Source organism: Dromiciops gliroides, chromosome 2, assembly GCF_019393635.1.
Source record: "Dromiciops gliroides isolate mDroGli1 chromosome 2, mDroGli1.pri, whole genome shotgun sequence".
Taxonomy (NCBI): Eukaryota; Metazoa; Chordata; class Mammalia; order Microbiotheria; family Microbiotheriidae; genus Dromiciops; species Dromiciops gliroides.
The window spans coordinates 663,597,688-663,669,311 of record NC_057862.1 but is presented as its reverse complement, the minus strand read 5'-3'; the positions used below and the strand labels follow the sequence as shown (position 1 = coordinate 663,669,311).

The 71,624-nt window shown below is 46.6% G+C and overlaps 1 protein-coding gene across 1 annotated transcript; it reads left to right on the top strand.

Moving 5' to 3' along the window:
• Positions 1-37,093: 37,093 nt before the first annotated feature.
• RPIA (ribose 5-phosphate isomerase A) lies at positions 37,094-60,369 on the top strand. The gene is made up of 9 exons (XM_043990126.1): positions 37,094-37,432; positions 44,259-44,319; positions 46,305-46,360; positions 50,447-50,506; positions 51,452-51,516; positions 55,072-55,140; positions 55,647-55,788; positions 55,940-56,039; positions 59,447-60,369. The coding sequence occupies exons 1-9, from the start codon at positions 37,094-37,096 to the stop codon at positions 59,542-59,544; spliced, it is 990 nt and encodes a 329-aa protein (XP_043846061.1). The 3' UTR covers positions 59,545-60,369.
• Positions 60,370-71,624: the final 11,255 nt, after the last annotated feature.

Here is a 71,624-nt window from a genome sequence, read left to right as displayed (position 1 = left end):
TCTCCCTCCCTCCTTTATCTCCTTCCTCTCTAAGACAGTAAGTGATTTGATATAGGTTATACATATGCAATTATGCAAAACATATTTCTATATTAGTCATGTTGTTAAACTTTCTGTACATTATCTAAGAGTGGTTTGGCAGAGTCTACTAGCCATAAGCATCACAAAACTCAAAGGTTGACCCCTCTGATAGAGTGGCAAGAGTGCCCTACTTAAAGTGAGAAAGACTGTGGGTTTAAAATCTGACTCAACATGAAATAGCTGAATGACCTTGGGCAAGTCAATTACCCTGTAGAGGTACCTAGGTGGTATAGTAGATGGAGTAACAGGCATGGAGTCAGGAAAACCTGAATTCAAATCTGACATCAGATACTCACTAGCTATGTGATCCTGGGTAAGTTGCTGAATCTGTTTGACTCAGTTTCCTCAACTGAAAACATCGGGGGAGGGCTTGTTATAAAGATCAAATTAGATAATATTTGTAAAGTGCTATATGAGTGCTTTGTTCTTGTTCAGTCCTGTCCAACTCTCCATGACCCTGTGGACCATGCTGTCTGTGAGGTTTTCTTGGCAAAGATACTAGACTGGTTCGCCATCTCCTTTTCCAGTGGATTAAGGCAAAGAGAGGTTAAGTGACTTGTCCAGGGTCACATAGCAAGAGTCTGAGACCAGATTTGAACTTGGTTCTACCTGACTCCAGGCTCCGCGCTCTATCCACTGAGCCACCTAGCTGCCTCCTATATGTTATTGTGACTTAACCTCTATACAACACACAGGCAACTTCCCAGACTTATATACTGACTCATAAACTGGTTATGATCTGCACTGGGAGGAGAGTTCCCACAGTCTCACTGTCCAAACCACAGCTCCATACATCCATTGACAACATTACAGAGATTCAGTACATGGATCACCTACAATGATTCCTGCAGTGTTGGCCGCTTTCTCTCCTCTGCCAGGAACACATTTCTGGGCTGCTCTGGGCTACCATCCCCGAGTACATGCACTGGCCGTGCAAACCAAGTTTAGCACCAGCAACCAAGGAGAGAACAGTAATGTTGCTTCTGCTGCTTCAGAAAAATAATACAAAATTAAAAATGAAATCATATCATGCACTGTTGCTTCTTCTCCACTAGGGGGGCTCGTGATGAGTTAACAGTACTTGGAAATATGGTTGTTAATAGATATTTCACAGTGCTGTGTGAATCTGTTTTGTTGCTGTTGTTGAATCCTGAGTGACTCTCTGTGTCCCCATTTGGGGTTTTTCTTGGCAGAGATACTGGAGTGGCTTGCCATTTCCTCCTCCAACTCATTTTACAGATGAGGGTCACACAGCTAGGAAGTATCTGAGGCCAGATATGAACTCATGAATCTGAGTCTTCCTGACTCCAAGCCTGGCAGAGTCTTTCTGTAGAGCTCCCTATATAAGGAAAGTCTCTTCCCCCAATCCTCCCTCCCATATCTGTTTATGTCTCAAAGGTACACATTTGATATCCCAACCCATTAAAGAAAAGACTTTTGGGGCAGCTAGGTGGTGCAGTAGATAGAGCACCAGCCCTGGATTCAGGAGGACCTGAGTTCAAATCCGGCCTCAGACACTTAATACTTAACTAGCTGTGTGACCCTGGGCAAGTCACTTAACCCCAATTGCCTCACCAAAAAACAACAACAAAAATAAAATACAACAAAAAAGACTTTTATTTAAAGAGTTTAGGCCACATCAAATGCCTTCCCTTTAAGAACTTAAAGTATTTGTTTCTAATTTGTACTTTGTCCTCTCAATACTTGACTTTGTCATTTGAGAAACAGGTATAGTCACTGGGGGTGGGGCTGGGGGGGAAGAGGAGGGAACAAGTATATAGCACACCTACTATGTTCTAGGTACGTAACAAATAGTTTCATTTGTTCCTCATAACAACTACCCTCCCTCCATTTTATAGTTAAGGAAACAGGTTAAGTGATCTACCCAGGCTCATCTAGTGTCTGAGGTCAAATTTGAACTCAGGTCTTTCTGACTTCAGGCTCCTAGGTGCAGGGGATCATATGCCCTAATTACTCCCGTAGGAATACAGTTCTATGGCTAGAAAGGCCCTTAGAGGCCCTTTTGGCTCAATCATCCCATTTTGTAGATGAGAATTGTGAAGTCCAGACCTTCCTGGAGGTCTGGTGACTTGCCCAAATTCACACAGGTGGTAGATAGTAGAGCAGGGATTCAAAGCTGGGTGCTTTGATTCCATATCCAGTAGTTTTTCCATGACCCCATGCTCTGTAGACAGGTAAAACCAATCTAATGAAAGAAAAAAGGGGAATCCTTTTCACTTTAGAAAATTCTCCTCCTAGGGGCAGCTAGGTGGCACAGTGGATAAAGCACTGGCTCTGGATTCAGGAGGACCTGAGTTCAAATCTGACCTCAGACACTTGACACTTACTAGCTGTGTGACCTTGGGCAAGTCACTTAATCCTTATTGCCCTGCCCCCCCAAAAAGAAGAAGAAAGTTCTCCTCCTGAGCCAGTGCTTTCAAACCCTTCTTCTTCCCTTTGACAGTTTAATATGGGACTGAAAAGTGCCCAGAGCTAGAGTTCAGAAACCTGGATTCTACCCCCTAGATTTCTCACTGACTGGCTACAGTGTTTGACCTTATACAAATAAATCCCCAGACTTCCCTGGACTTTGGCTTCTTTCATCTCCCAAATGAGAGGGTTGGACAGGACACTCTCCTAGCTCTAAAATATAATGAATCTTTGGATTCCTGCAAGGCTTGGGGTGTGAAAGGAGGTGGAGATGGAATCTTTCTTTGTATCTGGAACAGTCTAAGAGTATTAGAACTCAGTGGGTGACAAACAAGGCTGGGACCAGGTGTTTAGACCCTCTAGACAAGGTTTAAACCATATGATACATAGTGTACAATGCAGTCCAACCCAATCCAATGCAATTCAACACAACACAATGCAATACAGTATAATACAATAAACATTTATTAAGCACCTACTATGTGCCAGACACTGCTAAACACTGAGGATACTTAAAAGAAAAAGAAATACACTCCCTGCCTTCAAGGAGTTTACAATCTAACTGGGGAAGACAACACACAAAGAATGTTTCTTTCCCGCTCCCTTTGCCTCTGCCCATCTCCATCTGCCAGAAGCTTTGACTATAACTATATAACTATATTTTGACTTAAACTATGATACATGTGACTTGAGTTATCACAAAATACATACCTTCATATTATGGGGAGCAGCAGAATTTTCTGAAATTAAAAATATATGCATACATGACTAATGCAGAAATATGTTTAATGTGATTGTACATATATAACTTATATCAGATTGCTTTCTGTCTTGGGGAGGGGGAGGGAAGGGAGGGAAGGAGGAAAAATTTGGAACTAAAAATCTTATAAAAACAAATGTTGAAAACTATCTTTACATGTAACTTGAAAAAAAAGCACTGTTATGATAATAAGGACAAAAAATACATGCATTATGCAACCCACTTCCTGACAGAGGGGATTTTTTGGACATGGCAAATGAGTGAGTTTATGTTTGAGGGTTTTTTTCATAAGAACTGTGTTTTTTCTTTTTTTAATTTTGGGAAGATTTGGGGAAAAGGAGAGGGGAATTAGCATTAGGGTTGACCCCAAAAAAAAGAGAAAAAGAAAGAAAAAAAGAGGGTCACTGAAGCATTTTTTAAAAATGTACAGAAGAGAATTTAAGGAAGTTCAGAGACAAACACAGATAAGGATGGCTTTGAAAGTAACATGTTGAATTTATTATATTCTAAAAGGAAAATGGAGGTTCCCATTTTCTCACATAGTCTTCCTGTTCTGCTTTGTTTATGGGAATGTTTTTATTTTTCTTGTTCAAGTCCAGAAAAATGTAAATAAAAATAAATTAGTTTCAACAATATTTTATAAGAAGTAGTATAGAGGGGCAGCTAGGTGGTGCAGTGGATAAAAGCACCAGCCCTGGATTCAGGAGGACCTGAGTTCAAATCCAGCCTCAGACACTTGACACTTACTAGCTGTGTGACCCTGGGCAAGTCACTTAACCCTCATTGCCCCGAAGAAGAAGAAGAAGAAGAAGAAGAAGAAGAAGAAGAAGAAGAAGAAGAAGAAGAAGAAGAAGAAGAAGAAGTATAGAAAAATTACTTTCGGGGCAGCTAGATAGCGCAGTGGATAGAGCACCGGCCCTGGATTCAGGAGGACCTGAGTTCAAATCCGGCCTCAGACACTTAATACTTACTAGCTGTGTGACCCTGGGCAAGTCACTTAACCCCAATTGTCCCTCAAAAAAAAAATAAAAAATAAAAAATAAAGAAAAATTACCTTCCTTGCACATCCTCCTCTTGGTTCTGTCAACATATGCATTTTATCTCTGGGTAGTATTTAACAGGAAGGCTCCTTGTCTGGGGTCCTCCAGATACAGACAGAAGCAGCAGCCTCAGTGGAGCTGAGATGCATTCAGGGCTAAAAAGAACTTTGAAATATTTAGCCCATCCCATTCCTCCCAGGTAAACCATCCCAAATTTTGTGGCTACAAGATCTTAAAGGAAAAAAGATTCTACCTTCTCAATCAAACAGAAAAATACTATAATTTATTCAACACACATTTAATCCCTTATTGTATGCAATGTACCAGGGAAGCCACCATGTATAGAAATAATTCCTGCCTTCATGGGGCTAACAGTCAGATGGATGGATGGGAGGATGGGTGAGTGGGTGGATGGATGGGTGAGTAGGTGGATGGGTAGATGGATGGATGGATGGATGGATGGATGGATGGATGGATGGATGGATGGATGGATGGGTGGATGGATTGATAGATGGATGGTTAGATAGATGGATGGATGGGTGGATGGATGGATGGATGGATAGATGGGTGGGTGGGTGGATGGAGGGATAGATAGATGGATTAGTGGGTGGGTGGGTGGATGGACGGATGGATGGATGGATGGATGGATGGATGGGTGGATGGATGGATGGATAGATGGATGGATGGGTGGATGGATAGATGGATGGATGGATAGAGGGGTGGGTGGGTGGGTGGGTGGATGGATGGATGGATGGATAGATGGATGAGTGGGTGGGTGGGTGGGTGGATGGATGGATGGATGGATGAATGGATGGATGGGTGGATGGATGGATGGATAGATGGATGGATGGATGAATGGATGGATGAATGAGTAGGTGGATGAGTAGATGGATGGATAGATGGATAGATAGATGTATACATATATATTTACATGTGTACATGTTTCTTTCAATGAAGTATAATATTCTTGAGGGAAAGGATGATTTCCATATTGTCTTTGTATTGCCAGTGCCTATCAAAGTGGGCCCTTGGTAAATAATGCTTTGCTTGCTTTCTATAAAAGAGCTAAAACTCAAAACCAGATAAGCCAAGGTCACATAGGTAGAGACTATTGAATAAGCTGATGGTGTTGATTGCCACTCCACTGATGCAGTTTAGCAAAAAGATCTGAGCTGGGCTGTCCTGTGGCCACCGTGGCAGGGAGGTGTGAGGACCCGGCTGAACCAAAGGAAAGCCCAAGCACTTTACACTCCACGGAAAGTCTCTTCTATCCCTCCCACTTCTATCTCCAACTCCCACCACAGGAGTAGCACCCATTCACTATCAAAGGGGTCTGTCCAGCTGTAGACTTGTCCAATCAGAAATCAGCTCTGACTCCGCCCTTCACCCCCGCCTATTGGTCAAACCTCACATCCTTGTTGAACTTGCTATATTTCAGTGAATTACAGACAACTCACCATCACATCATGGGAGGGATGGAAGGGGAAGGAATTAGCATTTATATATGCCAGGCACTGTGCTAAGTGCTTTACAGATATCTCTTTTGATTCAAAGGAAGTGACTCTTCACAGAGCAAAGCTGTTTGGCCCCTATCTACAAGGGTTTTGTTTTTGACATGGAATTGGTTTTGTTAATAGTGAAATGGGGGGCAGCTAGGTGGCGCAGTGGATAAAGCACTGGCCCCTGATTCAGGAGGACCTGAGTTCAAATTTGGACTCAGACACCTGACACTTACTAGCTGTGTGACCCTGGGCAAGTAACTTAACCCCCATTGCCCCACCAAAAAAACACAAAAATAGTGAAATGAAGACAAATGACAATAAAACATCTACTGAGGGGCTGTGAAAACTTTCCTGGACCTTGGAAGGCCCCAGAAAGGATTGATACAAATCCAGGAATTCTAGGAATTTCACAGATGAAGTCTTCCTTTGGGGGCAAATGCTTTCAGGAGTGTAAGTCCTTATAAGAAGACATAGAAACTTTGTGATTTGGATGTCAGTTCAGCCCAGGATGCAGAGGAAAGACTCTGGGCCTTGGAATCAGATGGCATAGCTTCTACCACCTTATGTGACTTTAGACAAGTCACTCGACCTTTCAGTTTCATCATCTCCAAAAGGAGAGGGTTGGACTAGACAATAATAATACCTGGAATTTATTATGGTATTTAGGTTTATAAAGTACTTTGTGAATATTATTTTGTTTTATCCTCATAACAGCCTGGAAGATAAGTGCCATGTTTATCCCTATTTTACAGATGAGGAAACTGAGGCAGGTAGAAGTTAAGTGACTTGCCCAAGGTCATACAGCTAAGTAAGTGTCTGAGCCTGGGTTTGAACTGAAGTCTTCCTGATTCCAGGTCCATCTATCTATTATACCTCCTGCCTCTAGATGAGCTTATAGTACTTGTTCAGCTCTAGATCTGGACACCTGGGCAGGTACCAGTGGATAGAGCATTGGAGTTGGACTCAGGAAGATCTGAATTCAAATCCTGCCTCAGCCACTTCCTAGCTGTGTGACCCCGCACAAGTCATTTAACTTCTGTCTGTCTCTGTTTCCTCTTGTGTAAAATGGAGATCATAAGTGTCCCCACCCCACAGAATTGTGGGGATTAAGGGAGATAATGGATGAGATAATCACTGTGAATGCTAGAGACCATAATACTCTGGTCCTATGGTAGAAATGGAAACCCAAGAAGATTGGTGCTTTCCCCAGGTTTGGCTACACTATTGCTCTCCAGAGTTGTGACTCAGTTAAACCACACTAGGTCAGGCTTAGTGGACTTAGTAACCAGCCCCACCAAGGAAGAACATTGCCATTGAGAGCCTGGTGTCCTGCCCCTTCACAGAAGCTCTCTTCTCTGCTGTATCTCTGTTGAAACTCTTGGGCCAAAGCCCCCTTCCAGCCAAGGGCGCATAGGACAGACCAATCCAAAGAGACCCTACACCTGGATTCAAATGCACACCCTCTGAATGGCAAACCCGATGGCAGTCCCTCTACAATCTGCTACTTTTTGCTGGTGTGGCCTTTGGGAACCTGGCATCACCTCTGCATGCCCCAAGGAAGCATCGGAGAAGAAATAAGGATGGTGATGATGCAACCCATCAAAAGATTCTATATTGCACCTGTGTGAGTATTCCTGCCCCAAATCCAGATGGAAAGTCCCCCCAGCTTCATTAGATGGCTCAGGACTCACCGTGGCTAAAGGACAGTCACCCACTGCTGATGCCCCCCTCTCCAGACTTGGCTCAGCTGGCTGAGAATGAGCAGCAAGAAGAATATTCCTCTTGCTTTCATTTCCTCCTTTTCTATTTTGTAGGACCCTGTTAGACTATAAGCTCCTGGAGGGCAGGGACTGTCCCACTTTGAAAATTGGATAACCAGCACCCGGCATATGCCTGGCACTTCTTTCTTTTCTTTTTCTTTTTCTTTTTTCACTGGACCTAAAATTTCATTGGTGTGATGATTTCACTCAGTGAGGAAACTCCCTCTAGCGATGCAGATAGGCAATTGCTCTGAAACAATCTCCAAAACTTGCCTAACTGCTTGATAAATACTTGATAGATTGATTGACTGTGGTCTCTCTCTCTGTCTCTCTCTCTGTCTCTTTCTCTGTCTCCTCTCTGTCTGTCTCTGCCTGTCTGTCTGTCTCTCTCTCTGTGTCTCCCTCCATCCCTCTCTCTGTCTCTGTGTCTGTCTCTCCTTCTTCCTTCCTCTCTGTCTCTCTCGTTCTCTCTCTGTCTCTGTCTCTCTCTCTGTTTCCCTGTCTCTGTCTCTCTGTCTCTCTATCACTCTCTCTCCCTGTGTCTCTCAGTCTGTCTCTCTATGTTCTCTCTCTCCTCCATTCCCTCTTTTCCTCCCCCCTCCCTCCCATCCTTCCTCTCCCTTCTCAGAAACTTGATGTGTGACCTTGGGTGAGTCATTTAACTTCTTGGTTTCATCATATATAAAAGAAGGAGGTTATGTTAGATCTGAGGTTCTTAACCTTTTGGTCTTTCTTGGAGTCCTTTAACAGTCAGGTAAAACCAAAGGACTTCTTAAAATAATGTTCAATAAAATGATAATGTTTAGGGGGCAGCTAGGTGGCGCAGTTGATAGAGCACTGGCCCGGGATTCAGGAGGACCTGAGTTCAAATCCAGCCTTAGCCACTTAACACTTACTAGCTGTGTGACCCTGGGCAAGTCACTTAACCCCAATTGCCTCCCTTAAAAAAAATGATAATGTTTTAAATGCACAAAATGAAATGCATAGGATTACAAAGGAAACCACTTATATTGAAATGCAGCTAACAAAATATCTTTTAAAATAATAATAATCTGGCATTCATATATATTTATGTATAAGCAGATGGGTCGTATGGTGGATGGAGCAATAGGTCTGGATTCAGGAAGACCTGAGTTCAAATACAGCCTCAGACACTTACTAGCTGTGTGACCCTGTGTAGGCCCTGGGTAAAGCACTTTACAAACCTTGTCAGTATATAGGAAGGAGGGAAATAAGCATTTATTAAGCACCTACTATTTACCTGGCACTGTGCTAAACACTATCTCCTTTGATTCTTACAACAATCCTATGAAGTAGGTGCTATTATTAGCCCCTGTTTTACAGTTGAGAGAACTGAGGCATAAGAGAGGTTAAGTAGGGGGCAGCTAGGTGGCGCAGTGGATAAAGCACTAGCCCTGGATTCAGGAGGACCTGAGTTCAAATCCAACCTCAGACACTTGACACTAGCTGTGTGACCCTGGACAAATCAACCCTCATTGCCCTGCAAAAAACAAAAAACAAAAACAACAAAAAAAAGAGAGGTTAAGTAACTTGCCCAAGGCACACAGCTGTCTGAGGTTTAATTTGATTCCAGGTCTTCCTTCAGAGCTCTATCCATGGATGTCTATATAAACAATTTCAAGGACCCCCAGGTTAAGAATCTAAGGTCTCTAGGACCCTATGAACTGTACCTACGGGGTGATGTCACACAATCCCTGGAAGGCTTCCTGGTGTTGTGTGAATATCAGTGTGGGGAAACCACCCCTGTTCTGATGGGTATCAGGAGCTCTCTGTCCTTGTGATTGTGCCTTGAGGAATGCTAATAGGCAGAGCCCAGATTCCTAAAGAGCCATCTCTTAGAAGACTGGGTGTGGGGGGGGGCAGGGGGAATGGAGAAGAGGAACATCTCAGGCTGATCTTCTCAAAGTACTTCGTAACTCTTCTGTTTTGTGCTATGGCTTTTTGTCTGAGTCACTTAAGTTCCTGAGTCTGGTGATGCACAGTGTGATGACAGAGCAGACCCCCAAAGTCAGGAGATATCTAGGTTCGAATCCTACCATGATTCAGCTTCTCATGCCATCTGGCCACTCACTCAGGTCCTCTGACCTCCTTCCCTTTTTAAGTTTCTCCTTTCTCTCATCACCCCTCCTTTAAATGTTCTGTCTTCCCCTATTAGGGCAGAAGCTCCTCCTGGTAGGGAGTTCTCCCTCTCTCTCTTTCTCTCTCTCTCTCTCTCTCTCTCTCTCTCTCTCTCTCTCTCTCTCTCTCACACACACACACACACACACACAGAGTCAGTCAGTCAATAAACATTTATTAAGCACCTATTGTGTACCAGGCATATGCTAAGCACCAAGAATACACACAAAAAAGGCAAAAGACAGTCTCTGCTCTCATGGAGCTCACAGTCTAATCAGGGAGATGACACACAACAATGTACGAACAAGCCAGGGTCAGGACAAATAGGAAATAGTCAACAGAGGGAAGGCACTACAATACATAAGAACTGGGAAAGACTTCCTGTAGAAGGTGGGATCTTAGTTGGGACTTCAAGGAAGCCAAGAGGGCAAGAGGCAGAGATGAAACAGGATGCTCTCACTGCCCTTTCTGGCTAGAGATTTCCCCTGTATTCCCTGTTTTGTCTAGAAGGTGATGATCACAGTGTATCCACAGCACAGGAGCCATGACCTGAACTGGGAAGGGGTGGGGATATCTCTCCCTCCATCTTGTTTCTCCTTTAAGACCCTTAGGGACTGGGGGCATTTGTCTTGTCCTCTGTTCTTTGTCCTTCTCAGTTTCAGGTGCCAGTGGGGAGTTTGAGCCATGATGCCCTTGTTGTAGCTATGATTATTAGTAGTTAAATGTAACTGAGATGAAGGGGAGCCACCTCCAACACTTGTTGGCTGGAGCCGACAGCAGAGCCTGTTCTCCTTTAAGGGTATCAGAACCCTGGGGGATAGATGAAATGTAATCTACTTGGGCCTTAAGGCAGTGGGGCCAGGATGACCAATATAACGCATTTGATCTTGAAGGTGATAAGGAGCCACTAGTGTTTACTAAGTAGGGGAGTGGACATGATTGGACCTTCATTGCAAGGGAAATCATTTGGTGATTAAATGGAAGATGGCCTGTAGTGGGAAGAGACTTGTAGTAGACACACACACACACACACACACTTATATCCCCAACACCTAGCACAGTGATTTATAAATAGTAGTAGTGGGGCAGCTCGGTGGCTCAGTGGATAAAGCACCGGCCCTGTATTCAGGGGGACAGGAGTTCAAATCCAGCCTCAGACACTTGACACTTACTGTGTGACCCTGAACAAGTCACTTAACCCTCATTCCCCCCCACCCCAAAAAGAAAAAAAATGCTTCTTGATTGATGATTTCTCTGAACTTGAGTTTCCCCATCTGTAAAACGGAGATAGTTGTGGGGCAGCCCAAGTGAATAGTGCATGCAAAGCTTTTCCTCACTGTCAGCTACTTCGATATCTCCTGCCTTTGTGTCTACCCTCGGTGCCAAGCACAGAGCCCTGCACATAGAGGGCGTGAAATAAATTCTCGGGATATTCAGTTGAACTGGAATTAGTTGATTGGAAGATGAGCCAGGAAACTAGGGACTCTTTCCTCTCCCACCATCCCTATTTTGAAGATATCCTGGGATTCATTCATCTTGCTAGGTCCTGCGCAGCAGCTGGGGAGCTAGAGATTTTCAAGAAATCAGAAGCTGGGGGAGATTTAACAAAGCTCATAAACTATGGGCTGCCAGGGACAGTTGAGTCTTCAGGGCATCGCTAGAGCAAGCAGACATGGGAGAAAGAGGCTCTAGAGAGCAACGGCAACTATCTTGGTGGCCCATGGATTCTGGGTGGAACCAGGTCTTTCTACTAGCATGAAAAAAAAGCCAAGCTTATAGGGCATGATATCATAGATGCAAAAGTTGAAGGGACTTTGGAGGCCAGTATCCCAACCCTGTCATTTTCCAGACGAGGAAATTGAGGCCCAGGGAGGCTAAGAAGCTTTCCCAGGGTCACAGAGTTAAGCCCCAAAGATGATTAAAATCTATCCAGTTCACCAAAGACACAATTGGCACTTTAATCTATTGAGGAAAGGGCTTCATCAAAAACCTCCAGGAGGATAAAGAAAGAGCAAAGTCAAACCTTATAGGAGGAGTCTCTGGAAGGAAAAGGCTTTTTTGTCTTGAGAGCCATGGGCAAGAACTGGACTTCAAAGGGGTTCAGAGCCCAAGGTACCATGAGGGATGGAGAAAGATTTGTAGGGAGGACCGAAGCCCCAGCCACAAGTCCAAGGACTGGAAAGTAGATTCTAGAATCCCTCTGAAGCCAAGAGTCTTTCCAATGGAAGCTTACCTGGGCTAGAAATCTCAGAGTTTGGGCTAGCATATAACCTCACACAGAGGACTGGTTCTAGCTGACTCCAGGGACAAAATTTGGGGAAAGAAGGAAGCCTAAGGGGCAGCTAGGTGGCACCAGCCCTGGATTCAGGAGGAGCTGAGTTCAAATCCAGCCTCAGACACTTGACACTTCCTAGCTATGTGACCCTGGGCAAGTCACTTAGCCCTCATTGCCCCAACAAAAACCAAACCAAAACAAACAAACAAAAAATATTTAAGGCACATCACTCAGTAACTTTCCCCCTTTGGTTGCTTTAAACCTCAATATGTTTCGTTCAGTAATGGGATATAAAGTTGGAAGAGATAGTAATAAACACTATCATTTATAGAGCACTTTAAGGTTGGCGAAACATATCTTCACAACAAGCCTGGGAGATAAGTGCTACTTATCCCCATTTTACATATGAGGAAACTGAGGCAGTCAGTGTTTCAAGCGACTTGCTCAAGGTCACACAACTGGTAAGTGTCTGAAGTCAGATTTGAACTCGTCTTCCTTATTCCAGGTCCAGGGCTCTATGCACTGGGCCAGATAGATTCCTCCACAATTAACATATTCTTATCTCCTCTTTTTGCAGATGAGGCAACTGAGGCTGGCAGAATCGAGGATCTTCTGCAAGGTCACACAGCTATCCTGAGCCAGAAATCAAATGCTGATCCACTGACCCCCCAAGCCAGTGCTCTCTCCTGTGTACCACACCCTATCTGTGCATTCTTTTGCTGTATTGTTGCCCTTAGGGGTCTCTATGAGGCATGAGGAGATTTTGAATGTTGCTGTAGACTCTCTGGAGGGAGGGAAGCTACTGAGAAAGATACTGAGAAAAGAAGACAATATGACTGCTCACATTGTGAGAACGTTCTGAAACTGAGGTCATCAGAGAGCTTCCCCAAGCATGTGAAGATTTCCCCGGGCAGAATAGGTGGTTGAGAACAATTTGTTCCAACCATCATGAAGGAACCAGACGGAAGAAGCAGGGGCTGCAGACGGCTTTAGATCTTGGTGGGCATAGAACAAAGTTTCTTAAACTGTGGCTTGTGACCTCATGTGGGGTCTTGTAACTGAATGTGAGACTTGTGAAAAATTTGGCAACAGGAAAAGGTTATGTAGACCTATATTCCTGGGGTTGTGTAAAGATTTTTGGGCAAAAAGGAGTCTCAAGAGGAAAAAGTTTAAGAAGCCCTGGCATAGAAGACATCAGGGTCATGCATTGCTTCTCGGGGCCATTGTGTCATATTAACTTTTGTCCTGCCACTAAACTTTGATGACTCAGGAACAGAGGGTGAGGCTGACAACTCTGTGCAGCTCTGCCTCAGTTAAATCCAATTCATGCCCAAGTCAAGACATCCCCCTTGATGTCATTGGTTCTCCTTTGAAAATGAAGGATGAAAGGGAAGAGGGACCCACGTGTACAAAAATATTTATAGCTGCTCTTTATGTGGTGGCAAGGAATTGGAAGTTGAGGGGATGCCCATCAATTAGGAAATGGCTGGACAAGTTGAGGTATATGAATATAATGGAATACTATTGTGCTGTAAGAAACGATGAGCAGGAGGAGTTCAGAGAAATCTGGAGGGTCTTGCATGGGCTGATGATGAGTGAGATGAGCAGAACCAGAAGAATATTGTAAATAGTATCATCAACATTGTGTTGATCTACTGTGATGGACTAGATTCTTCTCACCAATGCAATGGTACAGAAGAGTTCCAGGGGACTCATGATGGAAGAGGATCTCCAAATCCAAAATGTTCTTTTTTATATACTGTAATACTACTTGTGGCTTTGCAAAGTAGAAGGATTTTTTGCCCATGTAAGTTAAAGAGAGAGAGAGGGTTGATGAGCCCCTAAGAGGGCCCCTGGGTGACAGCAGGAAACCAGATACCACAGCAGGGTACAACAATATCCTGCCGGTGAATCTTCCTGCCTTAAGTTGCTCCTCACTCCAGTCCACCCCCTACTCAATCGTCAAACTGATCTTCCTAAAACACAGGTCTGACCATATCCCCCCTCACCCCGACCCCCACCAAATAAACTCTAGTGGCTCCTTATCACCTCCAAAATAACCATATAATCCTCCTTTTGGCTTCTAAAGACCCTTATAACCTTAACTCTTCCTACCTTTCCAGTCTTCATATTCCCTACCTGTCTCCATGCAATCCAGTGACACCAGCTTCCTTGCTTTTCTTCTAATAAGACACTAGATATCCTGAATCTGAGTGTTTTCACAAGTGCCCCACCACCTGGAACACCTCCCTCCTTATCTGTCTCCTGGTTTTCTTCAAATCACAACTAAAAGCCCACCTTCTGCAAAAAGTCACTGTCAATCCTCCATAATCTTGGTCTTCCCTCTGAAACAATTTATCTTGTATGTTACTTGCTCGTAGTTGTTCACATGGGGTCTCCATCAGTCAGGGGTGTGAGGGAGCTAGCTAGTACCAGCTCTTGAATGTTCAGAGTAAGCATTTATACCTCAGAAACCCAGCAAATGCCATAAGTCAGAGCTTGATTTATTGTTGAGCTGGTTTTCTAGACTTAGGAAAGTCATGGGGGAAAATGCTAATGATGCAGATTAAACTTAAATAGTATGTCACAAGTACTGTTGCCGCCCCCCCCCCAAACCATTCATCAAACATTTACCATCATACCCAGAAAGACTGTGAGCTGCTTGAGGGCAAGGACTGTCTTTTGCGTTTCTCAGTTTCTCAGCACAGTGCCTAGCACATAGTAGGCTTCTTAGTATCTCAGCACAGTGACCGGCACATAGTGGGTTTCTTAGGATCTTGGCATAGTCCCCAACACATAGTAGTCTTCTTAGTATCTCAGTACAGTGCCCGGCACATAGTAGGCACTTAATAAATGCTACTTGATTGACTGACCTAAGAGAGGACTACATGTGCATAGGGAGAGATCGGAACTTCATCCTGAGAACAAAAGTGTGTGGGAACAACTTTGGAGGCCACTGTCGCCCTTTCCTACCTTAGGGAACTCCATCACTTACCTAAATAATACAATTTGGCTCCAATCATCTTCTCTCCATGTATCGGCTTCATGAAGCCTGGCTTCTGGTACTAAACCTTGTGAGACCATATGGAACTCTGGCCTGAGAGACATCAGGAGACTGAAATGTTAGTCCCAGCTCTGCCACTAATGGACTTCTCTGGGCCCCCATTTCCTCATGTCTAAGATGAGGGAATTGGAATAAATGATCTCTAAGGTCCCTTCCCATTAGACTGTGAGCTCCTCTGACCTTTCCTTGTATCCCCAATGCGTAATACAGTGTTTGGAATATAGTCAGTACTTAATAAATGTTTATTGACTGAGCTCCTGGTTCTAACACTCCCTCTCCTAACATGAAGTGTCCTGGTAAGTTGTACTAGTTTGCCCCTAGGGGTCATCTTACTTATCAGAATCGTTGCCCTCAATCAATCAGATCTGGTGCTCTTCTCAAGGTGGCTACCAGTCCCCTGTACAAGTCCTCAAGATCACAAGGCTTCAAATCATAAGTTTCATTTACACAGGAAAGAATACAAAAATGACCTGAACCTTAGCTGAAGAGAGTCAAGAGGTTCCCAAGGGATCTGTATGAGCTTTTTTTTTTTTTTGGTGAGGCAATTGGGGTTAAGTGACTTGCCCAGGGTCACACAGCTAGTAAGTGTTAAGTGTCTGAGGTCAGATTTGAACTCAGGTCCTCCTGAATCCAGGGCCGGTGCTGTATCCACTGCGCCACCTAGCTGCCCCTGTATGATCTTCTATAACTTACAGAAATTCCCTGGGCAGATCTCCAGCTAAGGGAAAGGACTCTGGGTTTATCCCCTCATGTTGTGATCCTCCTTCCCATTTGATCTTTTCTAGAAGCTTCTTTCCAAGGCTATATACTGGGTTATATCTTCCCAGGCAATATCTCTTTGGTCCTCTGGTTCCCTGTGTTTCAAATTGATCTTTCACTCAACCAATTATCAGTTCAGAAAGCTAGAGCTGAAACCAACCTCAGAGACTCTCCCAGTCCAACCCTTTGCTTTATATTTAAGGAAACTGAGGCCCAAAGAGGTTAAGTGATTTACCCAAAGTCACACAGCTAGTAAGCTTCAGAGTGGGATTTGAACTAGGAAGTTGAGTGCCTTGCCCATGATCACACAGCTAGTTGAGGGTCTGAGGCAGCATTTGAACCCAGGTCATTCAGATACCAAGTCCAGTGTTCTAGCGACATGATGCCTCTGAAAGTAGACAAAACTGAAACACTTCTTACTCTCAAAGAGCTTGCATTCTGTTAGGGAGGACAGACAACATGCACATGTATAAATACTTAGAGAATAAATCCAAAATAAAGACAAGGTAAGAGGGCACCAGCCATTGTGGGTACCAGGAAAGGGTTTGTTTTTTTTTTTTGTTTGTCTGTTTTTGTTTATTTTTTTTTTTCTTTTTGTAGAAAGTGGTGCTTGACAAATCTAGCCTCAGACACTTGACACTAGTTGTGTGACCCTGGGCAAGTCACTTAACCCCACTGCCTCACCAAACAAACAAACAAAAGTGGTGCTTGATCTGAGTCTTGAAAGAAATAAAGGATTCTGAAAAATGAGGGTGAGCAGGGAGGGCATTCTCCCCATGAGAGACATGGCACAGTTAAAAGGCCATTTGGGCTGGGCTCTAGCGTGCAGGAAGGGGCATAGTATATAATGAAGCTGGAAAGGAAGGCAGGAGCTAGATTGTTGAGGACTTTTAAATACAAATAGAGAGGTTTAAATTTTGTTCCAGAGGCATAGGGAGCCTAAGTGAATAAGGGGATTTAAATAATCCAGCCTGAATTTAGAGGCTGCAAGGTGGTGCAGTGGAAAGAGCTCTGGGCCTGGAGTTAGGGAGACTGTTTAAATCTAGCCTCTGACTCCAACTATAACTGTGTGACCCTGGGTAAGTCACTTTACCTCTGTCTCTCTCAGTTTCCTCAACGGTAAAAATAGGGTAGATAAATTGGCAACGTACCTCCCAGGTTTGTTGTGAGGATCAAATGAGATAACAATCGAAAACGTTGTGGGAAAACTTTAATTGCATCGTTGAACTTAGTCCTGCAGTGGGCTGAGAGACCTAACGCTGTTGCTTAGAGACCGATATTTGTTTAATGCTTAACTGGGGACCCAGGTGTATGCTGACCCCTTGCAGGGGATCTGAAGACTGATGCAAGGAATGTTGAAGTGTTTCCTCCTGATAGACATCTCAAGCAAACTGCCTCCTAGCTGACCAATTAGCTGCTGTTTCTTTGTTCCTTTATTTTAACTCTAGATAATATGTAACTGACAGGCGGGGATTGGGGAGGAGACAGGCCACCCCTTTTGGGGCTCCCCCTTTTGCGGGACCAACTAATAAACTTCTTTCTAAGTTATTTCAGGTTTAGGTTTTGTTCTCTGCCGTGACAATTGAGGGGCAGATCCAATAGTCAGTCATGAGTCAGTAAAAAAAAAAATTATTAAGCATTTACTATGGGCTATTAATTGTAAGGGTGATGGAAGGAGCAAATGTAATTCTTTAAAATAACATAGCTCAGGGGCGGCTAGGTGGCGCAGTGGATAAAGCACTGGCCCTAGAGTCAGGAGTACCTGAGTTCAAATCTGGCCTCAGACACTTGACACTTACTAGCTGTGTGACCCTGGAGAAGTCACTTATAAAATAAAATAAAATAAAATAAAATAAAATAAAATAAAATAAAATAGCTCAGATCTGATCTGAGACTAGACTGAAATGGCCTGTGAGGATGATTTGGTAGAGACTTAAGGCAGCGGCTGCAGTGTCCACTTCCAGCTCCCTGCAGGCATCCTGCTGTTCTCCTTCCTAGGGAGTTGGGACCAGTCTAGTTCTTGTGCTCCCAGGTGGAGGATGGATCTGTTGGGGTACCCTGAGCTCTCTGAGGCAAGTCTGCCTCCACAGCTTTACGAATCCCATTGGATCCCCTTTTAGAGCTGAGGAGACTGAGGCAGACAGAACTTAAGTGATTTGCCCAGAGTCACACTAAAGCTAGTGTGATATTTAAAAGGTTCGAGAGGCGTGATTTCTGGGTGACTAGTCATTTTATTAATATTGCTTGTTGTTATTGTTTGTGTTTCCTTCTTGAAGAGGACCAGGACATCGGGGTGACATCATGACTTGCAGTGAGTTGGATTTAAGTGAGGGAGGGCTGTGCACCCCTTGGTTCAGACTTCTGACTGGTTGATGACACGGAGGTGTTCTCAGCGATCAAGCTGATAAAGCTAAGGGTGGGGTGGGAGAGAAGTTAATTAATTTAGGGACTATATGTAGACTGACTGGTTTACCCAGGGCCATACAACCTACACAGGTCAGGAGCCAGTTCTCTAACTGTTTCACATACTGCCTCTGAAGAAGGAGAGCTCATTCTAATTTACTTACATTTCTGTCGTCCTTTGTGGTTTCTCAGATACTTTCACACACATTCCAGAGGGAGGCCGCATGGGCACTGGAAATAGCACCGGATATGGAAGATTTAGAATCAGGAGATTTGGTTCCAAATCGAAGCTCTGACATTTACTAGCTTTATGAGTTTGGGCAAGCCTCACTTTCCTAATCTGCAAAATGGGCATAATGAATGCTCTTAGGACTTTGCTTCGTAAGGTGATTGTGAATCTTCATAACCTTAAAACTCTAGGGGGCAGCTAGGTGGGGCAGTGGATAAAGCACTGGCCTTGGATTCAGGAGGACCTGAGTTCAAATCTGGCCTCAGACACTTGACACTTACTAGCTGTGTGACCTTGGGCAAGTCACTTAACCCTCATTCCCCCCCCCCCAAAAAAAAACTCTATAGGAAGATGGGTTGGCTATCTAAACTGATCCTCACAAAAAACCTGTGTGGATAAATAGGACAGGTGTTGTTGCTCAGTCATTTTCAGTTATGTCCAACTCTCGGTGACCCCATTTGGGTGTTTTTTTTGGCAAAGACAACTGGAGTGGTTCGCCATTTCCTTCTCCAGCTCATTTTACAGATGAGGAAACTGAGGCAAACAGAGTCAAGTGACAATTTAGGTAAGTGGCTCCTGAGGCTGTAGTTTGACCTCAGTTCTTCTTGACTCTAGGCACTCGTGCTCTGTGGCGTCACCTAGCTGTCTCTAGGACAGGTTGACACTGTACCAGTATTACATACCGAGGACACTGCAGGGCTGCCCAGGCCAAACAAACTCTGAACCCACATGTTAAGAAAAACTGGAGGATGTATGAGTTTGCCTGACTTTAAGTACATACAGTTTTAAAGGAGTAGTCATGGCATTAGAATCAGCAGGCCTGGCTCAGTTGGCCCCTGAATTCAGGATTGCGATGAATTTGTTGGACAAATCCCTTAATTTTTCTGGACTTCAGCTACTTCAACTATAATAGCAAAAGAGTTAGGCTAGATGACATCAAGTGTCCCTTCTATCCCTAAATCTATTACACTAGGACAAGCAGAGAAATACCATTTGACTGGAGCTTTAACCCTTTGTTCTGATCCAACAGGAATTATTCTTTCTCCAAACACCAGAGTAAGAAGGGGTGGAGCTAACAGAGAAATCAGACTGGGTACCAAGAAAGTCCCTGAAGACTTCACCACCCAAGAACCCGACTGCATTTACACTTGGTGGCCAATAACTTTGTCTCTACCATGCCAACACCTTGGGTCTCTTCATATCTCCTCTCCTCTTTTTCAGCTTCCTTTTATGTGTTATCTTTCCCATTAGAACGTAAGCTTATTGGGGCAGCTAGGTGGCTCCTTGGATAAAGCACTGGTCTTGGATTCAGGAGGACCCTGAGTTCAAATCCAGCTTCAGATACTTGGCACTAGCTGTATGACCTTGGGCAAGTCACTTAACCCTCATTGCCCCACAAAAATTTAAAAACAAATTTAAAAACAAAACCAAAAAAAGAACGTAAGCTTATTGAGGACAGGGAGTGTCTTTATGCATGATTTGGGTTCCCCAGTGCTTAGTACTTGGCACATAACAGTAACTCAATAAATACTTGGTGACTGACATACATAAACATATAAATATACAAGCAGGGTGCGTTGTTTGTATGTTGCCTGCATGCTGTGCTGTGTTGGTGATGCCCATGAAGGTTATGTGTGTCCACATGAGTCAGTCTAGTATGGCTCACAGGGAGGTAAAACCAGATATTTCTAGTTTCTTCTTCTATCCTTTCTCCAAGGATATTTTGATGCAGCCAGGAGGGGAAGTGGGAGGTTGGGGCTAGAGGCTGGCCACTTTGTTCTCCTCAATGAGAAGGTGTAGCAGACTAGAATGTTATCTATCCCTTAAATATTTTTAGTCACAGGGAAAATAATTTTTAGGTTCAACCTGTTCTCCTGATGCTATCTCTTAATGGGGAAAGTGTCCCAAACTCCCATTCCAAGGCTTGACTCCCTTCCCACCAGATGCCAATTCCCCAATGAAATCAATCCATTTATCCAAGTCGGAGAGCAAAACAGAAATCAAAGAATACACACGCGCACACAAACACACCACACACACACACACCACACACACACACACACTTGAAACTATATACCAAGCAATACATTGTAAATGACTCTCCTATTTGAAGTGAGACAACTCAGCTAAACAGAGAGGGTCCCAGATCTTGTTTAAGGGGAAATTCCCTGAAGCATCTAGTGTTGTAAGCTGAGGTTAGGGATATGATTAAAGGGGGGTTTGCCAGTTCTTCCACATGTCAGCTTCTTCCAGAGTCTTTCTCTGCCTTTAGGGACCTGAAGAGAGCCAGGAATTGCAGGTCTTCTTTCTCAATGTGGGGAAGCAAGAAGAATAGGGATGCAAGCTCTCCACAACGCTTCCCCTCATACAGACATAGAACACTGAGTAATCAATCTCTACCAATGAGGAGATTCTTATGCAAATTACCCTTTGAGTGAAGAATTTTATACAAACCATGACTAGTTACATATATACTATTGTATGTGTATAGACATATGTCTTGAGCCCTATCAAACACTACTATCTAATTTAATTCCCATGTCCTATATCTTCACTCCATCTCAACCACTCACAGAGCTAATCACCACAACTTAGATCTAACCAACACCCATAATTGTCTCATTCTCATCATCCCGAACTCCCATTTTGATCATTAACTCACATGTATCCGTTTTTTCATTATTTCTTATTCTTCCTAAGTCCATTCATTCCTTATCCTCTCTAGTGCATCCTAACCTATGTCAGGAGATTGGAAAACGGAAGATACAAAGAGAAAGAAGAGAAGAAGGACCCAACCCAGAATCAGTCAACATTTATTAAACACCTACTGTTTACTCTCACAGAGCTCATAAGTATGTGATACACATGAGACTTCCTGTAGAGGGCAGAGCTGCGCCATATAAGTAAAAGCAACTTGTGCTTCTAGGAATGATGATGTAGGTCTCAAGAGAGGTCATATGGAAATAGCTAAAGTAAGAAAAGATGAATATAAGTGGTGGATGACACCTCCAGAGAAAGAACTGATACTCTCTGAAAGCATGTTGTTCTCCTTTCTTTTTTCTGTCTTTTCTGGTTTGTTTTCTTTTCTCTCTCTCATCTCTCTCTTTCTTTCTTTCTTCTTTCTTTCTTTCTTTCTTTCTTCTTTCTTTCTTTCTTTCTTTCTTTCTTTCCTTCCTTCCTTCCTTCTTATCTTTTTCTTTCTTTCCCTTCCTTCCTTCAGCAACTTCACAAGTATGATATTGAGGAGGAAGAGCCAGAGAGCAGTTTGTCTGAAAGTATCAGAGGGTTTTGGTGGATTGCAACTTCAATATAGATCAATAAGTGACACGGTGGGAAGGAAAAAAAAGCCTACTATGTTCCAGGCACTGTGCTAAGCGTTTTACAAATGTTTTCTCATTTGGTCTTCACAGCAACCCTAGGAGGCAATTGTTTCAATTAACCCCATTTATAGTTAAAGAAAGAGAGATGAAGTGACTTGTTCAAGGTCACACAGCTAGTAAATGTCTGAGGTCAAATTTGAACTCAGGTCTTCCTGACTCCAGCCCTGCTATCTGGTGTCACCTAGCTGCTTCTAAGGTAAGAGAAACAGAGATGAAGCAGTGAGAGTCCCATTGTACTCACCTCCCTTGGGGCATATCTCAAGTATTATTGTGTTCAGTTCAGAGAATGACATTTTAGGGGAAAGCTGAAGGATGTGCAGAGCTGAAAGAACAGTATGGAAAGGGCCTCAATTTACCTTAAGGAACTGGGAAATTATCCTGGAGAGAAAAAGACTGCAGGGAGTGGGGAACAGGGTCAGGACGTTAGAGTCCTGAAGCAAAGGTGGAGCCACTTTCTGGCTTGATAACAATTGGAGCCATCTGGATGGGAATGGGCCTCCCTAAGAGTAGGGGGCTCCCCATCTTGAGAGTCTCCAGGCCGTGGCTAGGTGACCCCTCAATAGGTATGTGGTAGACGACATTCTTTTTTTCTTTTCTTCTTTTTTTTTTTTTTAGTGAGGCAATTGGGTTAAGTGACTTGCCCAGGGTCACACAGCTAGTAAGTGTCAAGTGTCTGAGGCCAGATTTGAACTCAGGTACTCTGAATCCAGGGTCAATGCTCTGTCCACTGTGCACCTAGCTGCCCCAACGACATTCTTTTTAAAGGCCTCTCGTCTCAGATTCTGTGAGATGAAGTGGGATCGACTCCAGCCTGGGCCTTGAACAACATTTTGCAGCTACTGCTGAATAAACTTACACAAAGTTCAGGCCTGTGAGGGCAGACATGCCACGGAAGAAGGAAGGATCCTTTCAAGGAGCTTACAATCCATGGGGGGAAGAGATCTAGAGCAGAACGCTCCCCCGAGCTGGTGATTCCATTTACTTTCCACTCTAGAAATTCTCATGGAAGGAAGGGGAAGGAGGCAGAAGGCAGTTTAAGGTATATGGCTATAGAGAGTGAAAGGTTTTCAAGGTGACTTTTTTTGTTTGCTTTGTTTTTGTTTTTTTGGTTTTTGCAGGGCAATGAGGGTTAAGTGACTTGCCCAGGGTACACAGTAAGTAAGTGTCAAGTTTCTGAGGTTGGATTTGAACTCAGGTTCTCCTGAATTCAGGGACGGTGCTTCTATTCACTATACCACCTAGCTGCCCCCTTCAGGTGACTTTTGTAAGATTGTTCAGAGCTGGACCCATACAGAGCCCAGAATACAAGCTCAGGACAAGAACAAAGGATTTCTTTTTTTTGTTTTCTGTTGTCTGTTTGTATCCCCAGTGGCTGGCCGTAGTGAGTGCTTGGTAAAGAAAAATTAAATCTGCAGATGGAATTAGGACAGAACTGAGGGAGGGCCATTAAGGAGATAGACATCCATCATGTCCCTACAATAAGTGAAAAAACTGGCCACCAATGGTGGGCCAACATCAACTCTCCCAGCAGAGCTACAAATAACCCACATTTTCCCTGCTTCACTGGAGCTGAGGTCTTCACACAATGGGTTGTATCTGCCTCAGGGGAGTCCATTATCCCGGGAACAATGGGTAGCATGATTGTCCTGAGTCTGAGCCTAGTATCATTTTTAGACAGGACAATGATTGACTTTGACAGGAAATCAGGGCTATGGATCCTTAGTCTGAGAACTGTTTCCTCTCCTTCCTTTTCTCCCTCATCCTTCCCTCTCTTTTCCTTTCTTTTCTTCAGATTTTGTTGATGCCTTCATATCCTGAGAACTCTTCTCTATGGTCAAGTCTCCTATAAGAAAAAAAACAAAAAACTTCATGGCATTCTTCCAGATTCAGTTAATCTAGAAATTGGGAAATAGTCAAAGGTCAGTACGGGACAGACTGGCCAAGGGCCTAAAGGAGACTTGCTTCATATTTACGTAATCCTTGAAGGCTATCCTCACAGACACAGCCCTGGTGTAGGCCTCATGCCTGGACTCTTGCAAGAGCTTGCTGGTTCTTCTTCCTGTTTCAAGTCTCTCCCCACTTCAATATATCCTCTATTCCGCGCTCAAATTTCCTGAAAGTGTATCTCTAATTCTCTCTCAGTTTCTCTGTCTCTCTTCCCCATCCCTTCTCCTCTCTTTTTCTCTGTCTGTCTGTCTGTCTGTCTGTCTGTCTCTCTCTCACACACACACACACACACACACACACACACACTCTCTCTCACTTCCACTCAATAAACCCCAATGGCTCCCTATTACATCTAGGATCAAATATAAATCCTCTTTGCTTTTTTTTTTTAATCTTATTAGTATTTTTTCCAGTTACCTGTGAAGATAGTTTCAACATTTGCTTTATGTAATATTGTGAGTTCATTTTATTTGTTTTTTAATATCTTAATAGTATTTTATCTTTTTCTAGTTACATGTAAAGATAGTTTTCCCTCTTTGCTCTTAAAAGCCCTTCAGAAACGGGGCCCTTCCTACCTTTCCAGTCTTCCTACCCTTTACTCCCCCTCTTCTGTGCTTCCCCCACCCCCAGCTCATGCCTTCTCCCTGGCTGGCTCTCATGTCCAGAATGCTCTCCTGCCACCTGGTTTTTTTTGGCTTTTTTTTCAGAATTCATCTGAAACCCCACTTCTTTGTGTGTGTGTGTGTGGGGGGGGGTGGCAATGGGGGTTAAGTGACCTTGCCCAGGGTCACACAGCTAGTGTCAAGTTCTGAGGCTGGATTTGAACCTCCAGGTCCTCGCTACTCCAGGGCTCTATCCACTGCTCCACCTAGCTGCCATCCCTTCATTTTATATATGCTTTTAAAAACAAACTATCTGCAACTCTGAAACTTGAGGGCAGGGACTGTTTGGGCCTCTCTATGCAGCAAGGTGGTGCAGTGGATAGAGGACTGGGCTTGGAATCTCATCTTCCTGAGTTCGACTCTGGCCTCAGACACTTACTAGCAGTGTGTGACCCCGGGCAAGTCACTTAACCCTGTTTGCCTCAGTTTCCTCGTCTATCAAATGAGCTGGAGAAGGGAATGGCAAACCACTCCAGTATCTTTGCCAAGAAGACCCCAAATGAGGTCATGAAGAGTCAAACATGACTGTACCGTAAACACAGTGAATGACACATTATAGGCACTTAAATGCTTATTGACTTGAATTTCATACACAATCTTCCTTTTCAGTTTGCAATGTTTGTGGCTGTTGGTGACTGTTCAAATCAGGGCTCAGACTCTTCCTTGCTCAATGTGTAACCCTGGGCTAGTCCCTTAACCCCAATTGCCTCACCATCCCCTCCCCCCCAAAAGTGGAACAGCTAGGTGGGTGCAGTGGATAGAGCACTGGCCCTAGAGTCAGGAAGACCTGAGTTCAAATCCAGTCTCAGATACTATCTGTGGGAAGCTGGATCACTTAACCTGATTGCCTCCAAAAAAAAAAAAATCAAACACAGCCAAGATCAAAACTCTTTTTAAAATGCATATGAAAACACTTCAAAAAACTGGACAGCACTATAGAAATGTTGGTGTTATTATTTCTAATTATTAACCCAAATGTCAGACACTCTTTAGCCATTCATTGGTGATATAATGGGTCAAAAGTAATACCCATGTGTGCCACTGGATGTCACTGGTTGGCTTGAGGCATGGTGGCAGCAGAAGAAAGAGAGGGGAAAATGAAAAGGAAGGAAGGGGAGGACTGAAACATGATGGGAAGAATCAGGCATTGTCGGACCCCTCAATAGTAGCAGTCGCCTTGATGCTTCCAGCCAACATTTCTCAAACATCTCTGTGTGTGGGAAAGACTTTGGGAAACAAATCCCCCCTGCACCCAGCTGCCTGTAATCACTCTAAAGCACATGCCTGACCACGTCACCCCCCTGCTCAATCAAGCCCACTGGCTCCCACCTGGACCAAATATTAATTCTTCTGTTTGGCTTTTCATCAAGTCCTCCATAACTCTGGCCTCTTCCTACTTTTCTAGTCTTGTACTTTACACTGACCTATTTGCTGTGCCTCCCACACAACACTCCATCTACCCCCTCCACTCCTTTGCACTGGCTGTCCCCATACCCAGTGCCCTCAGCTGCTGTTTTCCCTTATGAGATTACAGCCCATCTACTTTTTATTTAATCATGTTATCTCCCCGATTGGAATGTGAGCTCCTAGTTACAGGAATACTTTTTATTTTTTTTCTACCATCAGAATTAACTAAATAAATAAATGCCTTTTTTTTGGGGGGGGGGAACAGTCAGGGTTAAGTGACTTGACCGGGGTCACACATCTAGTGCCAAGTGTCTGAGTCTGGATTTGAACTCAGGTCTTCCTGATTCCAGGGCTGGTGCTCTATCCACCTTGCAACTAGCTGCCCCCTAATAAATGCCTTTAATGATTGGCCATAAATGAAGGAGGTGGGAGCAGAATGATCTTAAAGACCCCTTCCAGCTCTTGACCTATAATCCTATCAATTGTGTGAAGGGGGGAGGAGAGAGAGCAATGATGGATGGGAAGGTAAACATTCCTGCTTGGTAAGGAACAATGATGAACAACATCCCTCCAGTTTCCTTGCAAACTGGGAAGTTTGCCCAGCTCTTTCCTTATATCAGCCCTGGGAGCAAGGCTATGCAAATATTATCACTACTTTGTAGCTAAGGTTACTGAGGCTCTGAATGGTTCAGTGATTTACCTGTGGTTAGGTAGAACACGTCTGAGGCAGGATTCAAACCCAGATCTGCTAGGCTTGCTGCATTCACAGAGATCAGTCTTAAAAACAAATATGACTTGCCCGAGTTTACCTGACCCATATTTCACAACACACCCAATGGCCATTGTGCTCTATGGGAATTTGTCAGCATTGCTCTTATGTAACCTCTGTGACTGATTCCCATAATTTAAAGGTCCTGGGGGGGTGGGGGGTAGGTGTCTCACTTTTTTTGGCTTGTAGCTTTGGATCAGACAGTCCTGGGTTCAATTCTGCTTCTCTATGTACTGACTATATGACTAAACCAAGTTACTTGCTTACCCTCTCTGTGTCCTCAGACAACTCTGTAAGAAATTATTTCCAGAGTACCCACCATTCTATATTAGTAGTGGGAGATTCCTCGGTTGGAGTTCCCCACACTGATGAAATCACAGGTCCAATTCTTGCCCCACCAAAAAAAAAAAAGCTTCCCTAAGAAATCTAGGGAGATTAAAGCAGGCCTCAGGAAATGAGGTGATTTCTCCCTCTTGTAGGTGTATAGTTCATAATACTAGCCTTATTAAATTTTGTGAAAAATCAAGGAGAAACCCCTGAATAAGCAAGCATTAACCCTCCAAATGTACACAAATTCCCAGGGTCATTTATAATCCTGATTATAAGGAGTTCTCTTAGAGAGTCCCTATCTAGTCCTTATTTCTGGCTCCTACTTTCTGTAAGTTCAAGGTGGGGAGAATGAGGTAGCCTTTCTCCCTCTTTCTGCCCCCTCTTCCTCTTTTAATTGTCATTCTTCATTGTTCTCCCCAGAGGCTTAACTAGAAATTCTGGGGTCTTGTTGAGGTGCCCCAAGCAGTGCCCAGTATGAATATACAAGAAGTATGAAAGAGGGAGCACACATGAACTTTAAACAGAATTCATTTGGGAAGCAGTCAGCATTTATAACACTAAGCCCTCCCTGGGGGGAGACCCCAGGAGAGGAGGTAACTTCTTGTGGGGCTCCTGGAGGGAGCTGGGCCAGGAAGGAACCCCCAACCAAGGTGCAACTGATGTGCAGAAGAATCACAGCATCCAGTGATTTCCTATTTGAACCAATTATTCTTTTTTTTTTCTGATAAAAGTATTTTTTTCCAGTTACATGTAAAGACAGTTCTCAACATTTGTTTATGAACCAAATTATTCTTGATACCTAGGTGCTGGACAGAGTCGTTTCTACCTGTTGAAGATGACACTAATGCTGCTGGTGCCCTCTAAGAGCTGGTGTCCTGGGACAAAGCCCCGATCGCCCTGTCCTGGTTACAATTCTGACCCTCTCCATTGGTCAGCACAATTTGCCTGGGCAAGGCACAAGTGATTCTCTAGTGCTCTCCCATCTTCCGGAAGCGTATGTCCCATGAATAAGAAGGACAAAGCCTCCAGATTCCTTTTTTCTCTCTCCTTGTACCACTTCAGTCCCCATTCTGTGCAATAAAAGCAGAGTGATACCAACCCAGACTCTTTTGGGGACACTGACCATACCATCAGTGACATGGGAAGTCACTGATTTTCCATCCTAAAATCCACTGCCAGGGTAGTCCTCCTCAGAAGGCAGTATGGTGTAACAAAGCAGAAGACCTGGGTTCAGATCCCACCACTGACACTTACTAGGTGTACAATCTCTTTGTGTGTGTGTGTGTGTGTTTGCGGGGGTAATGAGGGTTAAGTGACTTGCCCAAGGTCACACAGCTAGTAAGTGTCAAGTGTCTGAGACCACATTTGAACTCAGGTCCTCCTGAATCCAGGGTCGGTACTTTATCCACTGTGCTGCCTACCTGCCCCCACAAGGTGTACAATCTCTTACAAGTCACAAGTTACAAGTTTAAGACAAGAGTCTTCAATTCTTTGTGCTTTGGTTTCTTCATCTTTAAATTGGATATATTAATACATATAGTTCCTACTTCATAAGGTTGGGAAGCCCAAATGAGATAATCTATGTAAAGTACTTTGTAATCTTAAAATACCATATAGGTGGCAGTTATTATTGTTGTTATTCTTTTTTCCCCCATCTTTATAGTATTTTTTCCCAGTCACATGTTTTCAACATTTGTTTTTTGGGTTTTTTTTTTTGGTTTTGTGAGGCAATTGGGATTAAGTGACTTGCCCAGGGTCACACAGCTAGTAAGTTGTCAAGTGTCTGAGGCCGGATTTGAACTCAGGTACTCCTGACTCCAGGGCTGGTGCTCTATCCACTGCGCCACCTAGCTGCCCCAACATTTGTTTTTATAACTATTGTTATTGTTCTAAGGTGAGAGAAACATTGGCAAAGGCAGGAAAGTTGCCCCAGGCCCACTACCCTATCCCTAATTTAGGAGGTAAGAGCACTGAGTGGTAGGGACTTTAAGAGGATGAAAGTAACAACTTATAAATAGTCACTCTCCAAAAGTGGGGAGGAAGCTGCCACATGCCTTGTCCAGGGAGCATCAGATGTAAAATCAGCAGAGCTGGCTCCCAGCCTGAACACAGCTATGCAGGTTTATCATCTTCAAGAGGTGACTGACCTGCTTTGCCACTCCTTCCTCTGTGTAATGAGGGGATCAGATGAGATACATGACTTCAGAGGTCCTTTCTGGCTCCAACATTACTCCAGATACTGGAGTGGTTTGCCATTTCTGTCTCCAGCTCACTTTACAGAAGAGGAAACTGAGGTAAACAGGTTGAAGTGACTCGTCCAGGATCACATAGCTACTAAGTATCTGAGGCTGGATTTGAATTCAGGTCCAGGCCTGGCACTCTATCCAGTGCAATACCTAGTTGCTCTGGATTACTATCCATGGATTACTCAGTCCCAATATTCAATGTCTGGGTTACTCACTCCCAGTATTCAATGTCCACTGGCTTGGCACACACTGCTGAACAAAGCTGAAGGAAATCACTAACTTATGAGCTAACTGGATCCACTACAAATTTATTTTGCATGATTTTATTTCATTCATTCATTTCTTTAATCTACCTATCTATGTATTTATCTGTTTATCTATCTATTTATCTATTTATTTATTTATTATTTGTGAAGCAATGAGAGTTAAGTGACTTGCCCAGGTCACACAGCTAGGATTTTGCATGATTTTAAGCGGGCCTTCCCAGCAGTAAGGTAATCCTTTTATACCTCCTCACCAAAACCTTTCCTTCTCTCCTCAAACTGCCCATGGCTCAGTCCTCCCACCTCTCATTGAGACCTTTGCCTCAGACTTTACTGGAAAAATGGAGACCATTGTCTGACGGCTTCCTCTTCTCTTCCTAACCTCTCATCACCCAGATGCCTGTCTCACATGAAGTAGCCCTTCTTTGCCAAGGCAAGCTTCTCTACCTGCACAAGTGATCCCATTCCCTCCCATCTCATCCAGCACACTGCATCCTCCATCATCTCCACTCTATCGCTAATCTACCATTTTTCCCTGGGGGCCATCTTCAGTCATCCTGATCTATATCATGCCACTGGATCTAGATGGTTCTGGAGGAGAGAGTGAGGCTGGTGACCTTGCACAGCACTGCCTCACTTAAATCCAATTCGCTCCAAGTGATCCAAGTCATGACATCACCCTGATATCATGGTCCTCTTTGAGAACTAAAGACCAACAACCACCACCATCTCTCCCTATCTACTGGCTGCTTCCCTACTGCCTACAAACAGGTCAATGTCTCCCTTATCCTCACTTTTGATCCCTCTAGCCCTGCTAACTACTACTGTCCTGGATGTTTTCCCTTTCTATGTCCTCATTCTCTACTAGGTCAAATCAGCCCTGAAGAAGAGGGCTGATAATGACAAATATTCTCCTCTATCTTGTTCAGACCCCAGACAAATGGAAAAGCCCACTGTGTTCTACCCAGGGTTGGGGGGAAGGAAGAGAGTAGACACAGATTCTTTGTATAGATTGCCTGAGGTGAGGGGTGATCTGGGAGTCAGAGTGACCTAATCGAAATCAAGGTCCCCCCATCCCTCATTAGAATAGGCTCACCTCTCCTTATGATATTGATTCTCTCATTAATTGTTAACCAGTTGGAGTACATTGCCCTCTGTCTGGAACATCTACTCTTCCAAGGGCATCAATAGACAGCCATGATCTGTCCTGTTTGTGAGACAGCCAAATGGCCTTCCTTTTATTAATTATTTGCTCGCTACAGTTAATAAAATATTTAATTACCCAGAAATTATGCCATTTAAACTTTTCATCCATCACACTACCCATAGGCATCCTCAATTCAACATGTTCAAACCTGAATTTCCCCTCTTCCTAATTTCCTCATTACTGTTTAGTAATCTTACTAATCTTCCATTCTCACAACCTAGGTGACTCTTCACTTCCAATCTGCCTCCCTACTGTAACGATTGGAATGACACCACCTGCTGGTGACTTACCATAGGAAAGCTCCACCATGAGGAGAAGGCCTCTGAGGGCAAGACCATGCGGCTTTTCTTTGGCATCAGGAAGTGATGTTGGCTTGGGGGAGGAAAAGGGGGTGAGGCTGGGGCTCTCGCTCTCTTTTGTCAGGACTCTGGTGGAGAGTGGAGCAGCGAGAAATGCACTCTCCCTTTAATAGATGAATCTAGGCCTTTCTCTCTTTCTTCACCAAATTCTTATTCTCCTTAATAAATGTTTAAAAGTCTAACTCTTGCTAAAGTCTATAATTTATTGGCGACCACTCATTAGATATTTTAGACAGACTAGCTAGAATTTTAGCCCCTTACACTACCACTGCCACCCTCAATATATCCAAACTCCTCCCTATTCAATAAACTCCATTGATTCCCTTTCACCTCCAGGATCAAATATAAAATTCAAGGCTTTTAAAGTCCCCCCCTGCAAATTGGCCCCTTCCTAGTCTTCTGCCTTACTCTGCTTCATGGAATCTGATTTAGTGACACTGGCCTCCCGTAAGATGCTCCACCTCTCCAAGTCCGGCTATTTCCACTGCCTATGTGTCCCTTGGGCCTAGATTCTTCTCCCTCCTCATCTCTGCCTCCTGCCTTCCCTAGCTTCCTTCAAGTCCTTACTAAAATCCCACTTTCTGTAAGAAGCCCTTCATGATCCCCCTTAACACTACTGACTTTTCCTTTAAGATTTTCTCCAATTTGTTTATACCTTCTTCCCCACCCCCACCCCCACGCCCATAAGACTGTGTGCTCCTCCAGGGCAGGGACCATCTTTTGCCTTTCTTTGTATCCCCAGGACTTGGGGTGCTCAGGAAGGACTAGCACCTCTGGTGTAAGCCCTTTTCAGGGCTGCTCATCTATCTTTGGGGTCCACCTGATTCACCCAACTCTCACCTGTGGCTCCAAGAAGCTGTAGTACCTATAGCAGCCATACCCCAGGAAAACTGAGGGTAACTGACAGGCCTCAAACCTGTTGGTGTGTTAGGGAGGTGTTTACCACATGTACACGAAGACATCCCTTGGCAGAATGGGCAGATGGGAACAATTTGCTCCAATGGCTGGCCATGGAGGTGTGGAGCTCTGAGAGCTTGGTCAGTAACAGAGATGCCAAACTCATCGACTGTATCTGGGGCCGCTGCCAGTCATCTTGACCATTGTCTTTCCACTGAACTTTATGGACTCTGGAAAAGAGAGTGAGGCTAACGACTGCGCAGCTCAGCCTCACTTAAATCCAATTCACACTCAAGTCAAGACATTACCCCCCTCCCCATATCAAAGATCCCCAGGACTTGGCATGGTGCCTGACACACAGTAAGCATTTAATGAAAGCTTGTTGGCTTCTGGTCAAACCAAAAATAGAATACCACTCGATATTTATTCCAGGTACCATATTTTATTTAAAATATTAATGATCGGGGCAGCTAGATGGTACAGTGGATAAGGCACCGGCCCTGGATTCAGGAGTACCTGAGTTCAAATTCAGCCTCAGACACTTAACACTTACTAGCTGTGTGACCCTGGGCAAGTCACTTAACCCCAATTGCCTCACACACACACAAAATATATTAATGATCGATAGCTTGTCCAGAAGAGAGTGAACTGAAGGGAATAAGGGGAATTGAAACGGTGTCCCACCAGGACCAACTACAGGAAATGGAGATAGTGAATCTTCAGAGGAGAAAATGGGAGTTGGGGGGCAACCTGAGCAGAGAGTGGAAAGGGGCCCAGATTTGGAGAGCCCCAGGGACAGGAGCCCAGATCCTAGGCCTGCCATTTGCTACCTTCTGAAGGCTTTTTTAAAACAAAACAAACAAACAAAAAAACCTGTTTTTGTTTTTGTTTTATTTTGGTTTTTTGGAAGGGAAAGTCTCTTCCTTCTCTAAGGCAAATCCCTACAGAGGAAGTTTGTGGTGGGGAAAGCAAGGGTCTTCACTGGAGCTTAAGTACTTCCAAGCCTGCTTACTTCCCTTAATCCATTTTCTTTGGCCTCCACTGCCATTCTTAACTTTTTATACACTCTCCTAAAAGAAAGGAGGAATCAAGACTAAGAGAAAGGGATAAATATTTTAGTGGAGAAGTTTGACCAAGTACAGATAAAGTTTCCTTCCTTCAGGTATGTCTGGAAAGGACTTTGGACTGGAGAAATAATTGTTACTCAATATTTTCAGTTGATATAAAAAGGCAGTTTGAATGACCTTGCTCACAGAGATGGCTAGCTGGTTAGGGGAGGGAGAAGGCAAATTTTTAAAAGTTATAGAATAAACCTTTTAAAATGTTTTAGATTTTTGTCAGGAATACAGGCCAAGCATCCTCTATCCCTTTTTGAAAACTTCTTATGATTTAGACTTAAAGGGTGATGCCATAAGCAAATTAGAAGAGCCAGGAATAGTTCACCTGTCAGATCTATGATAAAGGGAAGAATTTATGACCAAACAAGAGATAGAGAACATTATGAAATACAAAACAGATACTTTTAATTACATTAAATTAAAAAGGTTTTGCACAAACAAAACTAATGCAATCAAGATTGGAAGGAAAGCAGAAAGCTGGGAAACAATTTTGACAGCAAGTTTTCCTGATAAAGACTTCATTTCTTAAATATATAGACAATGGAGTCAAATTTATAAGAATACAAGTCATTTCCCAATTGATAAATGATTAAAGGTTATGGACAGGCAGTTTTCAAATGAAGAAATTAAAGCTACCATATGAAAAAAATGCTCTAAATCACTGCAAATTCAAATTCAATGCAAATTCAAACAACTCTGAGGTACTACTCACACCTATCAGATTGGCTAATATGACAGAAAAGGAAAATTATAACAGTTGGAGAAGATGTAGGAAAATTGAGATATTGGTACAATTGTTGGTGAAGTTGTCAACTGATCCAACCACTCTGGAGACAATCCAGCAATAGCAGAACTAGGTCTGTGAGGGGGATGGATATAGTGGACTTGAGTCAGTTCAGTCTCTGAGGTTGGGATCTTGAAAGCCCCCAGTCCCTATTGCCAGATCATTCTGTCCATATTCTATCCAGTTGCTAAAGCATATTCCCCCCTTGTTCTGTGGCCAAGCAGAAGAACTGTTTCCTGTCATCATAACCCCACATTGGGACCACCACCCCCCCTTCTTGCATTCCAAAGCCCCTAGCTCCTGGTACCACCCCTCCCCTCACATGCGTGAGGTGGTTTCATAACCACCTGCCCCCTCCTTACACGGATAGTGGTTTCACCCTTTCCTCCTTCCCTTCAGTTTCATAACCACCTGTACCCTTTCCCCCTTCCCTTTCCCCAGCTCTTGGACCTCGCTGAGCATGTCTCTATACCCTGATCAAGAGCTCTCAACATGTTCATCAGGTGAGACAGGATAGGATGCTAGATCGTGAGCCCACCTTTTGCAAGAGGGGACTGCCCCCTCAAACTTCCACAAAAACCCAGCTCATGAGCTCATCAGCACAATCCTAAATCCTTGCACGAGGTCGCCCATTTTCATGAGAATGAAATAAATCTGTCTCTGCTTGACTTGGTGGTCTTCTCTAAATATTTGGGTAAACTGAGGCAATTGTCCCATACAGTCTGTATCCCAAAAAGATCATAAAAAAGAGAAAAGGACCCACATGTTCAAAAATAATTACAGCTGCTCTTTTTGTGATGGTAAAGAATTGGAAATTGAGGGAATGTCTATCAGTTGGGGAATGGGTGAACAAGTTGTGGTGTATGAATGTGATGGAATACTATTGTGCTATAAGAAATGAGAAGGGACATTTCAGAAAAACCTGGAGAGACTTACATGAACTCATGCTGAGTGAAGTGAGTAGAACCAGGAAAACATTGCATACACACTTGGGACCAGGCCTTCTCCACTCCCCCCTCTCCCCCCATCTCTGACTCAGCTCAGCCTGAAGCAGTTTCAGAAGAATCGTTGTCCCCTTTCCTTATATATAGAGAAGTGGGGAATGTTATGGGCACATCAAAGAACCTTCTCCTTGAGAAACTAAACCAGAGGACAGACACACCTAAAGAGATAAGTGCCCCAATTGAGAAATGGTCAAAGGATATGAACAGGCAGTTTTCTGATGAAGAAACCAAAGCTATCTATTCCCATATGAAAAAATGCTCTAAATCTCTAATGATTAGAGAGATGCAAATAAAAACAACTCTGAGGTACCACCTGACACCTATCAGATTGGCTAAAATGACAAAAAAGGAAAATAATAAATGTTGGAGAAGCTGTGGGAAAATTGGAACACTAATCCATTGTTGGTGGAGCTGCGAGCTGATCCAACCATTCTGGAGAGCAATTTGGAATTATGCCCAAAGGTCGATAAAGCTGTGCATACCCTTTGACCCAGCAATACCACTTTTGGGTCTTTTTCCCAAAGAAATCATGGAAAGGGGAAAGGGACCCACATGTACAAAAATATTTATAGCTGCTCTTTACGTGGTGGCAAGGAATTGGAAGTTGAGGGGGTGCCCATCAATTGGGGAACGGCTGGACAAGTTGTGGTATATGAATACAATGGAATACTATTGTGCTGTAAGAAATGATGAGCAGGAGTTCAGAGAAACCTGGAGGGTCTTGCGTGAGCTGATGATGAGTGAGATGAGCAGAACCAGAAGAACATTGTACACAGTATCATCGACATTGAGTGTTGATCTACTGTGATGGACTATATTCTTCTCACCAATGCAATGGCACGGAAGAGTTCCAGGGAACTCGTGATGAAAGAGGATCTCCAAATCCAAGAAAAAAAAAAAAGAACTGCGGAGTATAGATGCTGAATGAACCATACTATTTCTTTTGTTTTTGATGCTGTTGTTTTTTTCTATTTTGAGGTTTTTCATCATTGCTCTGATTTTTTCTCTTATGACTAATGCAGAAATATGTTTAATGTTATTATGTGTATATATATATATATACATATATATATAACCTATATCAGATTACCTGCTGTCTAGGGGAGGGGGGAGGGAGGGAGAAAAATCTGAAATTGTAAAGCTTGTATAAACAAAAGTTGAGAACTATCTTTACATGTAATGGAAAAGAAATAAAATACTTTATTAATTTAAAAAAAAAGAGAGAGAGATAAGTAGAGGGGCAGCTAGGTGGTGCAGTGGATAGAGCACCAGCCCTGGGTTCACAAGGACCTGAATTCAAATCCGACCTCAGACAGTTGACACTTACTAGCTGTGTGACCCAGGGTAAGTCACTTAACCCCAACTGCCCAGCAAAAACAAAACAAAACAGAAAGAGATAAGTGGAACCAGATGGGACAGAGCTAGCTTTCCTTCATTCTAGTTTCCCTCAACCCTGGGGAGATAAGTTTGGGTGTGGCTGCTGCCTTTGTGTCCTGAGGAGATGGCGGGTGAGATTTGCAGCCACCCCTCACCCAACTCCTCCAGCCACCGCCAGTGGGGGATGGTCCTCCCTCACTAAAGGAACTTTCCAGTCAGATGATTCCCGCCCCCCCCCCATCAGTCCTCTATAAAAGTACCTGCCTGTCTCCTGTTAGAGGAGATTGAAATCTCAGAGCCACCTTCTCTGCCATGCCTTTCTCCCCATGAGAAGTCCTAGGATTTCTCTCTTGGTTTCCCTTCCCTTCCCCTGCCCCTAAATAAACTACCATCTTATTCTAATTGCTTTTGTGTGCAAGAGGGTGTAATTCTTTAAAGAGGAATTTCTAAGGACCCCAAACCCCTACCCCTATCCCAAACCCAAACCCCCTACCCTATTTTCCCCATGACACTCCCACCCCCCACTCCCCAGAGCGTGGTGACCACGGACCACCCCTAGTTAGGAGCTCAAGCTCAGGGAGCCAAGCCTGAGCACCTATGCCGGTTTTTTTTTTGGGGGGGGGGGGCCCAAGCACGTGAGCCGGTGCTTGCAAACCAGGATAGGACAAACTAGGGCATGCCCCGGACAGCCGCAGAGGCCGCAAGCAGGTTGGGTAGCGCTGCCTCCTGGGGCTGGTAGTCCGAGCTTCCGGGAGGCCGCGGAAGTCGGCCCCTCACCGGAACTACATTTCCCAGAAGCCCCAGAGCCCTCGGCGGCCTCCCTCGCGGCCAGGGCCGACTTCCGGGGCGGTCTGGGGCGGAGCGAGCTGAGGCAGGCGCGGCTGGGCCGAAGGCGGCAGGGATGCAGCGCCCGGGGCCTTTCAGCACGCTTTACGGGCGGGTCCTGGCCCCACTGCCCGGGCGGGCCGGGGCCGGGGGCGGGGCCTCGTCAGGGGGCGGGGGGAGCTGGCGGGCGGGAGAGCCGCACGTGCAGCCGCCCCAGCGCGAGCCCTCGGGCGGTGGGAGCGGACATATAGTGGCTTCGGCCGCGGCCCCGGCGCGCGCTCCGCCCGCTCCCGCTCCCGCTCCGGCGCTCGCGCCCGCGCCCCCGCTCCCGCCGGCACCCACTGCCCGGACCATGTCCAAGACCGAGGAAGCTAAGCGGCTGGCCGGCCGCACGGCCGTGGAGAACCACGTGAGGGTGAGCGTCCCCCTCTTACCCCCCCCACCCGGCCCTCCTCCTCCGGGAAGCCCTCCCGATTCCGCCCGGGAGGGGGAGGGAGCGCTGGTCGGACAGGAGTTCGAATCCCGCCCTCGACTCGGCCGAACTCCTAGACGTCTCCCAGCCTGTTTCCCCATCTGTAAAGTGGGAACGGGGAGGGATGCTTGCCCTGTAAAGTCGGGGGTCCTAGAACAGAAGCCCCTCGAGGGCAGGCACGGTTGCCCCTCCCCTCCTTGGGTCTTTGTGTCCTCACGCTCCCGGCACTTGTTGAATTGAGTGGGGTCAGAGGCGCCCCTGGAAAGTTGTGCGTGGGGCGTGACCCGTGCTTGGGGCGGGCGGGGGAGCGGGGAAGGCCCCCCCACCTTGTCACTTGGGGGGATCCCAGGCGCCCACGGGGCTCGGGGCAGACCGGGTCCGGGCGGTGTTGGGGTGCGCGCCCCGCCCACCCCGTGCCCCGGGCCGGCCAGCCCTGTGTTCCGGCCGGGGTCCGGGAGGATTCCTCCAGTTGGCGTCCACCTGCTGCCGGCGTGGGGTCGGGACTTGGGGGGCCGTGCCCGCCATCGGGGGCAGGTCTCGCCGTGCCCCCTCTCCCCGAAGTGGGCCGGGGTCAGCCGGGGTTTTCCTCCTTATCGGCCGGCTGATAAAGATGCGAGCGGGCGGGGGACCAGCCCGGGGAAAAGAGGTGGAGTCCGTTTCCTGGAGTCGATTTACGGCCTCAATCAAGCTAATTATGCCCATTACCCCCGGGAAGGCTGCCAGGCGGGATTCCCTGCCCCGGGGGAGCTCCCGGCCGTCACCCCGCTTCTGCTCCTCTAGACTGTCCCCCGCTCGCCCCCTCCCCAATAGGTCCGCCCTCAGGGGTGCTGTGACTCGCCGGAGCCCGGAACCCCGCACTGGCTTAGGGTTCATCGTACGGCCCGTGCTCTTCTGGACTAACCGGTCCGGGGCGCTGGGGGCGGGGGCAGATAGTTACCGAAGGGAGAAGAGACCGGAGGCCTGGGTTTGGGGGTTTCCCGGGCCGGGCCGGCTCCGCTTTTAGGCAGACTCTGGTCGGATGAAGTTCTGATGGTGTGCGCGCTGTGGGTGAGTCGGTGAGCGCATCCAGTCCTGAGGTCCGGCTCTTCCTCACGGGCTGTAGCCTCAGAGCTGGGACAACCGAGGGCTCCTGGGACCCTGCCAGCCGCCGCAAATGACCCCGCCCCCCAAGCCTGGGCCCCGCGGGGTGAGCCCGAAGGGGAAATGGAGCTTCCTGCCCATCCTAACCTAGTTCCTCCCCTGGTTCCTTTAATGGAGTGTTCAAGCTATCCAATCTTCCCTTCCCTTTGGAATTCATTACTTATTCAACAAATACTCAGTGAGTGCGTGCTGGCAGTCTACTCTGTGCTAGGGGCTCACTCCAGTCCAAAAGGATCTCAGATCATAGTGGGTTGTGGAAAGGTAAATAATCCCTTGTTCAGTTGTTTTCAGTCATGTCTGACTCTGTGACTCTATTGGGGGTTTTGGGGGCAGAGATACTGGAGTGCTTTGTCTTTTCCTTCTCCAGCTCATTTACAGATGAGGAAACTGAGGCAAACAGGGTTAAGTGACTTGCCCAAGGTCCTGAAGCCAGATTTGACTGCACTCTAGGTCTGGCTCTCTACCCACTGCTCCACCTAGCTGTCCTATACAGTCAGACACCCACTATTATTCTCTTCCTATGCATTTATCATTTTGGGTGTGAGGGGTTGAGCATAGATTAGAATTGAGACTCATTTAAACCTCATCATCATCTCATTTAAACCTCCAGTTTATAGATGAGGAAACTGAGGCTCTCTCCCCACATAAGTTGTAAGTAGCATAGCCTAAATTTGAATGGAAGATGGGTGGTGCAGTGGATAAAGTGCTGGACTTGGAGTCAGGAAAACTGGAATTAAAATTCTGCCTCAAGACACATTAGCTGTGTGACCTTGGACGAGTCACTTAATTTTGTTTGCCTCAGTTTCCTCTTCTGCAAAATGGAGTTGATGATGATGGTAATGGTAACAACAGCCCCTACCTTACAGGATTACTGGATTGCTAAATGCCTTTTTCTACAGAAAATTGTTACCTAGGGTGGCTAGGGCTGTATAATCCTATAGATCTACCTTCTTGTCTATGTGGGTAATTCTCCAGTCCTTTTCCTACACTCTGGTAGGAAAATCAGCCCATCCTTCACAACTCTTCTCCGTGCTGGGATGCTTGAGATCTCATTTAGATCTGAGATGTTCAGGGCCACCCTGCAGTGACTGCAATGTTATCTTGGGGGGGATAAGAGCTCCCAGACACCCTCCTGAGTGTCCTCACTATCCTCCGGGATTCCCTCTTCTACTTGGCCCCTGCCCTGGATGACCTTTGCTCTCTGTAAACATTTAATAAGTGTTCATTCATTGGTTCATTTGACATCGTGTTGATACCAGTGGAGCATGTGGGCTGTTCATGGCTTCTGTCCCTTGGGGCCACTCCATGAGCAGCCCAGTCCTGATCATGCAGGGCTCAGATAACAAACAACTTGAGGCTTCTTTTCTTGCATAGTTCTCTGGCCCACCACGGGCCTCTCTCCATTGTTCTGCGTGATCCTCACTCAGCTTGGATTCTTAGACCGTAGATTTCCGTGGCTTGTTGTAAAATCCAGCATCGCCAGAAGACTGTTTCTGTGGAAAAAAGATGGGTCCTTTGTCATTAAGAGACTTGGGCTGGTGAGAGAACAGCAGCAATCCGTTGCTTTCTCCTTCTCCTGTTCAGCTTGCCCACTTGTAGGGCACATACAAGCTTGTCATATTGCAGCAGGGCCGACCCTCCAGGTGCTGCATGGCCTCATCTGGGCAGTGGGCATTCTCCATGTGCTTTGTGGACGGGCCTGATGGAGGCTCCGAGATGTTCTGTGAGCACAGTGGCATCTGCAATCAGGAGCATTCGGAGAACCTCGCTCACCATCTATACTGTAGATTCTATGGGGACCCCCTCTTTTATTGGTGCTTTTGCACTGTGTCCTCTAAGACAGTAAGCTTTTTGTTTCTTTTATGCCTTATCCCATATCTAATATTAATAATCAGAGAGATTGAACGAGGTTGCTACCTGTCAGTCTCTTCCAAGGACTCTCAAGGGAGCCACCTTGTTGAAAGAGAACCCTTAGGTGGCGTTTTGCTCTGCTAAACCACATGCTTTTTTTATGGTCAACAAACACCCAACACCCTCATCAAAGGGGCCTGCAATACATGTGTAAGATCGTTCTCATAAATACTATTCTCACAGTGATATTTTTACATAACTATATATTGATGGGAAAGACCCACAGAGCCAAAGGGATAGGATCTGAACCTGTGATTCCATTAGTATGGGGAACTCCCAGGTCAGATTATGCCTTCGGGCACTTGGAGGTTAAATGGTGGCCAGTATGGATCAGAGGTAGGACTTCTGTCCACTGCAGCCTCCTCTGTGTGGGTGGGTTATTGATATTTTTTTCACCTCTTTGGGTTGTGTATTTTTCCCAACCTTTGGTTGTTTGTCCGTACTTCAGATGTCTCGAGACACTCAAAATTCCTGCCTCCTTGGGATCCTCCTCTTCTACACCTTTGGTCCAGTCCAGCTGTTTTTCCAGCTGTTTTCTCCAGTGACATCACCGCTTCCTCTAAACACATCTGGTCTTGGGGCTTCAGCTTCCAAACGCGCGAGCTGCCCTGGATTGAGAAAAGTTTTTTGTAAACATCTTTGCCAGGTTTTCCGTCTTTCTTCCGTTTGTCATCCTTAAGTTCCTTTGGGACAGTTGAGGTCTCCTGCCGAGCTTTCTTTAGTGGCTTTTCCCACCACTGTTCCTCAGCCTTAACCTTAAAGGGATTGATTGTAAGTGTTAGCTGTTAATCACAGTGATAGTGATAACTAGAACTGTGCTGGGTGCTTACACGTATTGTCTTGTTTGAGCTTCACCACCGCCCTGGCAGGGAAGGGCTGTTCTCTTATCCCCAGTTTGCAGTTGAGGAAACCGAGGCCTAGAGAGGTGAAATGAGCTGCCAGTCACACAGTTCTCAGGAGCCTGAGGGAGGGTGTGAACTGAGCCCTTCTCACTTCAGGACTTGCACGGCATCCTCTCTAGCACCTCGCCAGCCACAGCGATGGCGTCTACGAGCCTTTAGATTCTTTTCCTTTTTTACTCCAGAATACTATTTCCGTCTGCCTTTGGCCTTGAGGGTCTGTTAATAATAACAGCATGGTGAGGTCACACTTACAAGCCAGCCTGGGAACCAGGAGGTCCTGCTCCTGCTTCTGACATTTAGCAGCCCTGGGACCCTCAGCCAGCCCCTTAACTTCTTGGTGTTCTAGGCAGCTTCAGCCAGGAATTGAAGAGAGGGGGCTGTGGCCTGCACTGGTGGAAGGAGCTCCCTCATTTAGGAATTCCTAATGCCAAAGGAATCACAGGCTAAGCCCCTGTCTCTGTCCCTTATGACAGCCCTGTGGGATAGGGAGTGTCAATATTATCCCCTTTTCCAAGTGAAGAAACTGAGGCCAAGGCCCTTACTCACTTTCACACAGTGAAAATTGGCAAAGCCAGCATTGATCCCAGGTCTCTCAACTCCAGTGTTCTTTCTGTGCCCCACCCCCGCCCCCCCAAGGTGATTGCTGAAAAGGCAATGCTGGGGGTAGTCACAGGAACTTGGGACATACAGCCCAGATCCCCATGGGCCTCTGGGGAGGACAGCCTCTCTGGCTTGGAGGGATCGATGCTGTTATTACACAGTCTTTGTCCCTTTCTTCATTGCCCTGTAACTTCCCCATAGGGCCTGTGGTCTTCAGCTGCTGGCTTCTGTCTGAGGTCTGGAGCTGCTTCCAGGACCTTTCTCCGGACCCCTCTCTGCCCTGGGAGAGCAGCTCCCAAGGTGTAGGGTTTCCCTAAACCTTCCTCCACTCTTCCCCTCCCCCCCCCCTCAGCTCTTAATCTGTAACTGGACCATGGGCAAGATCCAAGATACTTGAGAAGAGATGAAGTTTCCTCAAACTGAACGACTTCTTTGAGGCGGGCCGACCTGAAAAGAAGGTCACAGAGCCACTTGGTTCTAAACTGCAGGGTCCTGGGGCTGAGGAGAGGGGGAGACTGGCAGAACTGTTTGGGGTTTGGGCTTTTTTATCAGGAGTTACCAGGAGGTTATGCTCAGGCCTCAGGCCTCCCAGATATCTGGCTCCCATTCACGATTTCTGGTTAATCTAGCAGCTGCACTAAAACTCCTCAGCAAAGAATACTTTGTAAACTTTCTTGATAGCGTATTCTCTTGGGCTCAGGGGTTGTTGCTTGTGTCCGGCAGGAGCCGCTCCGATTGGAGATAGGATTTCAGAGGATTGTAGATTGAGAGCTGGCAGGGACCTCGGGCCAGCTGTTCCAGCCCCTTTCCTTTACAGGAGGGGAAACTGAGGCTGAACGATTTGCCAGGGTCACACAGGCAGGGCCGAGGGGAGGAGGAAGCTTCCTGCCTGCCTTTGCACCACAGTATAAGAGATGGGCCCTTCTTTAACACACCCAGCTGTTCTAAACCATTCTGACTGGTTCTCTAAGTCTTACTTCTCAGACTTTGGGGGCCTCCAGAAGCCAGAATGAAGATATCCTCCAGAGTTTCCCCTGCTGAGATGGCTTCTTGCCTGCCAGGGAACCTGGGGCTACTCCAAAATTTACTCATTCAGTCATTCAGCAAATGTGGGCTTATGTCAAAACATCTGGGCTTCCTTCCCAATAGATTACCCAGCACTCCAGGCAAGAGGTAACTCCACCCTGACCCCTACACATTCCTTTAGCTTCCCTCTCTCCTGGCCTTGTCTCCTAACTGTGAGAGCAAGAGGAAGGGGTGCTCGTGGGCTCTCCCCCAGCTCCCCTTTCTCCCAGGGCTCTGCCTGGTTTTCATGCTTGGGCTGTGGGTGTGACTGGTAATGAGCGGTGGTGGGTCTTGTGGAGTTTAGGACTCTGCGGTGGTGAGGGGTGTCAAACATGCACCAGAGCCAGATGAAAATGGAATTGAGAAAGAGCTAACGAATAAAAATACAGTAGAGCAGAGACGATGGTCATGTGTGGTGGCCACCAGGGATCCGTTTGGCTTAAGGCCCCGCTTCTATTTGAATGGACATGGGTATCTTAGGAGATGAAGGGGAACCGGAATTTTAATATACTAGTTCATGTATTTTTACAGTATCTTTTGCTTTATGGCCATTTCTGGATGTAACAAAGATGGGCAGACCCAGCCGGCAGCAGGCTTCATTGGGCCCCGTGGTGCCCCATAGCCTCCGAGAGGAGGGAGGGCAATGGAATCGTCATCCCGCCTCAGTCGACAGCCCTAGCTGTGGTGCTTTACTGGGTAGACTTAGGCTTGATATCAGGGGAAACTCGCTGCCCACTAGAACTCCGGACAGATGAGCTGGGCTGCTGGGAAGGGGTGGCTGCCCCCACCTCCTCCTGGAGATCTGGAGGCCTTTGGGGAGCCTGCCTCTCCTGGGGCCAGGCCGGGTCGTTGGGGTTCCAGGGTCACATTCTGTTGGCGTTCTCTTCCATTAGTGTACCTGTGCATGTCCTGGCAAAGTGCTCCCTAAGCTAAAGGAATGTGCAGGGGCCAGGGCGGAGATACCTCTGCCTGGAGTGCCGGGAATCGATTGGGAAGGAAGCCCACATTTGCTGAATTTTCCCCTGTAAAATGGGGAAGGATGCACACCTCGTAGATGGATGGAAAGAAACTTTAAGACTTGAGAAATCCCCGGAGCTCACAGTCCTGGAGCAGGTTACTGACGTCCTTGTACTTTTCTTTCCGTTTGGCAGAATAATCAAGTGCTGGGGATCGGCAGTGGCTCTACCATCGTCCATGCTGTACAGAGGATAGGTACGTTGCTGTCCCCACTTTCCTCATTCTCACAAGTGCCCGGGGGTTATCAAAGAATGAGGAAAGACCACCTCCCCGGCACTGCCCATCTGCCCTGGGCCACTCCCTGTGCTGTTGCTGATTTTTGGGGTGGGGGAACCCAGAGTCGAGCAGGGGGCTGGGTGCACAGGTTTGTGCTCAGGGCAGGGGGGGGGGAGGTGGTGGTAGCGCAAACTGGACATGATGGGAAAAGTCAGATTTCCAGAGTAGCACAGCCAGGTGAGGAATGAGATGTTCTGAGCTGAGCCCCTCCTGAAGTGCAGGTTTGGGATCTCCTGGGCCCACCTTTACGTGGGGAGGAGGTGGAGTCCCGAGATAGTGGGATCTCACAGGACGATGAGCTTTGTCTCAAAGGGAGCTTCCTGAGACAAACTAGTGAAAATTGAGGAAATCTCCTTGGACAGATGTAAATGCAGGCATAAATACATTCAAGGCAAGGGTTATCTAGATAAGGCTCTGAAGCCCACGGGATTATGGGATTTGTCAGAGGTCGCAAGGCAACGAGCAGCAAAGCCAGCATTTAAATGTGAGGCCTTGTGCCTCACAAGCCCATTTTGATGCCAGTGTCCCCGTACCTCAGTATCCTGTCCCTGACCCTCTTTGTTCCCTTTGTTGATGGTTATATGTACAAACGGGCCCGGCTACAGCGGTGCTGGGCCAGCTGTGACCTGTGCATTTGTGCCTCAGCAGCAGGTGGGGGAAGGTCAGGCCTTCCTGGGAGTTGTCAGGCCAGAGCCTATGACCCTGTCCAGCCAGGATCACCTGCTTGGGCTGGAAAGGAGAAGATTGGCCCTTCGAATGGAGCCACCCTTTTCTCTGCTGGGCTCGAGTCCAGGTTCCCAGTTGTTTTTCCTCTTGACCCTGGAATCCTTTAGGCCACTCCCCAAGTCCTGATCTGGCCCTTTCAGTTTGTTCATGGCCCTGGGATTATTCCGCTTCGGTGGCTGCTCAGCAGGTTTTAGTAACCTGTTTTCCTTCATTAGAGATAAAGCACCAACCTGATGACTCTCCTGGGCTGATGTAACCCAAGGGCCTAGAGCCCTTGGCCATTAGATGCCAGTTGACGGATGTCCCGCCTGTCCGCTTGCTGACAGCAAAAATAATGTTAAATAGACTCACAGCTGACTCCTGTTAGTCAGGTACATTCGGTTTTTACACGACTTCATTTTTACTAGATGGAGTGTTGTTCTTGATGCTTTCTGTTCATTTGTATGGTAAAGATCCAGAGTGGAAGGACACACTTCAGCCTCTGAATTGAAGCACAAGTTTGGGGCCAGTTAAGTTGCATTTGGGGCCTAATGGCCAAAAATGACCCTTCGTAGGGTCACCCTCCTTGGCAGAAGATGTGAATTGACATCCTGCCCCTGTTACATACCAGCTGTGCGTGACCCCCTCAAGATCCAGGCTAACAGAGGCTGTGGACCAGGCGTTCCCTGGACCCCCACGATCCCAGGCCCCCTCCTAGAACCTAGAGCGGAAAGGGTGATGAGGGTCGTTTGCTCTAATATCTTCATATTTGTAGACCAGGAAGCTGGCTTTGACAGGTTAAAGGGCTTGCCTAATGTCACCCACTATCACAGAGCTCGGCTGATTTTGGATTCACATGCTGACCCCAGATGGGATGTTTCTCTCCCTCCACTCCCAAACCTTCAGACTAGACCTGCCAGCAATGTGGAGCATTTGTTTGAAGTATTTCTTGGCTTGTTTTTGTTTTTGTTTTTGTGGGGCAATGAGGGTTAAGTGACTTGCCCAGGGTCACACAGCTAGTAAGTGTCAAGTGTCTGAGGCCGGATTTGAACTCAGGTCCTCCTGAATCCAGGGCCGGTGCTTTATCCACTGTGCCATCTAGCTGCCCCTTGGCTTTTTTTTTTTAAAAAGGCTTTCTGAATAAAAATGGAGAAGGGAAGAAAGAATTAAAAGCTTTTTTTTTGTTGTTGTCTCCACAGCTGAAAGAGTAAAACAAGAAAACCTGAGCGTTGTCTGTATTCCTACGTCCTTTCAGGTATGCGCCTGCTTCTTTGACTTCTCCACCCTTGGGGGCGGCTCCTTATTTTGATTTGGTCATTCTGTCAGCATTTTGATCCTCTGGGTTGGAGTTTTCCCTCATTTTGAACTCTGATCACGTGGCTCCCTCTCAGTGGCTCTGCATTGTCTGTCAAATAAAAAGGTGGCACAGCTAGGTGGTGCAGTGGATAAAGCACCAGCCTTGGATTCAGGAAGACCTGAGTTCAAATCCAGCCTCAGACACTTGACACTTACTAGCTGTGTGACTCTGGGCAAGTGACTTAATCCTCATTGCCCTGCAAAAAAAAAAAAAAGCTTAACTCGCTTACCTTGGCATTCGAGGCTGATTGTTATCTGGCTCAGGCCTGCCTCTAGATTCAGCAGCTGGTTATTGAAAAGGCGTCTTTGTACAAGACACTGTGCTAGGCACCTTGCTAGGCATGCCCCAAGGAGCATGTTCTCTTGGTCAGAGGGGATGATGGCATACAATATGTACACAAATTATTGTATGCAGAGGTAACTGAGGCAGGAGAGAGCACTAGAGCTGAGAATGAGGGAAGGCTTCATACGGGAGGAGGACAGGGGCTCTGGTCTGACCTCCTTTCCCCTGTCTTCCTGCACATCCCTCCCTCCAAGCTCTCCTGTTGTGTTTCACACTCGATCCTCCTCCTCTCATCTCTGGGTCTTTATATTGGCAGGGCCTCATGCGTGGAACCCCTCCCCACCCCCACGTCTGCCTCCTAGAATCCCTTGTTTCCAGCTCTAGCAACACTTTCTACATGACACCCCAGCTACTAGTGCCTCATGAGCATGTCCCCGCACCCCTCACCCTGCAGCCTGGGCTCTCTGAGGGTAGGAACTGTTGAGTCTTGTTTTTGTAGCATCAGCATTTAGCATGGGGCCTAAATAAATGCCTGATGATTGGAGTACATTGTACGCATGGTGAGTGGTTTGTACAGATGTGCAGAGAGAGGTAGAACCCCCCCTCGCCCCCAACCTTATTTCAAACCTTTCCTCCTCACCGGCCAAAGGGAGCGCTCCATTCCCCCTGATTTGTCCTGTCCTTTTGTGCCTTTGCTCATTCAGTTGTTGTCATGCAGAGGAGACCCCCAAGCTGGTGAGGCAGCACTTTCGCTTTGGGACGAGAGATGCTGGCAACACATGCCTCATTTTGAACTGAAGTTGGCCTCACTTGTGCTGCTTCCCCCCACTGGTCCTTGGGGCCAAGCAGAAGAGTCTCCTCCTGCTAACCCAGCTTCACTTGACAACTCTTGGAAAAAAAAATATATGTGGGGCAGCTAGGTGGCGCAGTGGATAGAGCACTGGCCCTGGATTCAGGAGGACCTGAGTTCAAATCCAGCTTCAGGCACTTAACACTTAACTAGCTGTGTGACCTTGGGCAAGTCACTTAACCCCCATTGCCTCACAAATATAAATATATATGTGTGTGTGTGTATGTGTATGTCTATATTTCATATATCTTTTAAAAATACATGTATCTCATTAACTATTTCCCAATTACATGTACATTTTTAATGTTCCTTTTTTAAAATTTTGAATTCCAAGTGGTTTTCCTTCCTGCCCCTCCTCTCCCCCTTGGGAAAGCAGTATGATCATCAATATCATTATGCTGTGATACGTGATATCATGTGAAGCACATGACAGTTCTTCAAAATAAAAAGAGTTGGGGATGTTAACCTCTTCAGGATTGTTTTGAGGATCCAATGAGAAGAAAGGTGTCAGTTGTCATTAATAACAACAATTTTGATGGTAATGAGAACATCCAAGCAGCTGTGCCCTGGGCAAACGAGCTCGCTGTTCTCCATGTCTCACCTCCAGGTCTTTGCCCAGGCTGTTCCCTGAGCGGGGATGCCACCCTCCATGCTGCCTCTCCCATCGCCTTGTAAGGCTCGGTGCCAGGTTTTCCTAACTTCCCTAATAGTGGCGATGCATTATGCTGAGCCGTCTACATTCTTGCCTAGCAGCGAGATGCTTTGAACACACCAAGCACTCTGCTAGATTCTGCTCATATAAACAATAGCTCACATTATATTATAATGGGAAGGGGAGTGACGCTGTAGCACAGTAGATTGACACATTCTTCCCAGGATTGATGGTCCCGTTGTCTGGAAAGCTGGGGGTGGGGGAGGAAGGACAGGATTGGCAGAAGATGGATGAAAAGAATATGGCTGTGGTCCAAGGTGAAAGATGGAGGGAGCTGTGGAGTTGGTGTGAGCCCTAGGAGGTGCTCACCACTCGGGACAGTGGGGGCCAGGGTGCGCCCTCTGAGACCTCAGACAGAATTAAGCCTTGAGCTGCACTTCACTGCTGCGGCCTCTGCACCAGTGGGCCCCACAGCGCCGTGATTCTGGGGCCACATAGTGGCTGCCGTATGTGGCCCTGACTGAGCCTGTCCCTCCCTGCTCAGACCCTCTGGCTCCAGACCAAACACAAGCCTCTCCGGTTGCTCCTTACCCGGGCTCCCACCTGCCCTGTTTCCTACAGAACCCATGAGTCCGTGCTATTAGAGAGCTCCTAGCAGTGCAGAGGAGACACTTTTAAGTGATCTGTCCAGGCTTATGTAGGGCTCAGAGCTAGGACTGAAGTCAGGGCTTCCTGACCAACTGTGCTACCTCTTCCTCTGTGAAATGAGGGTTAGGGCTCAAGTCAGAGTCAGCTCATCAGTATTGTGCTGGAAGGGAGATCATTTAGTCATTTTACAGGCTGAGGCTCAGGAAGTGAAGCGACTTGCCCAAGATTGTGTAGGTAATAAGAGGTGGGGTAGCGTTTGAACCCAGGTCCCTATGCCCAGGGCACTTTCCTTGTTATCCTAAGTTTCTGTTGGCCCACCTTACGGGTTGGGGGAGGGGGACTAGGAGGAAGCGGGAGCCGGTCTGTCTGCCAGCCCTCTGCCCCACAGCTGCTAAGTGGTAAGAGCTGTTGGCTCGTGCTGCCAGCCAAGAACAGTTTATTTTTGGCCTCAGAGGTCCGAGCTAATGATTAGCTCTTGTTTTCTCTATACTCTTAGTATTACTTGGGCATCCTTCTCACCTTTTTTATGGATTGATCACAGGCCCCTGGTGTGGTCTTGGCCTCAGTTTCCTCATCAGTACAAAGAAAGGATTGGACTGAATGCTGTCTGAAGGGCTTGGACATCCTATTGAACACTTGTGTGCAGGGCCCCTTAGCTCTGGATTCTTGTGGGGGGAGGGGAAGCCTCGGCAGTGAGCTTTGTCTCGAGCCTGGTGGTATTCAGAAACACTGACCCCCGTCTAAGCAGCTTGGACAAAGATGCTTTGTAACCCGAGGCAGCCATCAGTGCCGTCCCTACCACTAGCCAGCCATCGGGTGATGGCTTTCCAGAACCTTTTTCGGGCTTTGTGAGTTTTTGAGGTCTGGCTGTTTAAAAAAAAACTTTTGGTCACATTGTTGGTCTGGCATTTGTGCCAACCTGTTACTTTCTCTCAAGTCAAAATCTGCTGAGTCAGTCAGCATCATTAAGGACCTCGTGTGTGCTGGACACGCTGCTGGATCTTGGGGGGTTCAGAGGCAAAAGTGAAGCATTACCTGGCCCAGAGTTTACAGTCTAGTTGGGGAGACAAAGCAAAATGGAGACGCGGGATCCTTGGAGGAGGAAGGTGTAAGCTGTGGGAGTGGTGAAGTTTGGATCTAGACAAGGCAGGAAGCCCGCTGGACCGGCTCGCATCTGACACGGGCTGGAGAACTGAAGTGAGCTTGCTCAGGGCCCCTGCCCTGGGGGCTCTTTCTGCAGTAGACACTGGCTTCCTGCTCCCCTACCCAGCCAGTGACTGGAGAGACTTGTAACAAGCATCTTTAGGGAGGCTTCATGGAGTTTCCCATGTTTCCACTGAATTCTACACCCTCACTCCCCTCCTCCTCCACCCGACCCCAGAGGCTGGCTTCTCCTGGTTTGCCTCTTGGGGAGAAGACCCTGCTTTGCTGAGTCAGTTTGGGATGTGGGGAAAAGCCTATGGCAAAGCCGAGCCTATGAAACGGGGGGCTGGGGATTCCATGCGTCAGGAATTCAGAAGTATGAGTGATGTTCCTTTCTTCCTTTGTGCAGGCCCGGCAGCTAATACTTCAGAACGGCTTACCCCTCAGTGACCTGGACCGACACCCAGAGGTGAGAAGGAGGCCCCATTCTTCTCACAGCAGCCTCCCTCTCCTTCCTTCCTTCCCAGGCTTGGGGACCGCGCCCTCATTCTGTGTCAGGTTAAAGGAAAAGCAGCCTCAGCAGCAGCACCGCCCACTCCTGGTCTGAGCTGAAGTTGGTGGGACCTCAGTGGCCATGCGGCCCAAGCCACGGGCCACAGTGGTTACTAAGTTTATCCCGAGGTCAAGCCTAGTTTGGACTCCACACAGCACCTGGCCACATGGCTCTCCTGGCCTAGGTTCCTCCTGCCAGTCCTCACGTTGGGGACTCGAGGTGGCCCACCTGGCACTGCCCTGCTCGTCCCGAGCTCTGCATCCCTGTGAGGGATGAGAGAAGGGCACAGATAGTGAGGAGCCTGGAGCAAGACTTCTTGAACTTTTCCCACTCACAACCCCTTTTCACCCAAGACATTTTACACAACTCCAGGTTACGTAGGTGTATAAAATGGGTGCCCGTAACCTTTTATTGCTGCCAGGTCTCCTGTGACCCCCACGTGCAGTTTAAGAAGCTGGGCCCCAGAGCACAGACCGAGGATCATCCAGAAGGGCTAGTGAGTGGAAGCCACCAGAGGGCAGGTTTTAGGGTAGACTTTTCAGCAGCGAGAGTCTCTGGCATCGTAAGGCAGAGGGCTGTACCGTATGATCTCCAGCGAGTGGCAAGAGTTTGACTTTAGGGGATAGATGGGGGGGGATCTGCCTTGGAGGGAGGGTGACATCCCATGTGGATGAAACTTGCACCCTGAAGCCGCCATCTGATCCCCCTCTGGGCCATGCATTCGAGGGCTGTTCAGAATCATGTTGTTGGTTTTTTTCTCATTCGTTTTTTAAAACTCAATTTGTGTCCCGTGCTCTGCTGGGTTTGGACTGGGTTCAGACTCGACACGTCTCTAATCTGCCCTGGTTTCTTTCCCAACAGCTTGACCTTGCTATTGACGGTGCTGATGAAGTAGATGCTGACCTGAATCTCATCAAAGGTGGCGGGTGAGTGTTATGGGCCAGGAGCTCTCTGCAGACGAATGTTGGCTCAGAATTCGTCAGGGTTGGAGTGTGTCCATTCTGAGTTTGCTCATGCTATTGTGAGGGTTAGTGTTGTCCAACCTACAGTAAGAGACTGGCAGAGCTCTGAGCCAGTGACACCATGAAAGGATCCATGATCTCCTAATGAAGTGGACCTTTGATGCCCCCTTCTTCCAGGGCCTGGTACCTGGACATTCTAAAGAGGCTGAAGAAAGTACAGAATCCCATTGGTAGGTAGACCTTGCTTTGCAGGCAACAGGGGGCGGTCTTTGGTTGGGCGAAGCATGGGGCATCTCCACTGACTGAGTGGTCATGAGATGGTCACCTGCTCATGTTGGACAAGAGAGACTGGTCCAGGAGGACAAAAATAAGTCATTCTGGGCTTGGTCACCATAACAAGGAAAAACAAGGGTGGGGGCCTCCTGATTAAGCAGGTGAACTTACAACCTGTAGCTCACAGCTCTGGGGCCTACCATACAAAACTTAGAATCACTGTCCCTATGAAATCATACCAACTGATTGATACTGATTGGAAAAGAGATGGGATCCAAATGAAGCCTTTCTTTACAGTACAGGCCCTCCCTCAAATCCTGGGACCCCCCACCTTGTTCTGACTGGCGATTTCTGATCACTCCATTCTCCCAAGGTAAACTCCTGGGAGTCTCAGCCATTTCTAAGTGCCCCTGCTCCAGACTGAGCTGCTGCAGCCCCTCCCTTCCTGTGCTTCAGCTGTTCTGATGACCCTGGCTAGGGGCTGGGTCAGCGGCCTTCCTCTGTTAGCTACAGGTGGCCTAAATTGATCCTGAGGTTTTTCTGGGAAAGTGCTGTCATCACTGGGCAGTAAGTGACTTGTGACCCACTCGATGCTCCATCTCTCTACCTAGCCTCCCCTCCTGGGTGTACGTAACTTGTTTGTTTTGGTTTTTTTGGTGAGGCAATTGGGGTTAAGTGACTTGCCCAGGGTCACACAGCTAGTGTCAAGTGTCTGAAGCCGGATTTGAACTCAGGTCCTCCCGACTCCAGGGCCGGTGCTCTATCCACTGCGCCACCTAGCCACCCATATAACTTGTTTGTCACACCCCCTGTCTGAGTAAGACAGTGCCTGGTTCCAAATGGCACTTCCCTGACCCCGAATAGATGCCCGATCAGATCTTTACACAGGTCTGACACCCCCAGGCCTGAGAGGTTTGTCACGTCTACCAGGTGAAAGGTGCTCAGCCCCAGGAGTGAGGTCAGCTGTCATGCTGTAGCCCAGCACCTCTGGGGCTTCTATCAAAACCAGACCACCTGTGTTCAGATGAGGCCTGCTTAAAGACCCAGGGACACGCCCGTTAGAGCAAGGGCTAAAGATAGACAAACCCCTGGGTACCCATTAAGAGCCTTTGTTTTCACCCTGAGCTGTTTGTGTGCTTCCCCTGCTGTCTCACTCCACCCCCTGGCTGCTTCTGGGACTTAGTCACTGTCCTGACTCTCCCGGCTCTCTGGCCTGTTCTCAGCGGCTTTGTCTGGGAAAGTGCTAGGTCCCGGGTTCAAATCCTGACTGTGCCTCCCCCTGTTTGTACGATGTTAGCACCTAACTGGGCCTGTCTTTTCTGTAAAGTGAAGGGGGTTGGACTGGATCGTTTCTAAGATCTCTTCCAGTTCCAGAATCTCCATTTTCTTGGACTCTTCCCGAGGCTGGAGGGCTCTCCCTCCTGATCGCCAACTTCAGGATTCCCCGGCTAGCCACCTTTTAAATAGGAAGCCTGTCCCAGCCCCTGTTCTGTTTATCCATACTGGTCGTCCTCCTCGCTGCCTCCCCTGTTAGAACGGGAGCCCCTCCAGGGCAGGGGCTGCCTTTGGCTTTATTTACATCCCCAGTACTCGCAGAGTGCCTGGCACGTGGTCGTCAAGCATTTGTGAAGCTTCCTCCAAGCAGAGCTCCCCCTGCCCTATAGCCCTGCTTGGTAGCTGCTACCCCTTTGACAGAAGCACTTCCCCGATGGAGGCCTAGACACCTCCCCCTTATTTAGCGCCCCCTCCCCAGCCCTGATTCAGATCTTGTGTCAGACACACACACACACACACACACACACACACACACACACACACACACACACACACACACACACACCTCCATTACAATGGAAGCTCACTGTGAGTAGGACTTGTTTCCTAGTGACTAGCACATAGTGGGTGCTTTATTTGCTCATTGAGAGATGTGTGGCCCTGGGCAAATTCTTCTTCTAGAATCATTGTAGTAGCTACTTAAGGAGATGGAGGAGGATCCAGGGAGATGGTACATGCAAAGCGCTTTGCTGACCTGTGGTGTAGGAGATGGTGCTCTGGATCCAAGCTCTTTCTCTGCCGTTTGGGCTGTCGGGCTCTGGGTGATCACTTGGCCTCCTGCAAGCCCTGGAGAGTGCTTTGAGACCACAAAATGCAGAGAAGGTGTTGGATCTGGGATACCCCATATCCATAAAGTGGCAGGTCTACTCCCAAACACAAGCCATGCTATTTTTTCTGCAGCTACATTTTACAAAATAAGCTGCTGATTTTAGTAGGGGGTCCCCTGCTAACCAGTAACTTACGGGTAAGCATTTATGAAGCACCTACTATGTGCCAGGTACTGTGCTAGGAGTCAGATCCAAAAAACAAAGCCATCCTTACTTCTATTTTGAAGGGGAGTCCTGGTAATGGGCCAGTTAAAATTCTCTTCAGTAGCAGGGGAATAAACGCATTTCCTAGCCTATGAATTTCTTTGTCCTTGCCCTTAAATCAGTCAAATCCCCCTGAAAAGCATGCTGGCGGACCTTTACCTATGTCCCAGTTAATATCTAAACTGACAAAGAATAAACAGATGGGTCTTAGGTGATTGTGGGGCCAGTAATTCAAAGGGAGGGGCCACGGTAGTGGCAGAACTGGAGGTGGGAGGGAGGGTCATGGGTCATTGTAGATGCTTCAGGGCACCTTTCAAAGCCATTAGTGCCTTTATCTGGAATAGACTGCAAATAAAAATATGTAATCAGAGAATTGGAATGGTCCTCAGGTTATTACTAATGTACCTGGGAAAAGTCCTATCTGTAATAGCTTGAACAAATTTATAAGATCCTAGATTAAAGTTGGGAGGGACCTTAGCAGCCATCTGGTCCAAGCCCAGTTTACAGATGGGGCCGTGCTCATCTGCCCTTTTTTTGAAGACCTCTAGTGAGGGGGGAGGCCCCTGTTAACTTCTCTGGGTGTCCTTCTTTAGGGACACACATCCCTGAGGGGTGGAAGTCCTTCCTGACCTTGAGCTGAATTCTGCTTCTGTTTTCTAACCATTCTCTTAGGAGGCTGTTGTCCAACCTTTACTAATAAACATAAATGCTTTGGTAACAGCCAGATCCATCGAGAGAACTTCATGGGCTAAGCCTTTCATGTCCCATAAAGGTTGGGAGTTGGCTTCTTTTCTTCTCCAGACCTGACCCTGGCGTCTGTTTATCACATTAATTTAATTTCCCTTCTCATCCTTTTTGTTTTGCTTCTTCCCATTTTCAGAGGCTGCCTGACACAGGAGAAGATTGTAGCCGGCTATGCCAAATGTTTCATCGTTATTGCTGATTATAGGTAGGCCAAGACCTGAGATGTGTGCGTACTTGACATTGTCTTGGTGGCATAATGTGTATGGCTGACCAAGGAGGTAGCTAAGGTCGTCCCGTTGCCACATTGCGGATGAAGAATAAATAAAGGCAAAGGAGCCGAGTGGTTTTAGGAAAGTCCCAGAGGAAGGCCAGGGGCCCAGAGCAAACCCACTGACTGTGGTGGTCAGTCCACCCTGTGAGCTCCAAGGTGGGAGCCAGAACATAGGACGGGCTGCAGACCGGATGGTTCAGCAGGAGGTGATGGACGTCAGACTCGTCCCCTGGGTTTTCAGGGTGACCCTGCTGGTGGAGCTCCATCTTACAGGCAGCTCCCCGTTCTTGCTCCCTCTGCAGGCCGGCCACTGACACACCACATGTCACTGAGGTTCTCTGGCAAGCCCAGATTTGGGGGGATTTGATTTATACTAAGCATGTTGCTGTTTGTGCTGAGAGCAGTCATCTTGGCTTTGTTGTCTAACCTGAATTCTGCAGGAAGGATTCAAAGAACCTTGGTGACCACTGGGTGAAGGGAATTCCCATTGAAGTCATCCCGATGGCGTACGTGCCTGTGACCAGGGCCCTGTCCCGGATGTTTGGCGGAGTGGCTGAGCTGCGCATGGCTGAGCGCAAGGCAGTAAGTGACCAGCGGTGTTGCCAGATTGGTCTGCAGCTGGCTGGTCGGCCGCTCGCTGCCCCTTCCCCTCTCTCTCTTTGGTGGGCAGCCGGATTGCCTCTGCTTCCCTCTTGTCCCAAGGGCCCTCCTTAACAGGAATGCTTCTTCTTAGGGCCCTGTGGTGACGGACAATGGAAACTTTCTGCTGGACTGGAAGTTTGACCGCGTGCACAAATGGAGTGAAGTGAACACGGCGATCAAAATGATACCAGGTAACTCGATAGCGTCGGCTGGGCGGAGCCCCTAGGGGTCCTTGGGATGATGAGCCCGGAGAAGGAAACACCAAGGGGGGCATGACTGCTAGAACTGGAAGGGGCCCAAGGGCCATTGTGTCCAACCCCCCTTATTTACAAGTGAGGTCACAGAGGCCCTGGCGACTCCAGACTGAGGGCTGGAAGAGGGAGTGGGCTTATTTATCTTGGCCCCAGAGGGCAGAGCTAGGGGCAGTGTGGGTGGGAATCAGGCTTGATGTCCTTAAGGAGCGCTGTCCAAAGTCAGAGTGTGAGGAGGTCCACAGGCCAGCCTGCGTGACTTTTGTTCAGGTATTTGTTGGGCCAGGTGGCCTGTGAGCCTCTAATCCTCAGGCAGAAATAGCCCCCCCTGACAGCAACACGTCCGGTGTGAAAATCTTCCTGACCTTTGACAGCCACGGGTGTGCCCGTGGCACCTGTGGCACCTGTGGCTGCTGAAGATGGAGACTGTCCCCAGTCTTTAGTTTGGGGGGGGATTTCTGTGTCTTATTCCACATTCTGCTGAAGTCAGAACTTCTGCCTCCTCAGAGGGACATTCTGAGGCGGTCTGAATGTTGGGGGTGGGGATGGGGGCTATCTTGTGACCCTTTATTCCTAGGAGTTATTAAAGCATGCAAGGCCTTGTCTGACACCCCAGTGACTTGGGCTAGAGGCAGGCCAGTTTGACCCCCTTTTCTAACTGGACAAACAGACGTTGAGTGAGAGTGGGATCAGCAGGGTAGCCCTGCTGGAGTGTCAATGGACGAGCTCTATTGAAGGTCATCTCTGCTTGGCCCTGATACTTAGTAAAGAAGGTCTCCTCACTGTCCTCAGAAGAGCTGCTATGTGGACCCCTCCCACCGCAGGGAGCAGAAGCATTCATTTTAGAGTACTTGTTTGATCCCTGTCCTAGTGCTGCCCTTGAAGCCACTGGGAGGTGGGCTTCAGCCCCTCCTTCGACATAGCCTGGCTGTGGGGCCCTGGTGGGTGTCCCCCCACCTCAGTCACAGAAAAGGTGCCTGGCTGCTTCAGGAGAGATCTCTCCTGAGAGCTCCCTGTACCAAGAGGTCCAGTCTCTAGTCTCTTTATAGGTGGGGAAAACAAGGACTGGACCCACTTTTTTTTTTGTGTGTGTGTGTGTGTGAGGCTGTTGGAGTTAAGTGACTTGTCCAGGGTCACACAACTAGTGTTAAATGTCTGAGGCTGGATTTGAACTCAGGTCCTCCTGACTCCAGGGCCGGTACTCTATCCACTGCACCACCCGGCTGCCCCTGGACCCACTTCTTATAAGAGTCTTTCCCCCAAGGAGCCCAGGAGAGCCTCAGTTCTCTTGGCTGGGAGAAGCATAAAAACATGCAATGGCAGCGCTCTATACCCATAACCCCCCACCCCTGCAAAGAAGCAGGGGCTATGGTGTCTGTGTAAGGGAGTCGGAGAACTGGGTGGAACTTGATGGCCTCTTACCAATCTACCTGTTGATAGAGGCACCAAGAAAGCGGAGGGCTCAGTGACGGCCCAGCCATAAGTGTCCCGAATGATGGAAGGAGCCAGGTGCAGAGCGATGCCAGGTGGCATCTTTTTAGCAGGATTTCTCTTGGTCTCCACTAGGGGGCGGTATTTCTCCTGCCCAGAGCCCAGGCTACAAGACTTGACTATTGGGACGCCAGTTGTTAGGTGGGAGGCACCTTAGCCACCATCGAGTCCAACCCACCCATTTCACAGACGAGTAAGCGGAGGCCAAGGGGCTGCTAAACAGCGTCAGTGTCCCACTTGTGGGCCCATCCGTCTTGAAGCAAAAGCTGTATCCGAGGGGACCCTCCCTCTGCCCCTGGGGGCCTTCAGCACCTATTTAAAAGTGTGTGATGTATTTTGATAGAATGGGTTTCTTTTGTAATGCTCTGGATTGTAGTCATTTGGGAACATAATCCTGAGGAGGTTTCCTCGGGCTGTCTGGCACACGCAGGGTTGGGGAGCCCGACTCTCCAGCGGGTCCACACATGGTTGTCCGGCCTGTGCTGGAGCTTCCCAGGGAGGTGGCTCATTACACTTGTGTGCAGCTCTTATCTATTGGGAATGTTTCCCTGGTGCACGGTCCCAGAGCGGCTGCTTTGCAGTGTCTACCCAGTGATCCCCACTTCTGCATTCAGGGACAGCCACAAGAAGTGTCATCCCTGTTCCTGTGGCTGTCCCTGAGACACTTAGTAACCAGCCACAAGAGAGTGGCTCAGACAGGCCTGAGTGCCTGTCGCCCCAGAGTTCTCTTTTCTCCCTCTTCTCCTACCTGGTCCAGTAAACTAGATCCTCGAACTCAAGATGGGAGTCCACACTTCCTAGGAAAAAGTTGTTTTCATGGGGAGATAGACCTTGACCTCTGCAGGACTCGAAATTCAGAATAGCTTGTACTTAATATTTCGTTCCCAGCCCCAGCCCCGGCCGCTCTTCCCGAGTGGACATCATGCCTGGTTTCATTCACTGGGTTCGGTTTGGGGCCCCACGTTCTAGGGAGGATGCTAATGTCTTGGTTGGCTGATTCCTGTTTGTAGGACAGCCTGTCTCCCCCTCTTTTGGAGGGGGGATTAGACCTGTGAGCCACCCAGCCGGTCTGTGTCAGAGGCTCCTCAGATTCTGAGGCCAGCTCTGCATCCATAAGCCACGACTGCCACTCGGTCTTTGACCATGACCACTAGAGCCATACAGACCTGATGGAAAGAGATCATTTCTTCCCTTCCCTTTTCTCTTGTGGCTCCTAAATCCACATGTTTCTGATGGGAAAGAAAAGTTCCCTAATTAATATCACAGCATTTAGCCTGGAGAGGATCTTACAGCATTTACTTAAGGTGTGCGCTGGGTACCAACCATGGGGATCCGACTTCCTGAGGGAGACAGGTAGCCCTTGCCCTCCAGGAACTGTGAGATGGGTTGGAGGCACTCTGCTTGTGGCTTCCCCCAGGCCCTTCTCCCTAAGACTGAGCCACTGTGAATGTAGGTTTGATGTTAGGAAAAGCTTCCCAATGACTAGAGCTGTACAAAAGTGAGTGAGTCTGCTGGGTCTGGGAGGCGGTAGGCTCCCCTTACTCAGAGGTCTTCAGGCTGGGGCTGCAGCACCTCTGGTGGGTGGCATTGCTTTGGGGATCCAGCAGCAGGGGGGATTCTAGTGTGAGGGGGCAGAAGGAAGAGCCTCTTCCATTAGGGCTCACCTGTCCAAGGTTTGCTTCCACCTCAGCCCTTACTGATTGTCCCAACAGAAGCAGTGAGCAGGCAGGTGATCCTTTTCTTTTACAGATGCCGTACTAATAGTACTTGTGACAACCCCCATTTCCCTCATACTGTGCCACACATTGTCTTCATGAGGAAATGGTGGCTTAGCTCTTTCTTGTTTCTTCTTGTAGGAGTGGTGGACACAGGTCTCTTTATCAACATGGCCGAAAGAGTCTACTTTGGCATGGAAGATGGCTCGGTCACCGTGAGGGAGAGGCCGTCTCACTGACCGAGGCCCCGCCGGTCGCCGAGGCAGAGAAGCCTTTGCCTTAACGTTCTTGCCCCGGGACGGCCGGTTGGAGCATGGGGGTCTCCTGAAATGTTGCCGAATGCCCGTTCTTTTTTTTTTTTTAAGGAAATAGAGAAGCATATATATTTTTTCTATCTAAAAATACTCACTTTTTTAAAGAAAAGAAAAAAAAAACTTTGATTTCATGTTTTATATGAAATACTACCAAAAAAAAAAAACAACAACCCAGTTTTTTGAGTCCTTGACTTGAGGCTGCTGATTTCTTAAGTTTCTGAGTGTTTAGTTTGCTGGGGAATCCCAAAATGTGAGCCACTGTGCCAGCCCAGTCCTTAAAGGGCCGGGCCAGCAGCCCCTGATGCCTTACTGGAACCATTGACGGTCTTTACGCCTTCATTCTTGGTTTGTTGGTTTGCTTTTGAGTTTACATTTTAATAGCTCTCAGTGCAGTTACACTTTTAGATCAAGTGTGTGTGGAGCCGAGTGAAAGCCTTGGCAGTGACCTTCATGGACGAGCTATTTTGATCTCCGTACTCATCACCCCTCGGCCAAGGTCAAGCCACTCCCCCAGACTGGGAAGCACAGGAGCCCTTGGCCTCCCTCACCAGGAAGGAGTTTGCCAGCACAACTCTCATACTGCTGGGAGGTACCTCTAGTCAGGGGGATTTGTTTTCTGTTGTTGACCTTTTTTTTTGGATTCTTTGTTTGCCTTGCTCACCCTACAGTTTGTTGCTTGCACAGTTGGGCATCAGATGTCTCCTTTGCGTTCTGTGTGTTGAAATAAAACAACTCAGTGCCACTTCAGTCTTCTCACTCGTGCTGGTGTTTTTCTTCTCAAGCCCTAGCACAAAAGCTGCAGCTCAGTGTAATGAATAGAGACCTAGGTCAAGTCTTCTCTTGACACGTATTGCTGGCTTTATGTGACCCAAACCAAGTCGCTTCACTTTGAATGTTCTGACCAACAAGGGAATGACCTGCTGTATTGGTGGAGTGTGTTTCTCTGTCCGGGAATCCCACAGATCCGGTCCCTGTCCCTGTGTTTTAGGATAAGACCACATCTATTAATTAAGCCTTGCACTACATCAGGGTAACCTCCTGCTCTTCCAAGACCAAAACCTCTAGAATTCCCTAAAGACCCAGTTAACTGAGGAAACCTGGGGCAAGGTCAGCAGGTCTTTGTCCTGGGATGGGAGAGTTATTGACCTTTATTTCTATTTATTTATTTTGGTGAGGCAATGGGAGTTAAGTGACTTGTCCAGGGTCACACAGCTAGTGAGTGTTAAGTGTCTGAGGCTGGATTTGAATTCTGGTCCTCCTGACTCCAGGGCCAGTGCTCTATCCACTGAGCTACCTAGCTGCCCCATATTGACACTATTTCAATATAATTTGCTCCCTTTGTAATCAATCCTATATATTTTATACATATCAAAACTTTACTCTGAGTGAGGGTTCCTAGGCAGACTACTAGAAGGATCCAGGACTCAGAAGTGGTTGAGGGCCTTCCTTGTTCTACCACAGTGCCACATTACCCCAACAGTGTTGCTGTGTCCCCATCCCTGTGGAGTTAGACTCCAGTGGTACAGAGCCCAGCCCCTCCATGCCTGTCCCTTCCATCAGGGAGGCTCACACAACTTGCTGGGCACCTTCCTTGATTTTTCTAGATGTGGAGAGGATATGATTGGAAGACCTGGCTACCCATCAAGTGCTACAGATAAGTGAAATGGTGCTAAGCCATCCAGGCAGCTCAGGAGAGTCAGGAGTGAAAGGCCTAGAGATCTAGGAATGAAGGAATGGAGACGCATCTATTAGGCACCTACTGTGTGACAAGCACATAGGCCAGTCCCTGAGGATCTAAAGAAAAGAGGCAAGAAGCCTTATTCTGATACAGAGGTGGTGGCCCCCACAGGGAAGTCACAGAGATGTCCAGTGGAATCAGTGAGGAGTTGGTGTGGCAGCATGCCCAGAGAAAACCAGAGGTATGTAGTGTTCGAGGGAGGGGGCTAGGTTATACCTTTGCATGTTGACAGGAGCAGATGGCAAGATGACCAGGGTGAAATTGAAGCCTGGCTGGGGCTGTCATCGATTAAGATGGAAGAGCTCTGTGCAGGAGGACCTTAGCCAAGAGGGGTAATTTCCCTAGGGCCTGGAGGATGCAACCCCCGGGTAGAGTTCAAGGACCAGTGGTTCAGAGGGTTCAGCAAGGAGATAGCTGGGGTTTGGTCTCAATAATACCCCTGGTGATGTATATGTGCGCATATAACATGATTTCTGTTACTGGGAAATAATCAGGGTGAAAGATGGCCATCTCCAGACTAGATTCCAAAACAAAACCATCCCGGGCAAGTCTTGACCTAGGAGGTCACGATATCTCACAATGGCCAACATTTAGACCACACTTGACTCATAACAAGCCCTTGAAATAGTTAGTGTGAGCATTGTTATCGTTTTATGATTGGGGAAACTGAGTCTCAGAATGGTTAAGTGACTTACCCACAGTCTCATAGTTTGTAGGTGTCAGGCAGGACACCAGGACGGGTCCTCTGGCTTCACATCTAGGGCTCTTTCACAGTGTACTGTACCCTGAGCAAATTACTTTATATAACCCCCAGGCTTTAGTTTTCTACCTGTAAAATGGATGGAAGTTGGACTGCCTGTTTGGAGTCATGGACCTCTTCTCAGAAACATAGTTTTAAATATATCAAAGTACAGGGCAGCTAGGTGGATCAGTGGATAGAGCACCAGCCCTGGAGTCAGGAAGACCTGAGTTCAAATCCAGCCTCAGATACTTGACACTTACTAGCTGTGTGACCCTGGGCAAGTCACTTAACCCCAATTGCCTCACCCAAAAAAAAAAAAAGTATCAAAATACAAAGGATTACAAGGAAACCAAATGTATTGAAATAGTTATCAGTATTTTTTTAAGTGTGGATCACTTGAAATCTACCCACAGACATCTGAATTAAGTGATTTCTTCTCCTAATTTTGACATTCTGTGATTCTGAATGGGCTGCTATGCTTGTACCAAAGATGGCACCACTGGAAAGAAGTGCTGCCATTCATTGGAGTCGATCTAATTCTGACACTGTCTAGTTGTGTGACCTTGGGCAAGTCACTGTACCGGGCTTCAGTGTCATCTGTAAAATAAGAGGCTGGACTAGCTCACCTTCCAGATGCTGCCTCACTCTAAATTCCTATGTTCAAGTTCAGAGATTCCCTATCTTCCTTGGCAACACGTTTTACATCATTGGGGTGATTTTTGTCCCCAGGTTGCTTGTTGTCCTGAAGTTCTGATTCTCTTGTTTGTCCTCTAATTGTTTACTGCAGGAGATGGCAGATTCACAGTTAATCCAGACATCTGAAAAACAGCTGCAGCTACGTGTCATATGTAAATCATCAGTGAGCTTTGCAGCCTTTGCCACAGGTGGCTGAGCTGCAGTTCCTCCTGGTGTTAAACTGAGATTTCCATCTAATGACCTGAAAGCACACGTACACTCTCTGGCTCTGGCTCTGCCTCCCTACCCCCCCCCCAATATCTCTTTATGTCTCTGTCTCTTTCTGTCTCTCTGTCACTATCTCTGTCTGTGTCTCTGTCTTGCTCTCTCTGTTTCTGTCTCTCTCTGTCTCTGTTTCTCTGTCTCTGTCATTATCTCTGTTTCTATCTCTCTATCTCTGTCTCTCTGTCATGTCTGTGTCTCTATGTCTCTGTCTGTCTCTGTCTCTGTCACTGTGTCTGTCTCCCTCCCTCCCTCCCTCTTAGAACAAGCTGTTTGAGATAATCTGTACTGATGCCCTTTTTTTTTTTTTTTGGTGAGGCAATTGGGGTTAAGTGACTTGCCCAGGGTCACACAGCTAGTAAGTGTCAAGTGTCTGAGGTCAGATTTGAACTCAGGCCCTCCTGAATCTAGGGCCAGTGCTCTATCCACTGCGCCGCCTAGCTGCCCCTCTGATGCCCTTTCAATAGAGTCATTATTAAAGATCAGGAGCTAAAAGGGACCTTTTTGAACTCATTTCATAGAGGAGAAAACGGGCCCAGAGAAATGCTGTGGCACGTCCCAAGTGGCCCAGGGAGTAACTAGAGCCTGCATTTGAACCTGGGTTCCCAGACCTCCAAATCCAACTTTTTGTTATGGGACCCCCTTCAGTAACTGGGATAGAAGCATTTGTCATCTCACAATCAAAGCCTATTAACGGGGGCAGCTAGGGGGCGCTGCAGTGGATAGAGCACCGGCCCTGGATTCAGGAGGACCTGAGTTCAAATCTGGCCTCAGACACTTGACACTTACTGGCTGTGTGACCCTGGGCAAGTCACTTAACCCCAATTGCCTCATTAAAAACAAAAAATAAGGCCTATTCAAGCTAGAAGTGCTGTCACTTGAGAGACCATCTAGCCCGACCCCTTCATGTTATAGGTCAGGAAACTGAGGTCCACTTGACCTCCATGAGGCCCAAAGAGGGCAAGGGACTTACCCTGGCCTTAAAGAGCAGTATCATATGGAGGAAAGAATGTTAACTTGAAGCCAGAGGAGCTGTGCCGAGTGCTGATGGGGTGCATGGAAGAAACTCCCAGTTGAATCAGATGATACAGATATTTTTTTCAGTCATTCATTTATACAACACGTATATGTGTGTTATGTGTGCATTTGTGCATGCATGTGTACAAACATGTCTGTGCACACCAATTCATGTATGTTCATATCTACATATCTACATGTATTTTTATGTGTGTATGTATATATTGCATTATATACACTTCATAAATGTATATGTGTGTGTATATACACATATATGTGCATGTACAAATGTATGTGTATATATGTGTGTGTATATCAGCTATCAAGCCATGGTGAACACCCCCACATTGCCCCAGGCCCTTGTCTTTATCTATATCTATATCTTGATAGAAGTAGATATTGATTTATCAGCTACATATATGTACATATATATGTATATATAGCCATAGAAAGAGAGAGAGAAGCGAGAGAACTGATCAATCAATATCTACCACCCTTTTTCCCACTCCCCATAAGAGTGATCAGAACTGAAGAGTAATTCTGTTTTTATCAGTTCCTTTTGGGGGCAATGAGGGCCCATATTACAGGGTGTTTGAGGTCACTTTACTCCACTGCCTCATTTTGTAGAGGATGAGATAAAGGCCCTGAGAGGGTAGGTAATTAAGGGTATGGGGGTTGGTAATTGGCAGAGCCAATATCCAAATTTAGATCTGGCTCTCAAGTGCCTTGTTACCTACCCTGCCCTCCCAAGTCTGGTGACTCAGAGAAGGGACAAAGTATGGAGTCGTGGAAAGAAGAGCACTGAGTTTGGAAGAGAAGACACTGGCCGGCATCGATAGAGGGAATTGTCTTACCTGGGGGCTCCTCAAAACAATGAAATCACAGGCCCAATCCCTATTGTTCCCATTTTATAAATTAGCAAACTGAGTCTTGGGCAAAGCTGCTTGCCCACAGCCACAGGACTAATAACCAGCAGAGGCAGGACCTGATCGGTGGACTTTCTGGGCCTAAGGAACACTGTAAGTCAAGCCAGCGCAGTGCAGGAAGTTTGTAGGGCAGGATGGTGTATCCAGTCCAGCTACAATCCTAACATTCACATCAGGCGGTTACGAAATCAGGCTGGAAAAGCCAGACGGTGTCAGATTGTGGGAGGCTTTTATGTTGGGCCAAAGGAGGAGACAAGAAGTCTCCCCATTCCAAGGGGCTGCCCTTTAGATGCTGGAAAATTGGACACAGAGAGTGATCACAAAGGGAATTTGTACCATTGCTGGGAACGTTAAAGGGACTACAGGAAAAATTGGAACAGAAGAGGAATAGGACTTGATCTTTCCTCAGGAGCATGAACTTAATGCCTCTCTTCTCCCCTGTCTTTGCCTCAGGCTTGGACAGTGGGAGTGGGCAGGGAGACACTCTGAGTGGTCATCAGGACTAGAAGTGGGCAGTCTGTAGCCGATCTTTGCCATGACCTTCAACCCCCCTGAGGAGTTCCCTCTGCTCTCTTCCCCTCCTGTCCAAGAGAGCCAAAGCAGCTGAATTAGCCATTGCGTCAGCCTTCACTCTCCACTGACTTCATTTTTAGGCCTATTCAGATGTTTTGAACTTGTACTGGGGCCTTAAAAAAAAAAAAACAGTCCCTCTGGGTGGCCTGCAAAACAGCAAAACATTCTGATATAGCCCAGCATTCAAATGGGTGCTTGTTTACACTGGCTTACAAGAAATAAACATCACTAGAATAGCCTGTCTTGGGAGGATGTAAAGAGCCAACTGCGAGGTAACAACATGGGTGTGGTGTGTCATAATGGGCTGGGAGGTCTTTGTTGCAGGTGCAGAGTGAGGAGGGTCTTAGGAGGGGACGGGGAGAAAGCCAAGGAGACACATTTCATACTAGAAGGCCCAAGCGGGATGGCTGTGAAGTCAAAGGCTGCTTTGCACACCAGAGGAGCCAGCTAGCCTGCTGGAGCCTTCTAAATTTAACCCAGTGTCAATCAGCAACATCCATGACAACCTAGCAAATGCTCAATTTAGATTGGGGAAATTTCAGGTTGGGGTGGGGGGAGGAGTTATGGGTGAATCACAGGATCACGGAGCTAGAGCTGGAAGGGGCCTTAGAGTTCCAACACCTCAGGAAACTGAGGCACAGTTGACAAAAAGTAACTTGCTTATGGTCACATAAGTAATAAGTCTCAGAGTGGGGGGATTTGAACCTGGGTCCTCTTGTTCTAGGGTCAGCGTTCTTTCTACCTTGGAATAACTCAGCTCATTCTCACAGCCTTAGAAATATTTGTGTTTGAAAAATATCTATGTTCTTGAGGTCTTTTTATTTTTACATCATAGTTACTGAAAATTACCTCCCAACTAAAGTTGAACTCTCCCCTATAACAAAGTAAAACAGGCAAGCAAAAACATTCGGCACAGTCACCATGTTTGACCACGTTTTGCCCTAGAAGCCCCTCCCTCTCTGCCAAGAGGAAGATGGTGGAGAGTGAGGTGGGGTGGGAGGGATGCTATGGCACCATGAATGGTTTTTCATTTATTAAGAGTTTAGCTTCCTTTGAATGATCTTTTCATTTTCACTGCTCTGGTCACTGTGCACATTGTTCTCAGTTCCATTATTTCACTCTGCACCAGTTCAAATAAATATATCTTTCCATGTTACTTTGAATTCCTCACATGTACTTAAAAGCCATTCTTTTTTTAAACAATAATTTAAAATATATATATTTTGCTTTTACATCACCTCCATTTCCCACTATATTCCTCCCTGAGTCCCCTCCCTGAGGAAGAAAATATATTCAGCAAAGCTAAGATCTCAGAAATGTATGACATTGTATATAGTGTCTCATACCCATTATCCCTCACCTTTGCAAAGAAGCTGAGAAGGGTGTCTTCTCCCATCCATACTTTGGGGCCAAGCTTGGTCATTATCAGTTTACAGTACCCAGTTTTGATTGTTTTGTCATTCTTTGTTGTAATCATTGTGCATATTTTCTTGGTTTTGCCAACTTCACTCTGAATCAGTTCACAAAAATCTTCCTATGCTTTTCAGCATTCATCATCTTCATCATTTCTTTCTTTCTTTCTTTCTTTTTTTTTTTTTGGTGAGGCAATTGGGGCTAAGTGACTTGCCCAGGGTCACACAGCTAGTAAGTGTCAAGTGTCTGAGGCTGGATTTGAACTCAGGTCCTCCTGAAGCCAGGGCTGGTGCTCTATCCACTGCGCCACCTAGCTGTCCCCATCTTCATCATTTCTTAAAGCACAGTCATATTCCGTGACATTCTTGTACCACCAATAGCTTGTTTGGTTGGTTTTTTTTCGGTGAGGCAATTGGGGTTAAGTGACTTGCCCAGGTTCACACAGCTAGTAAGTGTTAAGTGTCTGAGGCCAGATTTGAACTCAGGTCCTCCTGACTCCAGGGCCAGTGCTCTATCCACTGCACCACCCAGCTGCCCCCCCCCCCCCCGAGGGAATTAATTTGAAAAAAGGTTTTGGAAGTTGAGTTGGGTCAGATTGTGGAGATACTTGAACACCAGACAAAGGAGTTCAGACTTAGCAAATGGCTTTGTGTATGAACTAAATGAATGAATGAAGACAAGAGAGATGGTATCTCTTGTGAGGTGGTTACAGTTCTCCAGGTGAGTGATAATAGAATGGTGATAAATGGAATAAACAGAGACAATGGGTGTGTGAGATCCTGGAGAGAGATTCAAGTTCAAGAGGAGTCCCTGAGTATCTGGATGGCCCAGTGGAAGTCAGGAAGACCTGAGTTCAAATCTAGCCTCTGACACTTATTAACTATATGACCCTGGACAAGTCACTTAACCTCTATCTGTCTTAGTCTCCTCAGCTGTAGAGTGGAGACCGTAATAGTACCCACCTCCCAGAGTTGTTGTGATTCTCAAATGATAGAATATTTGTAAAGTGCTTAGCACAGTGCCTGGCACATACTAGGCACTTAATAAATACTTGTTCCCTCCCCTTGCCCCTTTACAGTTTTCCTGATCTTTCCTGGTGGCATCACTTAAAAAGCTGAGTGTTTCCTGTCAGGATCTCGCGAGATACCCCATGGAGGACTCTAGACCAACCTCTGCATAATCTAGAATGCGGCTGGCCTTTGGGGCTTCCCAATTTTAGGTTGGATAGGTAATTCAGAGGCTTTTATGCGACCTCGGAGGTTCCTGTTTGAACCCGATTAAGCTTATGGGTCTTAATGACTCTTTGGAATTGTCCAGAGAGACAATTGCTCCTAGTGACCTTTAGAACTCATAAAGACTGCCTATATTCAAGACCTCTTTAGGAGGGTTAGGCAACCCAGGAAACTACTCTGATCAGAGATCTTTTTCCTCTGTACCCTCAGAGTGTAATACTTTGGTCCCTGGAAAAGACCAGCAGCCAAATTCCCAAGAAAGAGGAGCCGCCTCCCCTCCCTCCTAAGACCTTACATGACAATACTGATCTAGATGAAGGTTCCAGAATCTAAAAGGAGATTTTAATGTTTTGTTGTTTGCTTTTTAAATGTTAGAGGCAGTGTGGTGTAGTAGATAGAGAGCTAGCCTGTTAAGTCAGAAAGACCTGGGAGCATTTGACACATGCTGACTGTGTGACCCTGGGTAGGTCACTTAATTTCTCAGTACTTTAGGTAACACTCTAAATTGCAGAGAAGATATTGACCTGTATTGGTAAAGAGCATTTTATCAACTGGGAGTCCCTCATACCAATGAAATCCCAAGTTCAGTTCCAATCCTTATCCCTCTTTTTAAAAACATTCTCTTCTGAGAACAGTGGGATGACTTGGTTCTTGAGTCATGTGGGTCTCAGAATTGTCTGATCTAGCCCTAAGCAGTAAAATGCATTAAATGCATTGCCAATTTTTATTCTGGAATGTGCTGACGTGAAAACTCCAAAAAGTTTGGAGCCCCATTGATTTACTGATGGTGGATTATTCTAACCATTCTGGAAAACCATTTGGAATTGTGTCCCCAAAGTTCCTAAACATGTACATGCCCATTGTCCTAGCAATACCACTACTAGGCCTATACCCCCAAAGAGACTAAAGAAAGAGGAAAAGATTCTAAAGTCCTGGAAACTTATGCAGATGTTACATTATTGCAGTCTCAATGCATCTGGGATTCCAACGTACAGGACTCAGGGTGGGGAGGATAGCAAAGTCCATAGAAGTACCATCAACTGGGGAACGGCTGAATACATTATGGCATAGGAAAGTCATGCTATTCTTCTGTAAGAAATGAACAAAGAGGGGTCAGCTAGGTGGCACAGGGGATAAAGCACAGACCCTGGATTCAGGAGGACCTGAGTTCAAATCTGGCCTCAGACACTTGACACTAGCTGTGTGACCCTGGGTAAGTCACTTAACCCTCATTGCCCTGCAAAAAAAAAGAAAAAAAGAAATGAACGGTCAGTTTAAGAGAAACCTGGAAAGACTTATACAAACTGATACAGAGTGAAGTGAGCAGAACCAAAGAACAATTGATGCTATGATATTAATATTGCATAAATGAACAATTCTGAAAGTCTTAAGAACTTTGATCAAATACATTATCAACCATGTTCCCAAAGAGCTGATAAAGAAGAATGATGCTTACCTTCTGACAGATGGACAAATATAAAGATTAAGAAATATATTTTTGAACATGGCTAGCATGGGAATTTGTTTGACTTGACTATACTTATATAAGGATTTCTTTCTCTTTTTTTTCCCTTTTCATTTGGAGAGAAGAAAAATAAATGCTCAGTAATTGAAAAAAATTATCTTTAAAAAAAGTTGGTAGCCCCCTTGTGAGGTGTTATGATGCCACCTGCAGTAAGCTCTTTCGCAAAGTTGTATTTATAAAGATGGCCCTAGTAGGAACATTATGGGTCAGAATAGTTTTACATTTCTTCTCATTTCTTTGAAGTAGAACTAAGGTTGTCATTAAAGTTAAAGGAGTCAAACCAAATCATTTTATTAATTTAATCTTACTCTTTTAGACAGATGCCATCAATTATGTGACTCCACTGAGAAACACATTAAATTGCTTCTTGATTTTATGGAATCTTTTTTCAATGATATAAGAATGCCATTTGGAGTTGATAAATGTAAAGTGATTAATGTATGCAAAAGAAACATAGACATTAAAGGCTTTGAGCTTGAATTCAAAGATCACATTGAGCCAATGAATGAAGGATTGAAGGTGATACTTTGGACTCTTCCTTCAAGACACATGGGGGCAGCTAGGTGGTACAGTGGATAGAGCACCAGCCCTGGAGTCAGGAGTACCTGAGTTCAAATCCAGCCTCAGACACTTGACACTTACTAGCTGTGTGACCCTGGGCAAGTCACTTAACCCCAATTGCCTCACCAAAAAAAATAAATAAATAAAATGAAAAAGATTATGGTTGCATATGTTAAGAGACTTACTGGCATCCTGAACTCAAAGCTAAATGGGAAGAACACATTTAAGGCAATTAACATCTATGTAATACCACTCTCTCTCTTTTTTTTTTTTTTGTGGGGCCATGGGGGTTAAGTGACTTGCCCAGGGTCACACAGCTAGTGTCAAGTGTCTGAGGCCGGATTTGAACTCAGGAACTCCTGAATCCAGGGCTGGTGCTTTATCCACTTCGCCACCTAGCCACCCCAATACCACTCTTAATGTATATTTTAGGAAGCGTAAAATGAACCACAACAGACTCCTAATAAAACCTGTACATTTTTTTTTTTTTTTTTGCGGGGCAATGGGGGTTAAGTGACTTGCCAAGGGTCACACAGCTAGTAAGTGTCAAGTGTCTGAGGCCGGATTTGAACTCAGGTACTCCTGAATCTAGGGCCGGTGCTCTATCCACTGTGCCACCTAGCTGCCCCAAACCTGTACATTATTAAGGAAATAAATACTGGGCCCACTTCCCCAAGGAAGCCATAGAAAGGTAAATACTTTCTTGCCCAAAAGGAGAAAGAATATTGATATTCTCAGAACTCATAATAAAGGTCAAAGGTCTATAGAAATGCCTTTACAACATACAGACTTTACTTAACCAGTCAAGGCTGGTAACAGGGAAACTGGTTTACCTTTGGATGAAAATCAAAAGGCCATCCATGGGTAACATCTGCATGAACTCAGCCTGCTTGTATGGACACAGCAGTGTCAAATTGAAGGCTGAGTCATGTGGATTTCTTTTTTGGATTAGAATGATTAATGCTGGCAATTCAAGATCCGGTCATTGCCACCAGAAATTACTGTCAGGATATCCTTTAGGAGCTTGAGTTTAGCGATCAATGCATATTATTGCAGGCTGTGAAAATAATTTATTGACCACCTCAAAAGACAAGACCTGGCAGCTCATCTTTCGAGAACGATTACTTTCTTTCAAGGACCAGCGCTTAGCACAGTGCCTGACACAGTATTCAGTTGTTTTTCAGTCGTTCGACTCTTCATGACCCCATTTATGGGTTTTCTTGGCAGAGATACTGGAGTGGTTTGTTGTTTCCTTCTCCAGCTCATTTTACAGATGAGGAAACAGATAGACAGAGTGAAGTGACTCTCCCAGGATCACACA

What these genes read in the sequence shown, in the direction of transcription:
- RPIA (XM_043990126.1), top strand. Translation starts at nt 37,094, where the DNA reads ATGCAGCGCCCGGGGCCTTTCAGCACGCTTTACGGGCGGGTCCTGGCC. An exon ending in CCGTGGAGAACCACGTGAGG is followed by an intron (nt 37,433 to 44,258) that starts GTGAGCGTCCCC and finishes TCCGTTTGGCAG; the next exon opens with AATAATCAAGTGCTGGGGAT. An exon ending in GGCGATCAAAATGATACCAG is followed by an intron (nt 56,040 to 59,446) that starts GTAACTCGATAG and finishes TTCTTCTTGTAG; the next exon opens with GAGTGGTGGACACAGGTCTC.